A 72,089-nucleotide genomic window follows, 5' to 3' on the forward strand; every position below is an offset into this window, starting at 1 on the left:
CAATCTGACAGTGCCTTCAAAACTTTAGTTTCACTAAGTAATTTAGTTGTAGGAAGCTAGTTCGTGTGTGCTCAGTCCCTCGGTTGTGTCTGACCCTTTGTGACCTCATGGACTGTAGCCTACGAGGCTCATCTGTCCATGGGATTCTCCAGGCAAGAATCTTGGAGTGGGTTGCCACTTCCTCCTCCAGGGGATCTTCCCGGCCCAGGGATCGAACCCCCGTCTCCTGTGTCTCCTGCATTGCAGGCAGATTCTTTTCCAGTAAACCATCAGGGCAGCCTAAAGAACCAAACAATTTGCTTTGAAAAAACATAGGGGACTGGATGGTGCAGTAACCGTCCATCTCCTTTAGCCCTCCCCTGGTGCGTGGTTTCATCCCCTCTCATAGCACTCAGGCCACCCTTGCCCCTTTTGGCCTTGTGACTTGTCACCTGGAACTCCCACCGCTCATCACCTCTATCTTTTGATAACTTACATCTCAGAGAACAAGGGACCCAGCTCAACCACCCCACCAGGCAATGAGCCACAGGTCTCAGCCAGTTGAAGGGTGGACACCTGGGGTCAGGTGCAGCTGGAGAGGAGCGAGAAGGACAAAATATTGGTGTCTGAGCCCCGGGGGGAGTGGGTGGAACAATGTCCCTTAAAGGGGCTGTGGGTGTGAAAGATACTCTCAGGCTCAGTCTGTCAAATGTAATCGTGAACACTTCGTCCTCCAAAAGGCTCAGTGGTAAAGAATCTGCCTGCAATACAGGAGACCAGGTTTGATCCCTGGGTTGGGAAGATCCCCTGGAGAGGAAAATAGCAACCCACTCCAATATTCCTGCTGCTGGTGTGTGACTGTGTGTGTGTGTGTGTGTGAGACAGACATCAAAAGAAAGAGAGAGAGGAAAGAAAACACCAGACTCTGTACTGTTCCTTTCCTCTGGACCAGCTTGGTGGTGGTTTAGTCACTCAGTCCTGTTCGACTTTTGTGACCTCATGGATTGTAGCCCACCAGGCTCCTCTGTCCATGGGATTCTCCAGGCAGAGAAACACTGTTTCTGCCCTGCCACCCAACTCCACAGAGAATGTTCCTGGAGTCCGTTTCTTGCCACTCTGCTGGTTTCGCAAGTCACTCTCACCTGCTTCACAGTTAGCCTTCCGCGGCTGTTAACTGCAAACTCTGATGGTCGAATCCCATCCTTTGCAGGGTCTCTTCCGGCTCAGACAGTAAAGAATCTGCCCGTCATGCAGGAGACGAGAGTTTGATCCCTGGGTTGGGAAGATCCCCTGAAAAAGGAAATGGCTACCCACTCCAGTATCCTCGCCTGGAGAATCCCATGGACAGAGGAACCTGGAGAGTCCATGGGGTCGCAAAGAGACGGACAATGAGTGACTGCCTGACACACACTTCGGGCTCCGAAGTCCGTGGTTCAGTGGTTCAGGACAAATCTGACCGAGGAGGCGCATTCTGGCAAAACTGCCTGCAGGGCCTTCCAAATGGATTTGAAAACGCTTTGAGGCAAAACCGTGTGCCTCGCGCCCTCTTGTGGGCAGATCTGACATCGCACAGCCTCAGCGCCTTGAGGAAATCAACAAAATTTAAAGATGACGGGTAACGCTGACCTGGGAGCTCACTCAGCGAGGGCGCTGATCTGCGCTAACGCCTGTCACCTGCGGTGACCGCACGCCCCCTGCCCGGCGGTGGTGATGTTATTTCCTCTTAGAGCAGAGAAGGAACCCAAGGCTGAAGCCAGCAGTCCAAAGTCACGCAGCGCACAGGTCACAGAGGGACCCAACTCACGGAGAAGGATTCCAAGAGCTGTCCTCACGAGTCAGCGTGAGGCCTCAGAGGCCTCATCAGAGGAAAATTCCTTCACATGTTTTTGAAAATGGAAAACCACGTTGGAGATCGTCTTGTCAGCATTGCCCCCAGTGGCCCATTATCTGGAGGGCATTCTGCATGAGGGTAATAAGGTTGTGGGTATGTGATGGTGGCGGTGGGCAGGCAGACTATCCCGTGATCAAATGAAACACTGGGGTGAAAACAAATTTATGGTGACACTTGGGTCTTCAGGGCTTCCCTGGTGGCTCAGATGGTAAAGAATCTGCTTGCCAATGCAGACTTGGGTGTGATCCCTGGGTCGGGAAGATCCCCTGGAGAAAGAAATGGTCACCCACTCCCCAGTATTCTTGCCTGGAGAATTCAAAGGACGGAGGAGCCTGGCGGGCTATAGTCCATGGGGTCGCAAAAGAGTCGCACATGACTGAACGACTAACACTAACACTTTCTGTCTTCATGGTGCTAATGTGTGTGGATAAAGAAAGTGGTGGGATGTGCTTCATAAATCTCAAACTCATCAGATCGGGGCTTCTCATTATATCTTTGGAGGAGGAAATGGAAACCCACTCTGTGGGGTCAGCACTCGGCGAGGGAGCATGCTCATTATATCCTGGTTCCTCAACCTTATAACACTCTGGGCCAGATAATTCTTTGCTGTGGGGACTGTTCTATGCACTGAGGTATAGTTAGCAGCATTCCTGGCTTCATCCCTGGCTTCCATGCCAGGACAGCCCCCATTCCCAAGTCCTGATAACCAAAATTATCTCCAGGGACTTTCCAAGCAGTCCAGTGGATAGGAAAACATGCTTCCACTGCAAGGGGATCTGGGTTCGATTCCTGTTTGAGGAACAAAGATTTCACATGCCATGTGGTGTGGCCAAAAAATAAAATAAATTAAAATATTTTTAATTTAAAAAAAAAAATTATCTCCAGACATGGCCAGCTGTTTCCAGAGAGACAAGCCTGAAACTACTGCTTTAGACCATAGAACTCTTTTCTTTGTGGGGCAACTCAAAGGACTAATGTTCCAGGGAATTCACTTCTGGAAACACTGACTCAGTTCATTTATGCTCAGTTTATGGGAGAGGAAATGAAGGCCTGGGGAAATGAGGTGACTTGCTCGTGTCCATCATGTAACTTGAGTGATGTGTGTGAAAACTAAGTCTCCAAATAAACCCTGGTTCTTTGGGCTTTAAGACTAGCCTAGCTTCTCAGGTGATGCTGGCAGTACGGGCCGGGGATAGGATCGGGGACAGCCCTAACTCAGCTCTGCGAAGCGCTATCTTTTCACTGGTGCTGCTTCACAGCTACTCAAATACTGGACACATTTTCTCCTCTCTTATTGAGGCAGCTTATGGACCCAGACAGAACATTTGGACACTCACAGCTCATGGACAGACCAGCTCATGGCTGACCCTATGGTCAAAGTCCTACCGTAATGAATTTCTGTTTTTCAAACAAAAGAAGAAGGCTAAGTTCAGAAAGAGTCCCTTGTCCTTACTGAATTCTCCAATAGTCCCCTTTCCTCACGGATTTCATGACAGTCCTAGTGTTGGGGCAAAGTCTGCATGTCACGCTTTCTTTCCCTGCAGAACCTTTGGAATGGGGGCAGATTTCCATTTATTGAGGCTGATTTGAATGTGCAGTTAGGATTGCAGTATAGATGGCAGGGGAGTCAGGGGACGTTGGCAGAGGGGCACCACTGTGCCTTCTGAGACCAGGACTTCACAGGAGCGGGAGGTTGGACCAGGTACCAATTTAGGTTTTACTCTGCCTCTCCACAGGTGGCGCTAGTGGTCAAGTATCCACCTGCTAATGGGGGAGATGGTTTGATCCCTGGGTCGGGAAGATTCTCTGGAGTAGAAGTAGCAGCCCACTCCAGAATTCTTGCCTGAATTCCATGGACAAAGCTCCATGGACAAAATTCCATGGACAGAGGAGCCAGGTGGACTACCATCCATGGGGCCACAAAGAGCTCAGACACAACTGAGCAACTGAGCACTGCCTCACCATGAGTTTAGTGTGTAGTCCATTCTAAAAGCCTCTCCGTCCACTCCAACTTGAGGTTTCTACCACCTAGATTCCACCCTTGGGGGAGAGAAGGTGTTCTGTGGCCAGCCGTCCCTGGCTTGGGCTGATGAGCGTTTGATGCGCTGCAAAGCTGCTCCCACCCCTGAAATGCATACACGTGGTATCAACAACATTCACCGTCACTTGCATCATGCTGTCACCTCCATGTGGCCAGCACTGTTCTACAAGCTTTACACTTGCTGTTGTTCAGCTGCTGAACTGTGTCTGACTCCTTTGTGACCCCATAGACCGTAGCCTGCTAGGCTCCTCTGTCCACGGAATCCTCCAGGCAAGAATACTGGAGTGGGTTGCCATTTCCTTCTCCAGGGGATCTTCCTGGAGCAGGGATTGAACACTGAACCCCACCTTTCCTGCATTGGGAGGCAGATTCTTTACCACCAGCGAAGCCCATATTTCACACTTGCTACTCATTTAATCCTTACAACAACCCCACATGGCAGATGCTGCTATTATGTTCATTTTACAGATGAGGAAACTGAGACATAAGCCTTCCATAACTTGCATAAGGTCGTAGACTAGTAAGAGTCAGTTTTGAAACCCAAGAGGTCTGAGGCTCTGAACCTCTGTGCTGTCTGGCACCCACACCCCCCACCCCAGGTCTAAAAACAGCCCTGGGAGCCCCACCTTTAAAACGATAAAGACAGTGAAGATTTACCAGCAAACACTCCTGTACAGTGTGTTGCTTTGTAATGACTGGAAAAGCAAGAAAACCCAACTCTTCTTTATAAAAAGGTGACAGGTTATCCTTAGTGAAAACGACATGTTTATACTCTGATCGACCACCTTCCTAAAGGGTGATTTTCTAGATAATGATAATTATTGATTAGCTGCTTCTCTTCCCACGGAGACACCAAATCGGGCTTGAAGTACTGTGGATTTTGGTAGCTTTGATATACACATGCATCATTGTTTGAGGCTCAAACTCAAAGCAAGACTGCCACCTGCTGTAGAGATGGGCTGATACTTTTTTCTCTTTCCTAAAACCCTGTTAACTGTCATAAAAACAAAGAAGGGAGAGAGGAGATGATCAATTTCAATCACTCTCCTTAAGTGTTGAGTCGATGCCTAGCTGTGGTCATGGCCAAAGACACAATTGTGTTACTGCATTTCTTCTCCCAATTGAGCATAGGTCTTCATTGAGCATAGGTCTGAAGTCTTAATCACAACACTGATGCCTGGACAACAGAACATCAGCTTCTTTCAACCCCACTGCTTCCACTGCAGGTTTAGCCCTTGCCTGAACCTGGATGGCCTCCAACTGATCACCCAGCCACTGTGTCTTCCCCTGAACACACCCTTCTCCAAGGTGATCACTTTTAAATGTAGACCTGAGCATGCTGAAGCTGAAGTTCCAATATTCTAGCCACCTGATGTGAAGAATCGGCTCATTGGAAAAGACTCTGATGCTGGGAAAGACTGAAGGCAGGAGGAGAAGGGGATGACAGAGGATGAGATGGTTGGAGGGCATCACCGACTCAATGGGTATGAACTTGGGCAAACTCTGGGAGTTGGTGAGGGACAGAGAGGCCTGGTGTGCTGCAGTCCATGGGGTCGCAGAGCGTCAGACGTGAGTTATCAACTAAACAACAAAGAGCATGCTACTCCCCTTCATGTATCCTCCAGTGGGCTCCAGGTTCATACAGATTTAAACCTGGACTTGTTCCCATGGCCTCTGCGGCCTTAGGAGATCTAGCTCCTGACCGCTCTCGAATCACTGCCAGGCTGCCCCAGGCATGATCTGGTCTGGGGACAGAGCAGGCATCTTTGGACCTTGGGCCTTTTGCATTTGCCATTTTTCCTGGCAAGGAAACTTCAGGCCACAGACATTTGCATGCCTGTCTACTCTTTGCTATCTATGGCCCAGAATCAAAGTCATTCCGCCAGAGAGAATTTCTGGCCATTCATTTTAAAACAGAAAATCTCAGTCTCTACTACAATGTGCGCTCAGTTTCTCAGCACGTCTCTTTGCAGCCCCACGGACTGTAGGTCACCAGGCTCCTTCATCCACGGATTCTCCAGGCACGAATACTGGAGTGGGTTGCCATTTCCTGCCAGGATCTTCCAAACCAGGAATCGAACCCATGTCTCCTGTGTCTCCTGCACTGGCAGGTGGATTCTTTCCGCTGAGCCACCTGGGAAGCCTCTACTTCTACCACATAACAGATGCACAATAAGTGTTCCTCTTCGTCCTTTCTCCAGACATCCAAGGCTCTAGTGCTGCTAACACAGACAAAGCCATGGGTAGAAAGAAAGATCATTTGAAGTCCTCACCTGCCCCCAGTTCTGAAGTTGGTACAGAACTGGGAGAACATATTTGCCTGTTAGTGTAAGTTAGTAAAGCTGGGAAGACCAAGGGGATAGCCATAAGTAGGTGAGTTCAGCTTGTGTCCAGCGAGGCTGAGATTCTCAGGACAGGGGAGTCTAGTTGGAATACCGAGAACCTTGTTAAAGGAACTGGACTAAACTCAGGGAAGGCTGGGGGCCACAGCCACCCTTCCCCCACAGTCCCACCTGTTCATCCTTACATCCTTACCCAGCTGCCCACGCCCTGGGTCCCTCACCGCTATCACCAATCCACATGTATAAAAACAAACACTTCAGATCCAGACTAGCTCTTTCCTCTCAGGCTAAAAGTCAGAGAGGGGTCTCAGGGCCCAGAGTAGTGGAAGGAAAGGCAGGATGTTTCAAGGCCAGACCGGAAGTAGTGGGCATCACCTCCCCGTGAATTTCACTGGTCCCTCTTTGGCTACATTGGCTCAACCAGATGCAGGAGGCTAAGACGGTGTACCCAGGAGGAGAAGAGCAGATATTGGCGAACATGCTGCAAGCTATAAACACATCTTTCCTTTTGTGTTTTATAGGCCCATGGTTATAATGGGAGCCATTGTCCATTCCCTTGATATAATGAAGATTGTCCACCAGCTACTAATAAGCCATCTTCTACTGACTTTTGATTGAGAAGCTATCCCCAGGGCCTCCCCCTTTAGGTGGGAAGACAAGGTACTCTCGTTTGATCCTCATGGGGCCCATAGTGAACAGAGTTCAGGGGAAGGAGTTCAGATCCGGGTAACTGGAGTCTGGGGTCCAGCCCTTTCCCCACGTCACCTTTATCTGCCTGGCAACAGTACCCACTCAACAAGTGGCCAATGGAATGGCTGCTTCTTTTTTTTTTTTAATTGGGGTTATTTACTTTACAATGTGGTGTTAGTTTCTGCTGTATAATGAAGTGAATCAGCTGGATGTATACACATATCCCCTCCCTCTGAGAACCCCCTCCCTCCCACGTGCCCCGACTCCTCTAGGTCACCACAGACCACCGAACTGAGCTCCTGGTGCTATTCAGCGGTTCCCTTTAATGTTGAAACTTGTTTAAAGTGAATGGGACCGAAGGCAAGAATGATAGAGTGGGGGAATGGAAGTGGCTCAGCTGGTGAAGAATTCTCCTGCAAGGCAGGAGACCCCAGTTCAATTCCTGGGTCGGGAAGATCCCCTGGAGAAGGGCACCCACTCCGGTATTCTTGGGCTTCCCTGGTGGCTCAGTTGGTAAAGAATTCACCTGCAATGCGGGAGACCTGGGTTCAATCCCTGGGTTGGGAAGATCCAGTGCAGGAGGGAATGGTTACCCACTCCAGTATTCTTGCTGGAGAATCCCATGGACAGAGGAGCCTGGTGGGCTACAGTCCACAGGGTCACAAAGAGTTGGCCCTTTCACGTCACTTCAGGCAGGTGGAGAAGGGGACGCTTCCCAGTGAGCAGTTAGAAGCTTTTCTGTCCCTGCCCGGGTGTGGCAGGAAGCCTTTACAGGCCCAGGACTCTGGACAGTGGGCCGGTGACTTCATGCGTCCCACAGACTCCTTGCAGCCGGCTTCCTCTTCTCACCGAGAGGGACGTTGTGAGCCTGTCAGGGGGGAGTTGGGAACTTCAGTCCCAGTCACCATGGTGCAGTGGGTTTCAGGCCAGCCAGATGCCACATACAGGAAGCCTCCATCACGTGACTTCTCAAGGTCTTCTCCAAAGGGGGATGTGAGGGAGAACTGCAATGCCTCATTGTCAACATCCTTGTGAGATGTTTCCTCAAAACAAACATTTAAGGGCCTCTCTCTTGAAATAATTCCCCAACTGGTTTGGGAAGAAGAAGCAGAGTTCTCTTTTTCACTTCACCAGGAACTCAAACAGTGTGTTCATGAGCGATGCCATGGGAGGCAGAGTGCAAACACAGCTGGAAAACCTCAGCCTCAAACTGAGAAACACACTTCCCCGCTTCCTCACACAGGAAGGGGCAGCTCTCCGGTCCAGAGGGATCCCAGAGATTAACCACAGAGCTGAAGCCAGTCCTGAGCTCTTCTCTACATCATGTTAGGCCTCTGCCAGGCCCTCCAGGGGCCTCGCACCCCAGGTCCACCGCGACCCTCATCCAGCTGGGTTCCTGCCTCCATGCCCCGCCTGGGGTCAGCCAGCCCTCTGCTGGGTGATTTGTTTTCATGTCAGATCCTCATATCAACTACACACTGTTATCATCCCCTTATTTCCAAACAGCTCAGGTCATGGATGTAGTGTGGTCAGAGTCCCTTGGGTAAGAAGCGCAGATGTGGGATTTGGCCCATAGTTTCAGCCAATAATTCTCACCCAAGTCAACACAGCAGAACATCCTTGGGAAGGTTCACCTTCCTCACCCCACGTGCCCTGGTATAACTCCCTAACTGCAGGGCATTGGCCTGTAACGCACATGTTGCTGGGATTGTCCAAGTGAAGAATACAAAGGCAGAAAGTTAATCACTGGGACCCGGGTTCTGCATCTCAGTGCCCCACAGTGCACCATCGTCTGATGAGAAACACCAGGTATTCATCTTCCTCCAGCAATCGAGGAAGAATCACATGGGAAAACCAGGCAGGGAGTAGATCCTACTAGAGGGCAATCTATGTCACAACAAGGGCCTCTCAGGTGGCTCAGTGGTAAAGAATCCACCTGTCAATGCACGAGACCCAAGAGGCTCAGGTTCAATTCCTGGGTTGGAAAGATCCCCTGGAGGAGAAAATGGCAACTGGCTCCAGTATTCTTCCTGGAAAACCTTGTGGACAGAGGAGCCTGGTGGGCTGCAGTCCGTGGGGTTGCAAAAGACAGACACGACTTAGAAACCAAACAACAAAAGTCACAAGAAATTACTTCCCTCCAAGATGCTGCACGTGAGCTCAGGCCACTTCTCTGTTCCAACAGGTACCTTACTGAGATGGAGCCTCTATGACCACGGCTGGGAGGAACCACAGTCCAGTCAGATCTGTAGACTGGCTATTCCAATGGCTACCTTCTCCTCAAAACAAAAATTCACAAGTATCACTTCCTGGGTAGCTCCGGTACACTCTTCCTCAACATTGAAGATGTGTCACACACCCGTGCGCAGGCACAAATACACACTCACACAGACCCACACACTCACCAGTGCCTTACAGACATGGCAGCCTGAACGCAGAGCCCTTCAAGCAATGTGTGAGCCACATCAACTCCCGCAAATAAACAAACACAAGGGAAGGATGGGATTCGGCACAATGCCACCAACTTGGGTGTGACCAGCTCTTACAAGTTAAAGCTGTTTTTGTTGTTATCATCTCCAAAAGAGACCACGGAAGAAGTGGAGGCTGTGACACAGTCTTTGGAAGCAGGCAGAATACACTACCTGTGGGAACCTAAGGAAGTTATTTCTCTTCTCTTAAGTCCCAGGGTGCTCACCTGCAAAGAGGAGATAATGACATGAACCTCGTGGAGCTGTTCTCAGGAATATCAACATGTCCCCTGGCCTCTGAGTTCCTAAGAGGGAATGTAAGTTATGGGCAAGACTAAAACATTATTAGAACTTCCCTGGTGGTCCAGTGGCTAAGACCCCTCACTCCCAATGCAGGTTGCCTGGGTTCCATCCCTGGTCAGGGAACTAGATCCCACATGACACAGTTAGACCCAGCGCAGCCAAATAATAAATAAATAAAATATTTTAAAATAATAAAACACTGTCTTAAATTTCATCTCACTTATCTTATCTTCAGTTCAGTTGCTCAGTCATGTTCAACTCTTTGCAACCCCATGGACTGCAGCACGCCAGGCTTCCCTGTCCATCTATGTGCCTACATTTCTATTTAATCGAGATCCAGCTTAAACAATGAAAAGGGACCCTGCTTTGGCAGAGGTACCTGGGACAAGAAAACATGGATAGAATGAGAGAATACCAGTTTTACAGGAGACACTCATTTCTTGCATGGACTCAATTTCACCCCAGGGCAACCCCGGTGGCTCAGCAGTAAGGAATCCACCTGCCAAAGCAGGAGATGTGGGTTCCACCCCTGGGTCTAGAAGATCTCCTAGAGGAGGAAAGGCAACCCACTCCAGTATTCTTGCCTGGAGAATCCCATGGACAGTGGAGACTGGCGGGCTACAGTCCGTGGGGTCACAAAGAGTCAGACACGACTTAGTGACTAAACAACAACATTAACCCACTGAACGAAACACACACATACACAGGGCTGGGTGGGGCGAGGGAACCACCTGTCCCACTTTACTGCTGGCCAGTGATGTTTGACAAGTTCATCCCGAGCAGGTTTACTTAGGGCATGGGAATATGCCTGGGGATATGACACCACATTCCAGACTAAAGATGTGCGGAGAAGGGACCCAGCCCCAGGGCTCTTTCCCAAGCAGGAGAAAGTATATAGGAGATGGAAGAAAAAATAAGCTCACATGTTTCAAGAAAGCATGCAAATATAAGAAATAATAGGAAAAAGGGGTTCATAAAGGTTTAGTCATTCACCTAAGCTTGTTAATGGAACGTCTGTGATTGTAGTTATTACTAGCATCACATTGTTCATTAACAGCATTTCCCCTGTATTTGAAGACGTAAATAGCTTATTTATGTTTTCAACTACTTTATGTTCAATTTTATATCTACAAGACAAAGTTCTGAAAGGCAGGGATAAAGTTCTAGTCACCCACACATCCCCTGACTATGTGGAATAGAGCTGACAAGAGGTTTGATTTGTGCCCTTTGAAGGGCGCCATCTAGAGGCAAGTAATTCAAATGGCACCTCCATGCACCGCTAAGCAACTCAAAACTCATCCATCCATACACACATGGAACTGCAAAAGTAAGGCATACCCCCGACACAAACCCTGGAAGAAGTAAAGTCTCTATGATACAGTTACAAAATTGAATTTGCGTCAGAAACAAAGCCTGAGAAGACAGATTTTTGCTTGCAGTTTTTGTTCATTGAAAGTACCATTTCTTTCACAAAACAAGCTTTATAGGAATAGGAACTGAGTAATCATCTTGTCAGTTACAATTCATAAAAAATAGGCTCCACCATTAGCTAAATACAACCATTCAAATACAATTTAAGAAGTATCAAAAAACCCTAAAAAAAACACCAGTAGCAGCAAAAACATTGAACATTTGTAAACAAAATCACCAGTAACAGTTCAGTTCAGTTCAGTTGCTCAGTCCTGTCTGACTCTTTGCCACCCCATGGATTGCAGCACGCCAGGCCTCCCTGTCCATCACCAACTCCCGGAGTGCACCCAAACCCATGTCCATTGAGTTGGTGATGCCATCCAACCATTTCATCCTCTGTCATCCCCTTCTCCTCCTGCCTTCAATCTTTCCCAGTATCAGGGTCTTTTCAAATGAGTCAGCTCTTTGCATCATGTGGCCAAAATACTGGAGTTTCAGCTTCAGCATCAGTCCTTCCAATGAATATTCAGGACTGATTTCCTTTAGGATGGACTGGTTGGATCTCCATGCAGTCCAAGGGACTCTCAAGAGTCTTCTCCAACACCACAGTTCAAAAGCATCAATTCTTCGGCACTCAGCCTTCTTTATAGTCCAACTCTCACATCCATACATGACCACTGGAAAAACCATAGCCTTGACTAGACGGACCTTTGTTGGCAAAGTAATGTCTCTGCTTTTCAATATGCTGTCTAGGTTGATCATAACTCTCCTTCCAAGGAGTAAGTGTCTTTTAATTTCATGGCTGCAGTCACCATCTGCAGTGATTTTGGAGCCCAGAAAAATAAAGTCAGCCACTGTTTCCACTGTTTCCCCATCTATTTGCCATGAAGTGATGGGACTGGATGCCATGATCTTAGTTTTCTGAGTGCTGAGCTTTAAGCCAACTTTTTCACTCTGCTCTTTCACTTTCATCAAGAGGCTCTTTAGTTCTTCACTTTCTGCCATAAGGATGGTGTCATCTGCATATCTGAGGTTATTTATATTTCTCCCAGCAATCCTGATTCCAGCTTGCACTTCATCCAATCCAGCGTTTCTCACGATGTACTCTGCATGCAAGTTAAATAAGCAGGGTGACAATATACAGCCTTGATGTACTCCTTTTCCTACTTGGAACCAGTCTGTTGTTCCATGTCCAGTTCTAACTGTTGCTTCCTGACCTGCCATCAGGTTTCTCAAGAGGCAAGTCAGGTGGTCAAGAGTCCCATCTCTTTCAGAATTTTCCACAGTTTATTGTGATCCACACAGTCAAAGGCTTTGGCATAGTCAATAAAGCAGAAACAGATGTTTTTCTGGAACTCTCTTGCTTTTTCAATGATCCAGCGGATATTGGCAATTTGATCTCTGGTTCCTCTGCCTTTTCTAAAACCAGCTTGAACATCTGGAAGTTCATGATTCACATATTGCTGAAGACTGACTTGGAGAATTTTGAGCATTACTTTACTAGTGTGTGAGATGAGTGCAATTGTGCGGTAGTTTGAGCATTCTTTGGCACCAGTAACAACTTTACTCTTAATAACAAAGAATCCACAGTCTCAAAAAATATTAAATATATATAATAAAGAGAATATTGGTCATCTTTTTTCTTAATAGACAATAGTCAAAACAATGTTATCAACAGGAGACACAAGCGATATGATCGTAAGGCATGTTGCACGGTCTTTCTCGCTATAGTCAAGTACATCATGTCGCTGCAGACGGTAGACTTTCCAGAAGTCTTCTCCTCGCTGTGATCCTCGCACACCGGGGGCACTTGGAGGACTGGAAGCACTGCTTGTGAAAGCAAGCTCTGCATGCTGCAAGCAAGAAGGAGAGCCGTCAGCAAGTGGGTAACTGGTTTCTCAAATATGTAACAGACGCTCATCCCCAGCCTGGGGAGAGAGGACCTGAAGACAAGAGGACTTGTCCCCAGTCGGTCATGAGGATGGGCCTCCCTGGTGGGCCAGTGGTAAAGAATCCACTTGCCAATGCAAGAGACACGGGTTCCATCCCTGCATCGGGAAGATACCCTGGAGAAGGAAATGGCAACCTGCTCCATTTTCTTGCCTGAGGAATCCCATATACAGAGAAGCCTGGTAGGTTACAGTTCATGACGTCACAAAGACCCAGACATGACTTAGCAACTAAACAAAAACAACAACAAGGCCATGAGGACCAGTGAAACAGGCCGAGAGAGCTTGGGTAGCAGACTGCAGTGCCTCCCAGATCCGCTCAAACACCACCCATCGTGGGTGCCGGGAGAGCTGGTGGCTGATGGCTCAGGAGGTGACATCCCTTCTCTGGAAATGGCCCCAACCAGAGAGAGCTGCCTCGATCAAGGTTATGCCCCCTTGGTGGTCCCAGGCCACATCCAGTGACTGGTCAATACGAGGTCTAAAGGCCTGGCTGGCTCTCTGTCCCTAATTTGGGAAAATGCTGAAAATCCACCCCAGCTCTAGAGGCCCCTGAGAGATGCACTGAGCCTTCATGGTAACCATACCATCTTCGACTTCTTCCTTGGCCCAGGCTGCTGCCTTCATACCCTCGTGGGTGTGGAGCCTGAGAACAAACCCTAGGGCAATGGTTCACAAACTTTTGGCACCAGGGACCAGTTTCACAGAAGATAATTTTTCCATGGGTCAGGGTCGGGGATGGTTTGGGGATGATTCAAGTGCATTACATTTATTGTGCATTTTATTTCTATTATTATTACATCAGCTCCACCTCAGATCATCAGGCATTAGATCCCAGAGGTTGGGGACCCCTGCAGTGAACTTGGGGTTGACTGTGATTCAATTACAAAACAGGTGCAGCTGTAACTTGCCCTGATGTAGAAGAATTGGCGGATAGGTCAAACAGGGCCACCTCCTATCTCTGAACCCTGTTCCCTGAGCCATCATCCTTTATCCCCGCCCCACTCATACCTCCTCCCCGTGCACCCAAAACTTTACCAGCTCCAATTCAACAGAGAAGCACACACTAGCATCATTATACCTTAAGGAAATAACACTGTGCTTTAGTTGTTAAGCTTAAGTTGATAGCTCAGCTGGTAAAGACTCTGCCTGCAGTTTGGGAGACCTGGGTTGGATCCCTGGGTTGGGAAGATCCCATGGAGAAGGGAAAGGCTGCCCACTCCAGTGTTCAGGCCTAGAGGATTCCATGGGTCCATGGGGTCACAAAGAGTTGGACACGACTGAGTGACTTTCACTTTCAAGCTTAAGTTAATTTTGTGCTTAAGTTAACAAACTTTATGCTTATGCTATTATACTGCTATTAAACTTACAGTATTATGGTATTAAGATACCTGAACATCTTCTACACGTTGCAGTCTGAAATGGGAAAATGACAGCTGCACTCCGGCAAAATTCACAGATGAAGCCTTTTCCTTGACACAGCTGTAAGAACAGGAGCCAAAGTGAGAGTCTTCACGGGTAATGTTTCTCCTGATGGAGAAACGGAGTCCCACTTTCACAGAACTCTAGAAACACCAGATTTTCACACTTCCCCACCCCAGGTACTGAAATTTGTTATTCTAAAATCCCCTAAATTGGCTGTGGAAGTAACAAGTTTCTGCATTTAAAAGGTTTATATAAATCTGTGAATTGCAATTTTCATAGAAGTCAAAATGAAACGTTCGTCACAGGACAAAAGATAGGCCTAGGCAACATTATCATATTTGCAGAAGGCCACTGAATGTCATGGATACAAGTAACAATTAAAAAGTCTTTCTATGTCAGATGAAAGAAAAATTTCAGTTCGGTATTCTATAAGCCAAGATGGTAAACTCCTCTCACTATACAAGAATTCCAATGATACACAGTTTCAAAAACATCATTTTTTAAGTGTCTGTGATTCCAGCCTCTAGGAGGAACAGAATACTATCTCCTGCTACAATGGATGGATCAGAGCAATAAATGTGCGTCCATTTTGTGTGGACAACTGCATCAGGGTAGTTTGAGGCACCAGAGAAAGATTATGATTTTCAACATGTGTTCTTAAATGATCTCATTTTATTTCTGGGAGCTCCCCTGCAATTCATCAGTCCGTGAAGACACAGAGCTCCTGTCCCACTGGATCCTGAGTCTACGCGGCTGCACTTGGCACATCAGAGCAGACGAGAATGGAACGAGGCCACACGCTGGGCTGCGTGCTCAGACTACCAGTCACTTGGCCCAGGCTTGCATTCCAGCAGGACACTCTTGGTCTGGTACCGAACAGCTCTGCACCTCATTTCACTCATCTGTAAATAGTGCAGGGGCTTCCCCAGGGGCTCAGTGGTAAAGAACCCACCTGCTAATGCAGGAGACGTGGGTTCAATCCATGGACTAGGAAGATCCCCTGGAGAAGGAAATGGCAACCCATTCTAGTACTCTTGCCTGGAAAATCTTATGGACAGAGGAGCCTGGTGGGCTACAGTCTATGAGGTTGCAGAGTCGGACATGACTTAGTGACTAAACTACGGCGATAGAAAGTGTTGCCGGCACTTTCCTCAATTTGTGAGGGTAAAGGAGGCAAGTGCAGAACAGCCCACCCAGGATCGGCTGCAGAAAGGACAGCTCAGGGACACACCCGCCGGGGCAAGGAGGTCTCACCTCACAGCTGGCCACGTGCTCGAGGGAAACTTTCAGAATGTCCTTGAGCAAGGGCGCCAGCAGCCCTTTCTTGACCTTGACCATGTCCTCCAGGGAGAACAAGTGGAGTGCCTCCGTCAAGTGTCCCGGCAGCTGCTCAAACTCCTTCAATGTGCTTCCGGAGAGAAAACCAAGAGGAAATCAGAAACTCACCCACACAGGTCGGGGCAGGAACCCGGGACTGGGGAGAAGGGTTTGTTTTTTCCTGGCTCTCAAAACTGAAATTTTTCAACTCAACTTTAAAAAAAAATAGCCCCAGAAACAAGTTAATCTTACTCCCTACTTTACATTTTGCAAGTTTTGCTTGGAAGCCAGGAAGTTAAAATTCCGTAAATAATGATTTCAAAAAGCTGAATGAGAAAAGTGTCTCTGACAGCTGCCCATGTATACTTTGAGTGAAAGAAAACTTAAAATTTGGTTTTTGAGTCCTGACAACATGTACTGAGATAATAATGACCACTTTATTCAACTCCAGCTTAATTTCAAGCCCATCAGTGTGACTGACGGATATCTCAGGAGAGTTATTGATGCTATGACTCCCAAACCTCGGGCCCAGCACTGATATTAAGACACAAGCATCCAACTGATCTCCAGGAAGATCCCCTGGAGAAGGAAATGGCAACCCACTCCAGTATTCCTGCCTGGGAAATCTTAAGGACAGAGGAGCCTGGCGGGCTGCAGTCCCACAAAGAATTGGACATGACTAAGCAACAACCACAATCCAAGTGCCGCTAGTTAAAGGCACTTGTATGTCCCAAGGGCATTCAGAACAGTATGTAATCTTCTCCCAGCCCCCCTGATCTCTTTCTGAACCCCCTATGTCAGTCAGCAGCATCACCATGCACTGCATTCCCAAGCCTACACTGCACCTGATGCTCTAGGGATGCTAAACCCAGTTTAATTCTCTGCCCAGCTATGGGTGGTCCTCGCTCACACTATTTCCTCGGCCAGAGGGTCCCTGAACCCTCGTTTTTGCTCTGACTTGCTCTTCAAGCTCTGGCTTTGTCCTTAGGAAGCCTTGTCTGCCCACCTCCCCACCTTGTCCCTTAAAAACTACGTGCTGCCCCTCCCCCATGCCCTCAGGAGCACGTGCACAGGCACATGCTTTGGCAATGATCTCTCTGTGCTGACTTCCTCCCCAGACTCTCCCTGAACACGTGTCCTATTGCTTTTTCATCTGAGGCACAGAGTGGATATTCAAGACATATTTGCAGATGGTAAGAACTGTGGATATTGTTTCATGTTACAGAGAAAACTGAGGCCCTGAGGAGAAACTATCTTTTCACCCCAAAGCCAGGAGGTATAGCTCAAGGCCAAATGATTATAAAGGACAAGCTCCTCCCCAAAAAATGTAATTCAGAAGTAGTGCATCATTAAATAAAGATCAGAACTAGAAAGCAGCTTTAGAAGAGAACAAAATTTTTTAAAAACCTATAATCCCAACTGGTAGCTCAGATGCTAAAGAATCTACCTGCAATGCAGGAGACCCTGATTCAATCTCAGAGTTGGAAAGATCCCCTGGAGAAGGGAATGGCAACCATTCCAGTATTCTTGCCTGGAGATTCCCATGGACACACCATGGGGACACAAAGAGTTGGACACAACTGAGAGACTAACATTATGATCTCAGCTATTATAACAAATAATCCTAACTCCTTGAGTAACCTACTTTTCCTCCTCTTAAAAATATCTCTGCTAAATGAATTCATGCCTGGGCCTTTATGGCCATGGCCTCTAAAAGATCATCCTCAGGACATACCTATGGATGTGGTCAGAGATTCAGCTGAAGCTTAGTGTTTAGGTGATTTTTTTTTTAATAACAAAAGATATTTAAAATGTATTAGGTGTTCAGTAATAGGACAATACTTAAATGAATACCACATCATAGTACAGAATATTATACAGCCAGTAAAAGTTGGCATGCCTCTTTATCAGAGTGTTTTAAAAGGCACTGGAACACCCATGAACACAGCAGCACTAGTCACAATAACCAAAAGAAAGCAACCCAAGGTGGATGGATCGGTCAACAAAAGATGGAATATAGAGACAATGTATGTATATTCAACATCACTCCGCCTTTCAAAGGAAATACTGACACAGGCCACAGTGTGAGTGAAGCTTGAAGACATGATGCTACATGAAATGCCAGGCACAAAACAATAAACACTGTATGATTCCACTCATATGAGGTACTTAGAATAGTCAAAATCGTAGAGACAGAAAAGAGAATGGTGGTTCCCACAGGCTGGAACAGAGGATGGAGAACTACTGTGGGTAAACAGTTTAAGGTCTACAAAATGAAAAGAGCTCTGTGGATGGATGGTGATGATGGCAGCAACATGAATGTACCTAACCGCTTAACTGTGCACTTAAAAAGGGTTAGAATGGTAACTTTATGTTATGTGTATTTTACCACAACTTAAATACCCTGGAGAAGGGAAAGGCTACCCATGCCAGTATGCTGGCCTGGAGAATTCCATGGACAAAGGAGCCTAGTGGGCTACAGTTCATGGGGTCACAAAAGTTGGACACAACTGAACGACTTTCACTTTCATTTTTTTTTCAAAATAATAAAATTCCACTGCCTAGGGTTGTTTTATACTTATACTGGTCCATTCTTCTTAACATGTTAAATTCCCTGGTAGTGAGTAAGAACGTTTAGCAACATTGAAGAGAGTGTCTATATCCCCAAGGAAAGGCATGAGATGATCGCTGTGCACTGGTGGAGATGGACCACAAAGCACAGAGGACCAGCAAGAGTGTAGAGGTTATCAGACCTCCCAGCCCAGCCCAGCCCAGCCAGCAGTGGTACCTTTCAGCAAACCTGCAGGTCTTCAACAGCTTCTTGATATGAAATAGCTGCTCCTGGATTTCCTAATGTGAGAAACCAAACAGGGGGGAAAAGTGTAATGTGATAAGTAACACTGGAAATGTACAAGTCAAAATTAAATGTTATTTCTAACCTTGAAATGCTACAACTCTAGAAAATAAGCCTTTGAAATGTACAGTCTATAAAGCATATAGACTGTGCATATATATAAAGCATATAATGCACAGTCTATAAAGTGGCCCATGACTGAGTCCAGAGATCTACAGAGGGCCCAGGAAGGACCCAGGTCTTGGGGAGTCTAAAGCTTACACTATGTCCAGGGCCTTCTTTTTTAAAAAACACCAAACTGTGTACAAAAGAAGGAGATTCTGTGATTGGAGACACCATGGATGTACCTGGAGGACATTATGCCAAGTGAGTGAAGTCAGACACAGAAAGACAAAAACTGCCTGATCTCATTTACACAGGGAATCTAAAAAAGTCAAGTACAGAAAAGCACAGACTATAAGGGTGGATCCTGGAGTGAGGAGGTGGGGAAATGGGGAGATAACTGGTCCAGGACACAGAGTTACAGTTACCTAGGATAAGACCATAGCGTTGGGAAGGAGTTGGACACGAGTTAGCAATTAAACAACAAGGATAAGTCTAGAGATCTCATGTACAGCATGATGAGTATCATTCACGAGACTATTAAAAACTGGAAATTTGTTAAGAGAGTAAGTTTCAGGTGTTCTCATCACATACACAGACAGGTAACCCTGTGAGGGGATGGATATGTTAATTAGCTTGACTATCAATCATTTCACTGTGTATATGTACATCAAGTCATCATGTAGCACCCCTTAAACACACACAATTTTTCTTTAAAAGATGGTGGTGGTCGAGTCGCTAAGTTGTGTCCGACTCTTGCATCCCCACGGACTGTAGCCCACTAGGCTCCTCTGTCCCTGGGATTTTCCAGGCAAGAATACTGGAGCGCAGCCCACTAGGCTCCTCTGTCCCTGGGATTTTCCAGGCAAGAATACTGGAGCGGGGTTGCCATTTCCTTCTCCAGGGGATCTTCTCCACCCAGGGATCTAACCTGGTCTCCAGCACTGCAGGCAGATTCATTACTGACTGAGCTAGCAGGGAAGCCCCATTTAAAAGATAATAAAATTCAAAAGCTAGGTACAAACAAAACTAGGCATAAAGGTAAGATCTGGGTACGTGGCTTTGAAAAGAGCCTAAGCAAGAGGTCTCTGAAGCATAAGATCCAGCTGCTGGATAGTAAGTCCACCCCTGAAAAGCTCTCTCTGGACCCCCTGAGCCGAGGGGAGGCGTCCACTTACTGCCGCAGGGCCCTTTCGGCCGCTGGACTCCCTCCCCCAGGAAAGGTGGCTGCTCACCCTCACTCTGTCCAGTTCCTTGGCCTTCGTGTACAGGCCGTGGCTGACGTGCAGCAGGTTGAAGATGGGCTCATGCCATATGTGGTCCAGCAGGCGTTTGGAGAAGTTGCTGACGTAGTACTTCCGGAAGTCCCACATCCTGAGGATCCGGGCGGGAATGCAGGACTCCGAGTATGAGTGGCAGCAGTCGCAGAAGTACTTCCCCAGGTATTCGCAGTACCGGAGCCGCTTCACGAACTCTGCCGGGGTGCACAGGACGATGAGCACCGGCTCACCTGAGGCCGGAAACCCACCCTCGCCCTGCCCTCGCCCTCAATGCCCGCCCAAGGTCGACTCAAGATGGCTGTTCTGATGCTGCTGAAGCCATGCTGGGGAGAACAGCAGACACTGGAGGCCCTGAGTCATGGAGGGTCATGAGCTTCACTTTTGTGGAATGGGTGCTGGAAAACAGAACCCTCCCCCAAACACTCCTGGATTTGGAAGATGGGCCTTTAAGCTGACACGTGGCCAACAGAACATGAGATTCAAGGTCTGGGGATTTGGTGGGAGTTCAGACCCAACCTCCTATTTGGCAGGAAGACTCTGACAAGCCCGAATCTCTCCAGGCTAATTGTCCTGAAGCCACAAAACAGCCCAGAATTGTATTCTGTGATACCACAGGTATGAAAAATGCTTTTTAATGATAACGCACACTCTGTATGCTATCGGAAAGTAGTACCCTAAAAGAGTTCCTGGATAAATCCATGAGGAATAAATAAAACAGAAAAATGCACAAAGGATGGGAATACATGGGAAGAGAAAACATAACCAGTAAAGATCTGAAAAACATATATGGTGACCCCCATCCCCTACACACACACACAGACACAGACACACAGACACACACACACACACACACACACTCTCTCTCTCTCTCTCTCCTTTGGGGACAATCACTTCCTTAGGCAACCTTTCACTTCCAGGCCAATAAGCCTGGATTAAGTTCCCTGGCTATAAAACCCATAGCATTCTTGACTTTCTCTTTCATTGAAAGTATCACCCAGTTATTTACTTGGCTGATGACATCCTGTCAGCAAGCTCCATGAGGGAAGGAGCACATTCCTATCAACGAATCATCTTCACATCTGAACAAACTCTGGGAGGTACTTTAAAAGTTGGTGGAATCATAGTCACACATCTTCACAGTTTCTGACTCATACATTCAATATTTACTGAGGCACCAGGATACAGTGGTTAACCAGAGAGATATGGTCCCCACTAGACTTTAGCTGGGAAGATGAGTCATTGAAAGAAAATCATTTCCAACTGTGATGCATGGCAGGCACTATCATTCTACCATGGCAGGCATGGCAGGAAGTTCAGATGGATTTATGCATTTTGTTTTTATTTCTTGAGGTGGAGATGCTCAAAGTCTTACTCCATCCCAGAACACCTATCAAAGGCCAAGGGAACCCTTTCCAGCAAATCTCCTCTTCCTAGGCTTCCACAGGTCAGACCTGTGGATGCTCTCACAACAAAATAAGTGATTCCCAGTCTCAACTGGGCAACTCGCCTTTCTGATTGGGTGAAACCTGATTTTGTAGGCCCTGAGGCCACTCCCTCAAACTTTCTCAGAGGAGTCTGGTTAGGTCCTAGGTAAGCCATCCAATCATTTAACAAATATCTTTCAAGTCCCAACTGTGTGCGAGGCATACTTGTAGGAGCAGGAGATAAAGCTAGGAGATAAAAGGAGATAAAACACAGACCACATATTGATAATATGTGTATAATAGGTAACTAATGAGAACCTGCTATATAGCCCAGAGAACTCTATTCAGTGGTCTGTGGTGACCTAAATGGGAAGGAAATTCGAAAAAGAGGGGATATATGTAAACATATAACGGATTCACTGTGGTGGACAGCAGAAAGTAACACAAGATTATAAAGCAAGTATACTTGAATAACAGTCAATTAAAAATAAAACAAACCACGTGTCTGTCCTCATGGAACTTAGAATCTAGTGAGAGACAGATAATAATAAGGAAGATCAATAAGATAGAGTATTTTAGGGAGATAAGGACTTGAATAAAAACAAAAAGGAAGGGGATTATCAAGTGTATGTGTGTGTTTGTGGCCAAGAGGGTGATGAGGTGGAGTTTCAATAGGGCAGCCAAGGAAGACGTGAGAGTGCAGATGGGGAGGAAGGAAGGGAACTGGCCCTGGTTGGGGGAGGGCACGCAGCGTGTCCAGGGGAGGGCATTCCAGGGAGAGAAAAGCACAGATGCAGATCCCTGAGTCAGGAGTGAGCCTGTCACCCTCAAGGACCAGCAGGGAGGCCACGTGGCTTGAGCTCAGTGCCTGAGGGGGCAAGAGCTGGGAGATGAGAGTCGGAAAGCAATGGGCAGTCACAGTGCAGGTCACAGTGGCCTCTTCACCAAAGTGAGGGCAGTGTTATGAAGTGACTGTAACAACTTCTCATCGTAGGCACAGAAACAATGCACGTCCCCCGTTTCTGTGCTATACACTAGGTTCTCACTAGTCATGGGCTTCGTTCATAGTTGTAAACATACGTCAATCCCGATCTCCAACCCCCCACAAAAGAAGGTACAGTCTATTTGTAGGACATACATTAAGTTAACCTTAAATATGTATTCCAATATACATTCAGTTCAGTTCAGTTGCTCAGTCATGGCCAACTCTTTGTGACCCCATAGACTGCAGCATGCCAGGTTTCCCTGCTTCACCAACTCCCAACTCCCAGAGCTTGCTCAAACTCATGTCCATTGAGTTGGTGATGCCATCCAACCATCTCCTCCTCTATCGTCCTCTTCTCCTCCTGCCTTCAATCTTTCCCAGCATCGGGGTCTTTTCCAGTGAGTCAGTTCTTTGCATCACGTGGCCACAGTATTGGAGTTTCAGCTTCAGCTTGCAATATACATCAGTTCAGTCGCTCAGTCATGTCCGACTGTTTGTAATCCCGTGAACCAGAGCACACCAGGCCTCCCTGTCCATCACCAACTCCCAGAGTCCACACAAACCCATGTCCATCGAGTTGGTGATGGCATCTAACCATCTCATCCTCTGTCGTCCTCTTCTCCTCCTACCCTCAATCTTTCCCAGCATCAGGATTAGGTGCAGACAAATACTATTTGATTGCACTTATGTGAGGTACCAAGAAGAGTCAAATTCATAGAGTCAGAAAGTACATTGGTAGATGCCAGGGGCTGGGGGATAGGAGGGGGGAAGGGGGAATGGGGACAGTGTGTAATGGGGACAGAGTTTCAGTTTAGGAAGGTGAAAAATTTGGGAGATGAATGATGGTGAGAGTTACACAACAGTGTGAATATACTTAGTGTCACTGAACTGTACAGTTAAATATGGTTAAAATAGTATGTTTTATCCATACATGACTAATGTGGATGGACTAGTGATGTATGGATGTGAGAGTTGGACCATAAAGAAGGCTGAGAGTCGAAGAATTGATGCCTTCGAATTGTGGTATTGTAGAAGACTCTTGAGAGTCCCTTGGACAGCAAGGTGATCCAACCAGTCAATCCTAAAGGAAATCAACCCTGAATATTCATTGGAAGGACTGATGCTAAAGCTCCAATACTTTGGCCACCTGATGTGAAGAACCGACTCATTGGAAAAGACCCTGATACTTGGAAAGATTGAAGGTAAAAGGAGAAGAGGGTGGCAGAGGATGAGATGGTTAGAAAGCATCACCGACTCAATGGACATGAGTCTGAGCAAACTCCGGGAGATAGTGAAGGACAGGGAAGATTGGCATAATGAGGTCCATAGAGTCGCTAAGAGCCGGACAGGACTTAGTGACTAAACAACAACAAGAGTATGTTTTATATTATGTGACTTTCATGACAATTAAAAAACATTAAAAAAATAATGATGCAAACTGCCCAACTTTCTTTGGATGTATAGAGAGATAATTAGGAAACCTAAAATTGGTTATTTGGGGGGGCTTTTTTACTTATGATATTTAAAAATGTAAGAGTATGGGTATGAAATTATGTAAATTTCATTCATATGCTTATTAATCAAATCGCCATTGAAAAAAAGAGTTGTTGCTGTGTATATTGTCTTGCATGCACTTGAGAGAAATGAAAATACCAATATTTATGCTTTAAGGTAAAAATGCCATTGCCTAATAAGTAAGCAACCCAATATCCATACTTACTAGGTTCTATTGGAGTTCCACAGCCAGCACAGAGAAAATTTTGGGCTATTACCACGAGATCCCTCCTGAGGACAGAAAATGGTAAGAGTTATATTTCAGAAAAGGCCAACAGAGCATTTTTCACTGATTGGAAGAGAAATTGACATTGGGATGTTTTTCTTAGTTTGAGGGCTTAATTTATCATTTTTTCATTTGGGAAAGAAATAGAATTTTTCTTTCCCAAGAACAGAGTTTTCTAGTTGAAATCTCTGGGTCTTTTAAAAGCTCTTGCTACCACCAAAGCAGAAGTCAGTATCACAAATAACCATTCCACCAAAGAGTCTTTAGAGACTTCTCATGGGGCATCACAGAGTTCTCTCTCCTGAGAGAACTAGAAGCATATAGTACATGGGAGGAGGTTCAGGGGGACAAGACACCATCCCCAAACTTGCTTGGGAAGTTTACAAATGGATCCAGGGACATTTAGATGAATATGAGGTATTGTAAGACAATGCTGTCAAAGATTTTTGGTGAAAGATAGAATATTGAAGTGTTTGCTATTCAACTGTTAGTGTTGCAATTCCAAAGGGGATTTGGCAATATGGAGAAAGTTGTAACACTTTAATACAGTTTAAGATCAGCAAAAATGGCCAAGGTAAAAATGCATGGTAAAAATATGTGTGCTTTAGAGAGAACCCAGGGAAATCCCAGAGGAAAGACAATCCAGGTCAAGAGAAGTGACTCCACCCAAGGCTTGGAGAGGGAACTCTTCTCGCTAAGCAGCCCCAGAGAACTTCCTCATATTCTCCCAGGAGGAAAAGAAAATAGTCTATAAGGCACCTCTGTGGGGTATATGCGATAACCATCGCCAGACCCTTCATAACTCTGCAGTTTGCACACTGTATTAAATACCAACCAAGAGGAATGAAAAAAAATGCATTTGGTTAAAATATCCTTTTGTCTACAATGTCATATACTCTCAGAATAAATAAATTAAACTACTACTTTAAATTATGGGATTCCAAGGTGACTCAGTGGTAAAGAACCCACCTGCCAACGCAGGACATGCGGGTTCCATCCCTGGGTCAGGAAGATCTCCTGGAGAAGGAAATGGCAACCCACTCCAGTATTCTTGCCTGGAGAATTCCATGGACAGAGGAGCCTGGCGGGCTACAGTCCATGGGGTCACAAAGAGTCAGACATGACTGAGCAACTCAGCACAGCACTACTTTAAATTATTATATATATTTGTATATCCTTTTTGCACCATCTTATTTCTTTGTCTTTTAGAATTTTGTTACTTCTTAGAGAACAGAGGTGTTTTCATTTGCATTCTGTAACATTTTTTGACTATAAGTTAGTTCAGTTTATAAGAGCTCTCCTCAAGATGAAGTTTTCCTTTAAAAAAATGAATTCACTGACTTTTTATTCCACATTGCCCTAGAAAATAGAGTGGTCTAGTCTTAAAATTACTGTATGATATTTTTAAGGTTCACCATTAGCCACTTAATATGAGCCTGTTTACTTCTCAATTGTTATGTAATGTTCATAGTTAAGGAAACATAGTTAAATTCTCAACGTGTCAAAACTTACAGAGACCAAAAGCCCATGGTAAATGGGGAGCCAAGAAAGCTAACTCAGAAAAATGTGCCCAAATTTCTTTTTCCTAAAACAAATTTTCCTTCGTCCCTTGGTGTTTTATTTCTTGCCTTCACCCATCTCCATGAAGAGACAGAAGAAACCCATCACAGCTTGTGTTCTAACTGGATGGGTGGTCCAAGCAGCAATCTAGACTTACTTGAGTGGTGGATGAACATTAAATATGATTTGAAACCTAGGGGGCGCCCAGTCTCCAGTCCCTCTGATCCTCGACTTCAGTTTAATTTCCTGGACAACATCTGTGCTGGATTCAAAGTCTTTCTGGACCCGTTCTTCGTTTACAACCTGCATAAATAACCCAGAAGAGGATTCAGGAGCAACTTAAACAAGCACATTTCAAAAACTGAAATGAAAAGAACGTTCAGATGTGTTCCCAACATTAACCTTTACCTTGAAAAATAAAAACTGCTTTTAAGTGAGTAACAGAAGCTGGCCAGAGCCGTCTCTGTGTCTAAAACCCTCTGCAGGAGAACTGCTTCAGACGCCACCCAGCTGAGATCACTCTGCTTGGAATTTTTAGTTAGTTCTTTTGTTTCCAGACTGCGAATTACTGTAAGTAGGTCAGTGTGAACTGGAATGCCTTCCTGCCTAGCAGAAGCCCAAGCCTCACCCTGCCTCGTCAATGGCTGACAGACGCTGTGGATCTGAATCCCCTTCTCCAGAATTGTTCTCTGCAGACACTGCCCACCTTGTACAGGTGCAGACCCCACCCCCACCCCGACCATGAAACTTTCCTCTTGGCATCTAAACTCCAGACTTCTCCGATTACCATCCACATCCTCCACAGTTTGGCCGCTTTTGAGCCTTATTTCCCAGGAAGATTAAGATGAACCCTCCCCCAAACATACCCCACTACCCACAAATATGTTCTCCAACTACATCAAATGACTCTGCTCAACAGACACACCACGGGGACTTCCCCGGTGGTCCAGTGGTGGTCTCTGTGCTTCTACTGCAGGGGGCACGAGTTCGATCCCTGGTCAGGGAACTAAGATGATGCAGCCAAAAGAACCAAAACCCAGAAGCACCATGCACCTCCCAGTCACTTTTACCCCAGCTGCTCCTTCACCGAGAGTGCCCTACATACACCCCTGTCTGACCTGCTGCCGTTCTGCCTGGCCTGACACTTGGCTCAAGTCCTGAGATCTCCATTCAGCCTTTGCAAGTTCCCCTGATGACATGGAACACCGCCTTCCCTGCACTTCCGGTGTGCTTTCTCTCCTGCCCCAATTACAGCCTCTGCCACCCCATCCTCTACCCGCAGTGAGCTGCCTGCTTGGAGGGCAGTGCGCTCCACAAGGGGACCAGCCTGGACTTTCAAATGAGGCAGCCTGGGGGCTCAACTCCCGCTCTACCACTGACCAGCCCCACTGAGGGTCTGCAGCTAACACCTTAAACTTAAAATAATGCACTTCCATGGTGGTCTAGTGGTTAAGAATCCACCTGCCAATGTATGGCACGTGGGTTTGATCCCTGGTCCGGGATGATTCCACATGCTGCAGGGCAGCTAAGCCTGTGAGCTGTAACTAGTGAGTCCACGCGCTGCAACAAGAGAAGCCACTGCAATGAGAGGCCCTTGCATTAGCCCCAGCTCACCACAACTAGAGAAGAACTTATGCCTAGCAATGAAGACCCAGCACAGCCATAAATAATTGAGTAAATAAATAAAATTGTAAAAAATTAAATTAACAATAGCATCTACCTCACAAGAGATATGTGAGGATTAAGACATGAATTGCTGAGCACAGGCCCTGGTACATTACAAACACCCAATAAACATCAGATTTGTCCTTGCTTTTGAGTCTCCCCTAACGCCCAGCAGCCATACAAGAAAACACAGAAACCTCTGATGTGGAGAGCAGGCAAGATGAGAATTTAAGAACCGAAGATCAAATTCTGTTGAGACTTACTATGGAGCCAGCTTCATCGAGGGAGCCTGCCAGCTGATAATGAACTTCTGCCAGCATCCAGCATTTCTTGAATACGCGGTATAACTCTTTGGCTATCAGCTCAGCAGAATTGAAGTTTGGCTCATGAATGACACTGCAGTGTAAGAGATGCAAACATGGAAAATTATTTTCATAAGAAGTGTGTTAAGGGTCTTTTGCTTTGGGTTTTTAACTATTTCCCTTCCTCACTCAAAAAAGCAGAGGAGGTGACACAGCAGACCATGTGTGCATCAACCACGCATCAACGGTTATCTTACTTAACTCAATCCCTCCATGTTCCACAGAGCAGCTTGTGTTTATTGAGGGTACCAAGGTGGGGAGGGGTGGTGAGAAGAGGACCGGGTTTAAAGTCAGAAGACTGGGTTCAAGCCCTCTCTTTTGTGACCCCATGGACTGCAGCCCAGCAGGCTCCTCAGTCCATGGGATTTCCTAGGCAAGAATACTGGAGTGGGTTGCCATTTCCTTCTCCAGGGGATCTTTCCCACCCAGGGATCGAACCCACATCTCCTGCATTGGCAGGCGGATTCTTCTCCCCTGAGCCAACTGGGAAGCGGGTCCGCATTCTCCCGCTGCTATTTAACAGCATGCTGTCCTGAAGCACATCTCATCTGAACCTCAGTTTCTACACCCATAAAACTGGGTTTAAAAACCCCTGCCCATCCCACCCATGAGGATTGAATGAGAATGTGTACAAAAGTCTTTCAAACACTCTGAAAACACTGGAGGAACTTTCGTGGTGATTGTTTCATTTCTAAACAGTGATCCCTGTTACTAGAACTGGCTGAGTTTGGCCCAAGATGTCAGAGGCCTGATGTCCACAGTGCTTCAGAGGTGATGGCCCAGGGGTCTGTGTGCTGATGAAAGTGGGAGGGAGATACCTCTTAGAGGTGTCGGAGGAACATCCACAGGGCTCTGTGGTATTGCTGAAATCTCCAAGTTCTGTGGGAAAATCAAAGAGAAGGTAATGGAGGGCTTTTAGTCTGTTTCTGTTAATCACAGTCAATTTGATACGAACACAAAACTAGCTGCCTACATCTCAGGACCAATTATTCAAGATCTCCATCCTTCAGGTTCTTTTGCATTTCCGTTATGAGATAACAGCTATTATGAGGCCATAGATGGGATTTTAAAATATGCCCATCTGAAATTTCACCAAAATATAATGGAGGGGGCCAAACAGATATCAGACCCTAATGGTATCTGCTTTTGCATTCAAATCGACACGAGACGAGAGATTAATATCAAGACATCATATTTTTTTTTAGCATCAGGGACACAATCTGATTCGGGGAGGGGTTTCCCTGAATGACAGTGTCTTGTATTGTGTGTGATAAGTGTCATCAGGTGTGTGGGGGAGGGTGCCTCCATCACAGCCCATGAGTTTCCAAATCTCACCTACGATAACAAAGTCATCGAAGTCACATTTGCAGTCCTCTTCCGTCACCTCAGAGAAAGTAGGTGTTTCAACCACTGGGCTCACCTGTAACACAGCACAACCTAGAGGAAGAAAAGAAGAAGAAAAAAAGACTGTCTAACCTGCAACACCCCGCTACACTGAAATGGAGGAATGAAAGGGCTGAGTTGACCTGAAAAGAATTTTAAAATTCAGCTGCAATAATTAGAAAGGTCAGGGGGTAAGGAGGGAGGTGGGAGGGGAGTTCAGGACGGCGGGGACACATGTATACCTATGGCTGATTCATGTTGATGCATGGCAAAAACCATCACAATATTGTAAAGTACTTATCCTCCAGTTAAAATAAAAAGGGCAGGGAGCTATTTTTGTGTTGTTCTTATGTTCACAAGATTAAGTGGAACATACTGATGAGTCTATTGGGGTCCATAGGAGCATTCTACCTACTTCCATGGAAGTTTGATAATTTCCATAATACAAAGTTTAATAAATGGAAGAGATGGGAGAAACAATCTTTTGTTGTTTTTGTTCACAGTAAGGAAAAGAGTGTAGGTGACATGAACATTGTACTGGGTTGAGTGTGTGTGCTCACTCAGTCGTGTTCAGCTCTTTTGACCCCATGGACTGTAGCCCACCGTGGGATTTCCCAGGCAAGAATAACTGGCGTAGGTATCAAACCCATGTCTCCTGTGTCTCCTGCATTGGCAGGCAGATGCTTTACCACTGGGGAATCCACTAGGTTGAATATGTTCCCCTAACTGTCCTCTACCCAGCACCTATGAACGTGACTTCACATGGAAACAGGGTCCTTGTAATCAGGGTAAGCTGCAGTCACACTGGATCAGGGTGAGCCCTAGAGCCCATGTGAGTGTAAAAAGAGGGAAGTTTGCGCACACACACGGATAGTCAGAGACCAAACATCCCGTGAACATGGAGGACTGGAGGGATGCTCTACAAGCCAGGAGCAGCAGCAACTGCCCAGTCTGGAGACAGGCAGGGACCAAATTCTCCCTCAAAGCCTCTAGAAGGAACCAACCTTCCAAACAATTCCATGGCCGACCTGTGACCTCCATGACTGTGAAAGGATCCATTTCTGTTGTCTTACACCACCCAATTTGTAGTATTTTGCTACAGGAGCTCCAAGACACTAATACAAATATGTTCATGCTTTTCTATCCCTAATAGCAGCTTGGAGAATTAGCCTAAGAATGTCTTCACACAGAGAGAAAAAAAAGGGAAAAAGGAAGGCTATGATCACAAAGGAGTTTTTAAATCCATTTAAAGTGCTAAAAAATTGAAAGCTGCCTAAATGCCAAATGACTGGGAAAAGACTTTGCAAATCATGCTCTTCAAGAAACACGCTCACTGAAAATGTGATCACTGGAAAAACATTCTAGCCGGGGGATATCAATTTCTCAGCTTTGGTTTCCTCCTGGGTTAAATGGGGGCAGTTTCACCCACTTCTGTGTTTCTTACACTCTTTTGATCATGATCAGCAGCAACATACAATTTATTTTGCAACCTGCTACAGGCACAAAAATATATATCACTGATACAGCTCCAGGAAGCATCACTCACCCCATGTGAGGTGCGTGCTGATACTGTCCAACTGTTTGTTTGCTTTTTTAATACTGTCTGGATCCATCTGCAATTTGTTGAACTCTGCTCTACCTCATGAAGTAACCTCTATGACCATAAATGTCACAAGGGTGATACTTGATTAAAGATCAGCTTTTTATCTGGGTGGTAGAAATACTTTAAATTTTATTTAATATATTAATATTAAAAAAATTCAGCTAAACATGAGCTTCCAGTCAAACAATTCAACACACACTTATAAAATATTTCGGGCAAAGACCCACCTGTGGATTCCCAACATCTGTGGACACCCAGTGCATCACGGACTCCTTGTTACCAGGATGAATGAAAGAGGACAATGTGGGGAAGGCAGCCAGTGTAAGAAGAGGAATGCTGGGTGACAAGACAGAGGAAGGGGGAAAGCAGGATGGAGCCTAAGGAAAAGCACGTGGATTTCACAACTGAGTGGCACATTCCAATTCCTTTTCCATTCTAATTCCAAGTCAAGTGACAGAAATGGTGGGGATCGTCAGGTTACTCCAGAAGGACAGAGTTTGACAGCTGTGTGCAGAGAATATTGCAGAAAGCTTCCTCATATTTGTCCCCACTCACCTTCATAGCCACTGTCAGACGAAGTGGAAGACCCAGATTCCTGCTTTACATGGGTATAAAAGGTCCCTTCCAAGTCTGACTGATCACTCCCAAGCGGCCTGCCGGCCTCTTCGGTACTCCAGGTTTCTGAGTGCTGCTGACTTAGAATATTACACTTCATTTTCTCCATGATGGATATAATCATATCTGCAACGTAAAAGTGGGCATTTTCCTGCAGAGGCAAAGATGATCAGTTAAAATTCTCACAAGCATAATCAACTTGGTTTCCCCCCCTCCCCCCACTGAGGGTGTATCAGATTGAAAATCAAGAAGTTATATTTAAGTGGAATTAATGCATAGACATATATTTATTTCACTGTGTTATCATAGGTAATTACATCAAGAGTAGCCCATATCTTCCAGAGGTGGAAGATTTAGCCCACTGCAACCAAAAGATGATGCAAGTTGAATTTCCTGTGATATTAAACCCTAGATTGGTGGTGCTGCAATGGGAGACATTACTCATCAATCATGGAAAATTTCCCAGCTGAGGTCAGACCCTACCAGTCAAATGTTGAAATGAAACTTATTTGCCATGCCTCCTCCAGTGAAGTTTACAGACTGAAATCAGAACAGGCATACTTCAAAGTGTTAACCCTCTTGGTGGTTTTAAAAAGAAGAAGGAAGCCATGTTCACCTTTTCTACATCAACAGGGAGAACGAATGCCTCTGGTGAGAAGGAATTTGAGGAAATAGTTCTTCCGCCAACTTGAACAGCATCTGCCAAGACAGCAAGTTATCAACAATGGAGAAAAAGAAATTCAAAGTTTATCTAAGAAAACAATTTTAGGGAGTGACTTTCAAATGTTGTTTAAAATATTGGCACAATTCTAGAATAAAATATGATGACACAAAAGAAAGACTCCTCTGATGGTAGGCCTTGTAGATGGCAGAGGGTCATCATTTCTGCAAGAAGCTACTGAAATAACTTGAGAGGAATCCTTAGAGGAGGCAAGGGAGAACCACGGGAATGGAGGAGAGCAATGAGGAAAGAGGGGAAAGAGAAGAGGACATGTAAACTACCTACAGGAGATGAGAAGGAATAGTCTGGAAGCAGGACCATAAGAATTACGGGATCATTCCTCCAACTCACTGCAAATGACCTAAAACTTCCTGTTTACAGTAATAAAATCTATCTGAAAAAGGTCAGCACCGCTTCTCTAAAATGATCTTCCTCTAGTCAGAAACAAGAAGAAACTGCAGAGGTTATATTCGGCTGACTCATCTATTCTGCATCCTTATTAAGCCACTCCATTACTGGCAATGAACACCACCAAGACAAAAAAAATGTCATGTGATATGATTGCAGCACATACGGCAAAACATTTCTGTGACATCCATAAGCGCTGCTGTCCCGACCTGATGAATCAGAACCAAGTGCTCCAGATGTCTTGATGGTTTTAAAGCTCTTGGGGTGGCAAACAGAGGCAAGCAGGATTCCTCCAACTACTGCAGGGAAGAACTGACTCCATGATGGATCTGTTTCTTTTACTTTAACCTGTGCTTCCCGTTGCTTTGGTTCACTAAAAGGATACTGTCCACACATAATGGCCTGCCTCAGGGAACCCTGCCCCTCTGCCTGAATGTTAAACCAAAATGCCTTTTGTTCAGGACCCTGTCCACCAGTAGATGGCTATAAGAAGGAAAAAATTAACACATTCCTTCTTGGAGGCTGGCCATTCCAGGAGATAGTTGTAAGATTAATGGTCTTTTTTACTTGACATCCTCACTTCCCCCATCTCAGTTCTATAAAAGAACCTGGCATCCAGACCCTGATAAGATGGTTATTTTGAGACATTAGTCTACCATCTTCTGGGTCAGCCGGCTTTCTGAATAAAGTCATATTCCTTGCCTCAACACCTCATCTCTCAGTTAATTGACCTGTCGTGCGATGAGCAGAGTGGGTTTGGACTCAGTAACATAAACCCTTCCTTGCCTCATGTTCAAGAACTCCACTGTTCCATGGAAAACTTTGGACCTCTTAGCTTCAGAAGTCATCTGGGGTGGGCAAACTTTTTCTGAAAAGGACTATAGAGTAAATGTAGGACCTGAAGGCCACACAGCACCTGCTGCAATTATTACTCAGTTCTGCCATTGCCCTGAGAAAGCAGCTATAAGCAAAACAAACACAGCTTTATCTGTAAAATCAGAGGTCTGGTGGCATTGGGTTACAGGTCCTGGTTTGGGGACTCTGAGGATAGAGGGGAAAATGCAGAGAAAAGTCAGGCAGCGCCTTCCAGTTCCAGCTCTCCACACACCAGCTGTGCCTCTGCAGTAAAATTTCCTCATCCTAGGAATTAGGATAATCATTTTATTAGGAAACTAAAGGAGCTGAGGAATGTAGGAGCACTGTAAACGTGGAGATCCTTAGCCAACAAAAGGAACTGTTTCTTACAGCCTCAGGAAATGCAGACAGGTTCAGCTGTGTTTCCCTCCCATATAATCTAAGAAAAGAAATCCCTGCTACTGCCATTTGAGATGCAGCAGATCCAGGAAAATGCCTCATGGCAAATGCCTGCTCTGCCTATTGCTGCCTCCTACACCAAAGAAAGAACCAGATCACTCGGGGCTTCTTTTCCTTAAACCGGGGGAATGAATCCCCTTGGCCAGGTTTAAGACAGATGGTCAAAAAATGGAGTGGTTTTCACTGTTTTTGAACAGAAAGGGCTGGTGTGTTCCTTTTCTTTCTGGGACAAAGGATACTTTTATTTACTTTTCTTTAAAGATATCCTTTGATGTGGACCATTTTTTTAAAGTCGTTATTGAATTTGTTACAATACTGCTTCTGTTTTATGTTTTGGGTTTTTTTTTTAGCTGAGAGGCATGTGGGATCTTAGCTTCCTGAGCAGAGATTTAACCTGCTCCCTCTGTACTGGAAAGCAAAGTTGTAACCACTGAACCACCAGGGAAGTTCCAGAAAGGATAATTTTACATTGCAGAACAACTTCTTGCACAGGAACACAAAAAGTTATTCGGAGCAGGGGTATATTAGGCCCTAAAGATCATCTTCTGTTTATAACTTGTCAGGTGGTGTTCCGTGGGAAAGACTTTCAATTTTCTCTCTTTTCTCCTCACCCTCCCGTGAGACAATCAAGTAGGAGACTAATTTCTCAGTTTTCAACCACTAAATTTGAAAGTCACTTTTTTCCTGAGAACTATCCAGGCAGATGAGCAAAAAGGAAAAAAAAAGGCCTGCAATCAGACTGAGCTACTGAGCATGCATGCCATCAAACTGTGCCATATTGCTCAAACTTGGTTCTTATCTCAAAGTTAACTCATTGAAAAGATTGCCCAGAATCTGCTTACTCTTAAATTGTATGTTAAAGAGTGTCACTATCTCTGAGTTTTCAAAAATTTCAGTAGAACAAATAAACCTCATATCTTAGGAAAGGGAGAGGGCTGGTTTCTGCTAATAAGAAATAAATTTAAAAGGCAGCTTTTAAATTGCTTTGAAATAAAAAACTTCCTTGACTATTTGAACTAGGATTCCAACAAAAATACAAATTAATGCAAAGTGTGAATATAGTATAATTAATATTTAAAATTAACTAAGCATGCCACAAATCATAATAACAAGAAGAGCTTAATTTATTGACTCGAGTGGCATCAGGCATGGATTGCTTGGGTTTCAGAATTTTGGCATTTTAGGAATATGTGTCTGACCTTAGAGCAACGGGAGACCTGGTTTTAATTGGAAAAAAGTTTTGTCCAGTTTGGAGGAACTGTGGTTCCTATTTTTAAACCTTACTATTTTTCTAGTCGCACCCTGTCCAGGTAAATCTAACAGGTGAGGCGTGGTCCTCTCCCACATGAGCACTGGTGTGAACCGGGGCTCGCTCTGTGGGGACCACTTTCCACCATCACGCTGAATGCAAAGCACTTCTGGTGCTCTCCCACTGGGCCCATACCCACGCTCTAAGATGACAGCGGACGCGGATTATTGACTAAGTTCTCTTGCAGTCTCAGGAGAAAGGGAATTCTTGACTCCATCAGTTGTGACCCTCCCAGTGGCTGGGCTAAAGATGATATGAACTGAGCTGGCGCCCTGGCTGGTGAGCATCTTGGAAAACTGGGAGCGTTTTCCTCAACGAGGAATACTCAGCCTCAGCCCCAAGCAAGAGCAGGTGTGAAATCGGACAGGAAGGGTGGAAGTCTAAACTAGAGTTACCTGCATCAGCAGAAGCTGTCAGCTGGGAAGGCTTGAAAAAAGCCCTGCCATCCTCAGGACGCGGGGGACCGGACACAGTCTTGGAGCTCGTGATCAGAGACGTGTGAGGACAGCGTCTTGGGAGCACTGCCTGCTCTTCCTTCGACGTAAGAGAGGAGTCACTGCCGTTGCCAGCAGAGCCCCAGGCAGAGGAGCTGCCCACGGAGTCCGTGGTGCCCTTAGACAGTGATGTCTCCACCACGGAGTCCCCAAGAGACAAGGGTGAAGCGCCCAAGCGAGATCTGGTGTCGGACACAGTGTGGCTCTCTCTGTTCCCCACTGGGAGCCCCTGGGGGAACGAGTCCTGCAGCTCTTGCTGCATACATGGGGGGTTAATCCAGGCAGCTTTGTGCCTTGTGAACCTGATATCTGATGGGCAGGAGGGGTGCTCAGTGTCCAGGAGGCTGGGCAAACCATCAGTGTCGCCTGGGTCATCGCTGACCCCTTCCCAGGGGTCCACAGGTGAGTCCTGCCGGCTCGAAGACTGTGACACCATCTTCAGGGCTCAGGGCTAGTGTGAATTCCCTTGTGCTGTTGGATTGGACCTTGAATTCACCACATGACCAGCTGGAGGGCTGGAGAGCTTATCTGCAATGAGTGAGAATCATTTACCATAAACAAGGGCTCAGTCATATTTTTTAACTCCTCAATCTTATGACGAAGCAAAGAAACTTCATGTTTCAACAGAGTCTGGACTTTGCCCTATACAACACAGTAAACTCCACTTAGATTTAAAAGCAAAATATTAATAAATAAGTAGGCCATAAAACTAGCAGCAAATGTAAGGGATATGACACTGAGATAGGAAAGGGGTTTCAAAGCATAAAAATAATTTTTTTTATGCAAGGATAAAGTCGTATAAGGATACCGCTGATAAAAAACTAAAACAACAGCAAAATGTAAAACATTCCATGCATTATTTAAAAATTAAATGTCAAACCCAAAATGGGAATGCTGCCTAGGAGGAAAGACATGTTTTCATAGTTTTCTAAATTATTATTATTGGGGTATAATTGCTTTACAATGTTGTGTTGGTATCTGCTGCACAAAAGAAGTGAATCAGCTATAACTATACATACATCCCCTCCCTCTTGTCTTCCTCCCAACCCACATCCCACTCTTTTAGGTCATCACAGAGCACTGAGTTGAGCTGCCTGCACTAGCTATCCCACTAGCTATCTATTTTACATATGGAGTATATGTATGTTTCTTCTTTTTATTTACTTTGTGGTCATATTTCAACAAAGTGGACCCATGGCATGTGAAACTGAGAACAACCAACAGCACTAAAAACTTGGTTTTGTGTAACAGTACATGAGCTTATGAAACTTACTTAGATTATAAAAGCAGTAAAAAGTTATGATTTGCTTATAACATCTAAAGAACACACTGTGATCTAGATGCTGTCTTTAAAACGGTCCACTCGCTTTTTAGCTCCATTTTTAGCATTAGTAAATTAGGCAATGATTACAATGTTGAGAGTGACACAGATGAGAAGCACTCTTGTCACTAATTACAGCCCAGCACATGTGTCTTCCTGACACTCTCCTGCTGTCCCTCACATTGTAAAGCTCAGCCTTCAACAGTCACTGCGAGATTGGCAAGGGGAAGGTTTAGCGATGAAAGTGTCTGCTTGGACACTGAGCCTAACAAAGGGCGAAGTCCATGGGTACACTTCAATAAGCTGAGGTTCTGGTCCTCATGAAGTTCCAGGACTTTAAACATCCTCTTTATGTATACAGGTGACTCCCACATGGATCTCTATTCCTGACCTCCCCTGAATGCCAGACTAGTGTATCCTACTGCTTATTTGACATTTGTCTAGGGGCATCACACCTGATATATCCAAAGAAACACTGGCCCCTCCTCCCACCCCCTGGCCAAATCTGCTCCTTCCTGGTTTTCCCCATCTCAGGAAACATACCCCCCAGTTGCTGAAGTCCCAAATCTAGGAGTCATCATGACCCTATCTTCCAGAGCTCTCCATCTTTAACCCACCAGCAAGCTTATTCCTAAACTTCCCCGGTAGCTCAGAGGTAAAGAATCTGCCTGCTGATGCAGGAGACACAGGAGACTCAGATTCGATCTCTGGGTGGGGAAGATCCCTGGAGGAGGAAATGGCAACCCACTCCAGTATTCTTGTCTGGAAATCCCACGGACAGAGGATCCTGGCAGGTTACAGTCCATGGGGGTCACAAAGATCAGATGTGACTGAGGACAACAACAACAAGCTTACATCTATAGCTACCACCTAGTCTAAGTCACCATTTTTCCTACGGTCTCCCTGACTCTTCTCACCCGTTTGTAATCAAGTTATTCAGAGCTATCTTTTATAAATCTAAATCAATCCCCTATCTGACCCTGTCAACTACAAATTGGCACTTGCCATCTACCTCTGCAAGGATTAAACATATGCCGCTAAAGCTACTGAGTTTCAACACCTCCTGAAGGAGTTCAGGGTGGAGAGCAGAAATGAGGCACCCCGTGCTCCGGGGATGAGGCAGGATAGGTCTTCAGATAGTTAAGATATTTTCAGGAGCTGATTTTATGAGCCAATTTGTATATCTCCTCATATCTAGAAAAGCCCTAAAATCTTTCATGGTGATGACTATTCCTCATGACTAGCAGAAAGCGTCACGAGACTAGCAGAAAACTTTTGAAAAAATACGTGCTTGATTGCATATACTCTCCCATCACTAAAATCACGCATATACTGACCTTCCCCCCTGCCTCTTTGGAGCAGTTTCTCAGAGCTTTCTGAGGTGCTGTCTCCCGGGCAAGACCCCTCATTTAAAACTTAACTCAGTAGTAAAGAATCTGCCTGCCAATGCAGAAGACACAAGTTCGATCCCTGGTCTGGGAAGATCCCACCTGCTGTGGAGCAACTAAGCCTGTGCACCACAACCCGTGGGCCGCTGCTCTCCAGTCTAGGAACTCAGCTACTGAGCCCATGTGCCCCAACTAGAGAAAAGCCTGTGCAGCAGCAAAGAGCCACAGCTTAAAATAAACACATAAATAAAATTATATAATTATAAATTATAGTAATAATTATATAATTAACAATATATAATTATAAATTGTATTAATAACTATAAAATTAATATTATATAATTATAAATTATAGTAATATAAATACAAGTAAAATTAAATAAAATAAAACTTAACTCGTAACTCTCACGTTGTGCATTTTTTTTTAAGTTGACAACTCTCACCCCCATCATAGCTTTCCATTAAATCCCGACTAAAATCCAAAATCCTTACCTTGTCCCCCACGCACGACATGACCCTGTCCTGCAGACTCCTCTGGCCTGCCCACCCTCTGTCAGTCCCAGCTACGAAGCAAGCTCTTGACTCCCACAAGCTCTTGATCACCTTCTGTTCTAGTCCCTCTGTTGGGACTGCTCTCCCCCCAAATGACCACACATCTGACACCTTCCCGTCTTATGCACTCCTGGGTTTATGAAGACTTCCTCAAAGAAGTCTTTCCTAACCACCCCTCTTAACACAGTTCCCCGGTTACACCTCATCACACCACTGCTTCATCGTCAGCACCGTAGCTCTCACTTCCTGCTGCTTACTGTCATCCTTGTCCACCTCTCCTCCCCGGACTAGAAGCTCCAGGAGAGCAGGGGCCTTGTCTCAGAGCGGCCTATGGGGGCTCAATAAGAGCTACAGACTGAATGAACAAATCCAGCAAAATGAAAATAGAGTTACAGGCTAGAGAAAAGACTTCTGTGATTGATACAACTGCACTACTATCACGGCAGACCTTCTCATCATAGATGGCAGTGAGTCCCTGTTTCCTAAAGATACGAAATTTTTCTCACCCAATGCTTATAAATAGACCCAAAAAGGCAATGTGAAAATCGTTCTAAAAACCTTTGGGTTTTCTTGATTTGGGGGTCTTCCATTCTAGCTCACAGCTTTTGCAGTGATGCAGGAGACATGTTGTTCAGTCACTCAGTCGTGTCCGACTCTTTGTGACCCCGTGGACTGTAGCCCACCAGGCTCCTCTGTCCATAGGATTTCCCAGGCAAGAATCCTGGAGTGGCTCGCCATTTCCTTCTCCAGGAGATCTCTCCAGAGCAGGAATCAAACCCACATCTCCTGCATTGGTAGACAGATTCTTTACCACTGAGCTACCAAGGAAGACTGACGCAGGAGAAAGACAGACAGACATATACACATATATGCGTGTGTGTGTGTGTGTGTGTGTGTACACCAACTCAATGGGCATGAGTTTGGGTAAGCTCTGGGAGTTGGTGATGGACAGGGAGGCCTGGCGTGCTGCAGTCCATGGAGTCGCAGAGAGTTGGACACAACTGAGTGACTGAACTGAGCTGAATGTGTATATATATGGCATCCTGAGAACACAGCACAAGCTCCAAATCACCAGTCACAAAACATCACAGGATTCGGTGATAAACTGCCAGCTCTCCCTATCTGAAGGGTTTCATCTTCCTTCTCCCGAGCTCAGATCCCACCTGTGCCCCAATTTCTCTGTCACACATCTTTTCCTCTCCAGGAGTTTCAAGTGTTATAATTAAAAAAAAAAAAGAAAAAAAAAAAAGCCCACCCATGGCTATGGTTTTATAAAATGCCCCAAACATAGAAGTCTAGAGTAAAATGTGAGGCCCTCTCATCACACCAAACCCCACCAACCCCAATTCTTTCCCAGAAATAACACTGTCAACCACTTTATTCCTTCCAGATCTTCTATGAATTAACATACATATGTCAGATCAGAAGATATGTCATTTTTTTTTTTTATACACACATACCATCACACCGGACATAGGCTAAATATACTTTCTTTTTCTCTCAATAATATGTCTTGAGGGTACATACTCTTTTTTTTTTTAACTATCTTACCACTTTTAGGGTATAAATGTATCATAATTTCTTGTGTCATATTCCTATTAATGAAAATTTATTTTCAGTTTTTTACTATTATAAAATATACAGAAATGAACATCTTTATTCATATTGCTTTTTGTTGATTTTCTTTTATTATACCTTTTCTTTTACTAGTTCTAATTTTAGTTCTGAGCCCCTGGCCTGTGATAATCTTACTATTTCCAAAAGAATGAAGCTACGTAAGTCACGTTTTATTCTCATATTTCTACACATCATATTTAGTTTTCTGTGTGAGAGACGATTACAACTGAGAAATCATATGGTAAGTAATAGTGTGATCCCTGTGTTTTTATAAACAGATTAAAGTTAATAATTCAAAGAGAATGTTATTATGAGCCTCTCAGATGTGGAAACAACAGGACTGAGCAAAAGCAAGACTTTCTTATAAAAAGTAATTTTCAGAAGCAGGTGCTTGTTCTACTTCCTTCTAGAAAGATGTTCTTGTTTCACACAAAGAGCCCGCAGATCTTGGCTTTGCCAGGTTATAAAATAAGAGCTTTTTAGAGCGGGAACAGAACCAGAGGAATTCAAGCTGTATCTAAGGTCACAGCTGGGCAGTGGCAGAGAAAGGCTGGCAAGCCAGGCTGGACACTCATTAAGCAGCATGAGTCTCCCTGAGAGGTGCACGGACATGGAGGGCAGAGCCGTGATGGGACAAAGCCCAGTTCCTGGTGATAAGATGCCATCTCCATCTCTTGGTCTTTGGGGCAACAGGTAATTCATGAGATATCAAGAAATGGTTGCTGGTTATGTTGTTTATTGCCACACTGCTCACAAATTGTAATTCAACTAAACAGATATTTACTGAGCATATACTACATGACTGGCATTGCTTTTGTTTTGGTAGCATGGGGGTTACAGTGGTGAGTAAGATAAGCTTCCTGACTTCCAGTAGCCTACATTCTGGCAGAGGGGAGACGGGGACGAAACACATACACTGATACCTCTCAGATACTGACTGGCAGTAGATAATATGAACCTAAGGAATGACTGGCATCTTCTCCAAGTCCTCCCCACTGTCATAAATGAGCTCCTTTGGATCAGAGATGCTTATGTGCAAAGATAAAAATCAATCTCAACCACATATTAAAGGGAGAGAAATTTAGCTGCAAAGCTTACTGTCATTTCTACTGGGATTTTCCTTTTGAGAGTAAACACAGGCCAGATTACTAGTTAACACATGGGCAGCAACAAAGGCCCTAGGCAAAGAAGAGACTCGAGGACTTCCCCCACCCCCCCTAAATCATTCTGGAAGGTTCCAGTGCATTGGACTCAGTGTCCCACTGAGAATGACTGCATCACTAGGGCCACCGCTGGGGTACAACATCCACTCCAAAGATGCAACCTTTGCAAGAGGGGAAGATGACTCATTGTGAGTCACCATGACCTCTAGAGTGACCTCACAAAAGCCCAGTAGACTACAGTATTAGTCGCTCAGTTGTGTCCAACTCTCTGCGACCCTATGGACTGCAGCCCACCAGCTTCCTCTGTTCATGGGATTCTCCAGGCAAGGATGTGGAGTGGGTTGCCATTCCCTTCACCAGGGGATCTTCCCAACCTAGGGATCAAACCCAGGTCTTCTGCATTACAAGCAGATTCTTTACCATCTGAGCCACAAGGGAGGCCCAAGCAGCCAGCATTTTGATGGTAGATAAACTACTTTGGCAGCTAATAAAAACCCTTAACAATCTTAAAGATACTCCAAGAATAGGCAAAGTATGTTGGGTTTAGAATTTGGGGTTTTCTCTGCCTTGGCACTAGCTAGTACCTGAATACACAGCTGGGAGCATCCGAGTAAAGGCTCATCTTAAATGTGATCTTCTCAGAGAGGCCTCCCTGGTTACCCTATAAACAATGGCAACTGCCCTCCCTAATAGCTCCTCTTCCCCTCGGCAACTCTAGTTTTTTCTCCTTACTCATCACCACTAATCATCATTTTGTTTAACCTCAATGACTAACACCCACTAGAATGTAAAATCTTTGAGGGCAGTTTTTTTTAATATTTATTTGGCTGCGCCTGGTTTTTGTTGCGGCACACAGGATCTTTGACCTTTGCTGGGGCGTGTACGACCTAGTTCCCTGACCAGGAATTGAATCCGGGGCCCTTGCATTGGGAATGCAGTCTTAGCCCCTAGGGAAGTTCCCAGGTTGTTGGCTTTTTTTTTTAAATTGGAGAATAATTGCTTTACAATGCTGTGTTAGTTTCTGCTGTACAATGAAGTGAATCAGCTATGTAACTTTTATTTTGATCACTGCTCTGCCCCTGGTATCTAGAACGGGGGCACATAATAGGTGCCCAACAAATACATTGAGTGTATGAATAAAAGAATGAACAAACTCGCCAATAGTACCTAGGCATGGTTATATTGGCTATTTCTGTTGCCTAAGAAAGGAATCCAAGAACAGGCATCACCCTGTAGAAGAAACTGGAGATTACAACCTAAAAGAGCTGCCAATAATTTCCTTAGAACAGAGGATGTTAGAGAAGAGAAATCGCAAACAGGAGTTGAGTGTGAAAGGTCGCATTCATTCCTTACAACTTTATGGTGTCTTAGTGAGCATGCCAGTAAGAGACAAAAGCAAAGAGTGAAATGATCTTCAACCAGGCACGTGAGCCCTTCGGTTAAGACAGTTCCCCAGAACCTCTTCCCATCTCTCTCCACTTCCCTTCATGTTTTGACTTTAAACAAAGGCTCATATCCCTCCAGGCATCTGCACACTCCAGTGATCCCAGATCACCCAGAAATCATCAAGATGCCCCATAATGAGACTTCATGGCTCTGTGTCAGGGGCCGGGAATCAGAGTCAACTGCAGTTTTCAGCCAGCTGCACCTCCACTGTGTTCTCAGGAGAACAGGACAGGGAAGAACAGTACCTTACTGCAGTGGGGGCGGGCGGCGTCACCCGACTCCTCTCTGGGCAGCTTAACCTTGGCAGTGACCCTTACTTGTGAAGGTCTGTTGTCAGAAGAACACAGAAGAAGGACAGAAAGCAGGGTGGGGTGGGAAGGGGAAGACCCAGCCAGGGCAGAGGTCAAGGAACCCCACATATTTGCTTAAGAAGACTTCAGGGTTGCCCAAGATGCACAAATGACTGACTTCCCTTGTGGTCACTGCATATGTCACACGTAACACTCTCATTCTGCACAATGAAAATTTATGATATTTCAGGTGTTCTTAAACCAGTCTGGGAACTGAAATGCAGCCCATCAAGGGACTCGCCCAAAATCTATTAGCAATCAGCAGAAGTAGAACAAAAATAAAGGTCCAACACCTGACGCAAAGCTCCTTCCCCTGGTATTTATGTGTTCCGTGTGGGCTGAAATTAGCAGGATATTTTCAGTTTCCTTAGCAAAGTAATCTTAAGGATTTCCCCATCAGGTGCGTCATAAAGCATGGGATTAAGAACCACACAGCTACATATATTTGATCCCATGCCTTTAGAACAGTTGTCCCCAGAACTTTATGATATGACTTCCTATTTGAAAAAAATCTTTGCATTTACATCTCCAATATAAGACTATTTACTTATAAATCTTACATATGCACAGATATTCTAATACACTGTATAACTATAAAGCATTATTGAAACAGATGCAAGAGCAGAGCATTTTGTTCTTGCATTCCAGTGAATCATCTTGTACCCTGCTGCTGCTGCTAAGTCGCTTCAGTCATGTCCGACTCTGTGCGACCCCATAAACGGCAGCCCACCAGGCTGCCCCGTCCCTGGGATTCTCCAGGCAAGAACACTGGAGTGGGTTGCCATTGCCTTCTCCAATGCATGAAAGTGAAAAGGGAAAGTGAAGTCGCTCAGTCGTGTCCGACTCTTCGAGACCCCATGGACTGCAGCCCACCAGGCTCCTCAACCCATGGGATTTTCCAGGCAGGAGTACTAAGGTATATAACTTCCACTTTGGGGACCACTGCTCAAGTAATGCTTTACTCAAAACCTTATATACAAAAATCAATAACAAAAAAGACTTATACATGAATATAATTAGATAACTAAATAAGACTTAAAGATGGCTAGATTCCCATGTTTGGGGAAAATATTGGGTTGGAAAAATCCAGACGAACTTTTGGCCAATTCAATAAAGTGGGGAGCCATATTAGAAAACAGTTTGACAGTTCTTCAAAAGGTTCAATATACAGTTACCATTTGAGCAAGCAATCCCACTCCTGGCTACATATCCAAGAGAAGCAAAAGTATGTGTTAACATAAAAAACTTACATGTAAATATTTTAAAATTGAGATATATTTGAGTTTAACGGGTACAGCATAATGATTTGAGTTACATACATCATGAAGCCATTATCACAGTAAGTTTAGTGAACATCCACCCTCTCATAAAGTCACAAAATTAAAGAAAGAGAAGGAAATATTTTTCCTTGTGATGAGAACTCTCAGGATTTACTCTCTTGACAACATTCACACATAACACACAGCAGTGTTAGTTATATTCATCCTGGTGTACATTACAACTCTAGTACTTATTTATCTTAGGGCTGAAGTCTGTACCTTCGACAGCTTTTATCCAATTGTCCCTCCCCTCCCCCTCCACTTTCATCACTGGCAACCAAATGTCTGACCTCCTCTTTTAAAATCTGCTTTTGGAGTATAGTTGACCTACAGCACTGTGCTAGCTCCTGTTACACAACAGAGTGATTTGTTATTTCTGTACACACATGAGTGTTGGTGGCAGCATGGTTCAGAACAGTTAAAAAGTAGAAACAGCCCAAATGTCCATCAATCAATAAACAAAGGATGCTACTTTGGTCACTGGGTGTGAAGAGCCAATTCATTGGAAAAGACCCCGATGCTGGGAAAGATTGAGGGCAGGAGGAGAAGAGGACGACAGAGGATGAGATGGTTGGATGGCATCACCGACTCAATGGACATCAGTTTGACCAAACTTCGGGAGACGGTGAAGGACAAGGACGCCTGGCATGCTGTAGTCCATGGGGTTGCAAAGAGTTGAACACAGCTGAGCAACTGGACAGACAGACAGCCATACAGTGTAACATCATTCAGCCACAGTAAGAAGGGAAGTACCATAACATGCTACAATATGACTGAGCCCTGAAAACCCTACTAAGTTAAAGAAGTCATTGACAAAAAATATTTCTTATTTCTTTATGAATGAACGAAATTATTCAGAATAGGCAAACCCATACAGACAGAAAGTACATTAGCAGTTCCTTTGGGGGATGGGAAGATAGGGGCGACAGGTAAAAATGTCTTTCTGAGGTTCTAAATGTTTTCAACTCAACTGTGGTGATGCTGGCACATATCTGTGAAGATATGAAAACCACTGGATTGTATACTCACAATGGGTGAATTCATGTTATGTCAATTCTATCTGCATCTTAATAATGCTGTTGAAAAAATGAAATGGGCCAAGGCCATCTCCCTTCCAAAAGGTCTAGAAAGACTAGAGATGCTGTATTTCTGTGGACCACGGGCATCAAAGGAGCATGAGCTGAGAACAATGGAACTGAAAGTTAAAAGGGGAAATAGAGACGAGACAAGGGAGCAGGACTAAATGTGCCTAAAGCAAGCATGGAGAAGGGAGAGAGCAAGAAGTGAGAATGCCATGACTGACCTATGCAGAAGAAACCCCCAAGGGCCGGTAACGGCAACGCCATCGGCGTGATGGCTGGGTACCGGGGCATTGCTTGTCTGCACTGAGGGTTCCAGGCGTTAACCCTTCTCTTTACACCAGCACTGCAGGGGAGGTTCTACTGGTCTCAATTTATAAATGGGACGACAAAGTCAGAGAGGTTAAGTATCATGGTCATGTTCGGTTAAGTGCCTATCTTTCAGAAACATATACAGAAGGATTTAGAACTGATAGAATTTCTGGAATGTGCTTTAAAATAATACAGCGGGAAGGTCCAGGGAGGGATATGGATGAAACACAACGGGCCATGTTGATCACTGTTGAGGATGGGAGGAGGGCACGTGGACTGTTCTCTCTACTTAATGTTTGAAATCTTCCGTAAGACAATTCCCAAGTTAAAAAAAAAAAACACAAAACCTTCATATGCGCCATGTCTTTCTGTGTCCCTAAGTTACCCCTCTGTCCTCCTTACCTATCACCTCTGAAACCCTATGCCTCTATACCCCTCTGCACCCTATACCGCCCCTCCTCCCACCCCATCCCAATCTTATTCTAATTTACCCTTGAATTGAGAAATTCCCCACCACCCTTTTAAAAGCTGCATCCCTACAAGTGTACACTCTCCCCATTTACTGATCTACTGTGTTACATAGCACTTAGCCTCTGATTGCTTACCCATCAGCAGTCATTCATTACTAACTCCTGGATGGCGTTTACTACAGGCCTGACACGGTTCTCAGCTTTCTAAACACATACACCCGATCCTCCTAACAACCTATGAGGTAGATATGACCACACCATCTTTATTTTACAGAAGAAAAACTGAGGCACAGTTAGTCAATGGAGTCAGTTTCCCACCCAGGCTAGTCTTGCTCCAAGTCCACATTCTTACCCACAACTGCACAGGGGTGAAGGGAAGACCATTAAATCTCATGGACCTAACCCTCTCTCCAGAAGATCAGCAGTCACCAAGCATGGAGTAGCTGCTGTGAGTCCGGTAACACCAGGAACACTGACACAGTGACTCCCCCAGCCCAAATCTCCATAGAGACCAGAGTCTAAATTAAGAGTGAGAACCCCAGCCCCAGAAAAGATTTTATATAGGTCATAGACAGTTCAAATGATTTGACAATTGAACCATATTGTTTAAAGTACCCTTGGGACGTCCCTGGTTGCCCAGTGGTTAATACGTCACCTTCCGATGCAGGAGATGTGGGTTCATCCCTGGTTGGGGAGCTAAAATCCCACATGTCTCCAAGCCAAAAAAACAAAACATAAAACAGAAATAATATTGTAACAAATTCAATAAAGATCTTAAAAATGGTCCACATAAAAAAAAAAAGCAAACAAAAAAATGCCCTTAAAAGTAAGTATCTTCAGAAGTTCAAGTTTCCTCACCTACCAGATTTAAAGTGGCTGTCCTCAATTTCCAAACAAAGAGAGAACACAGGAATAACTTACATATATTTTCAGGACTTAGTTGTTCTCTGACCCACTATAGCTTGTTGGAATCGAAGAATGTAGAAGAATGTAAGGATTAAAAAAAACTAAATCCTCCACCCTCCAATTTTCATCACCTGAAATCAACCACAGAAAAGCACGTATTGGCCCTGGGTGCCATTCAATGTTACCTGCCAGAAAACATTTGAGATCTAATTTGCGTTTATCTCTTTGAATGACGGTAATGCTAAGGATCTAAGAAAAGAAACTAAAGACTTTTTTAAAAACAATTTTCAAACATAATTGCTGGGCAAACCACACCATGTGTAGTTTCCTCCAGGTTTTACTTATTTGCCATCTGCCAGTCATTTGTCACAGCTGACAAAAACAGGACTCTGAAACTTCCCGTTACACTCTGAGAAGTCTTTCTTTCCAGCTCACACTCCATGTTCCAGTGAGAAATAAAGCATTCACTCAAAAGAGGATTATTAGCACTGTTTTGTGCATGAGAAAAGTGAGGGTCAGAAAAAGGAAGTAAAGACCACACAGCAGGCGTTCCCTGGTGGCTCAGAGGTGTAGAATCTGCCTGCCAATGCTGCAGACACAGGTTCGACCCTGATCTGGGAAGATGCCACAAGCCCCGAAGCAGCCAGGTAGGCCCATGCGCCACAACTACTGAAGCCCGTTAGCCCCAGAGCCCAGGCAACAAAAGAAGCCACCGAAATGAGAACCTGCGCACCGCATCGAAGAGCAGTCCCTGCTCATCTCAGCTAGAGAAAGCCGGCGAGCAGCAATGAAGACCCAGCACAGCCAAAAATAAAATAAAAAAAAATAAAGACCACACAGCAATTTGGCGACTAGTTCAGAATCCTGGATCCCTGCTCTAAAGCCTTCAGTCTCTCTCACCCTGGCTGGGAGAAAACCCAGTGCAGATGCTAAGGAAAAAAAAAAAGAATACCAATCAAACATAATTGTTATGCCAACAGAAGAGAAATTCCTCACTGCTCACTGTGTGACCTTGGGCAAGGCACTCAACCTATCTGTGCTTCAGTTTCTTTACAGATTGTTGTGAGAACTAAATGGGTTGTAATATGCATATCGGAGTCTGGCACACAACAGTCTAAAAGTTGGCTTTATCATCACCATCAGGGTTATTTTATAAGAATTTACAGTTATGTGTAAGACAGTCTCAATTGTTTTTCCCAAACTCTTAAATGAGTCATCTTTCAACTCCTTTTAGTTAAAATGGAAAAGCCAATCAGAGGTCCTATTTGATCCATAAAAAGATAAAATATGACAGAGGGCTCTAGTATTGCTCACGTTTATAATCTCTGGAAGGCTGGACATGCTTATCTAACAAGGACTGCTTAAATTTTAACAGTAAGGCAACCAACCATGCAAACCTCTCCTTTCAGTATTAGAAATATGAACCTAAAATTATACTAAGAGAAACTATTCAGATTCCTCCCTGCGATTATCCTGTACTGTGTGTGACTGGTGTAGGAAACATTTCCAGAGCTCCTATCTTCCTCTGAAGATGTTCAAATTAAAATGCTTATTCTTGGATGCCTACCCTTGGCTCTGACAGAATTTTCCCCTGTCAGAAAACAAGAACTCCAACTTCAGAAAATGTTTTTGGAGCTAACTGATCTCCCAGAGAATATGCCCAATCAAATCTAACCCCCCAGGGGCTTCTCGGGTGGCTCAGTGGTAAAAAATCTCCCTGCCAATGAGGGAGGCCCGGTTGGATCCCTGATGGGGAAAGATCCCACATGCCACGTGGCAACTAAGTCCAGCGGGCCACAGCTACTGAGTCTGTGCTCCAGAGCCCCGTGCTCTGCAACAAGACAAGTCACTGCAATGAGAAGCCCCCGAACACAGCTAAAATAAGCAAAGAGTAGCCCCGACTGGCTGCAACTAAAGAAAGCTTGCACACAGGAAGACCCCCGCAAAGCTATAAATAAATAAATAAAAATTTAAAAAAATTCTAAGCCCCCCACCCCCAGCCGCCACAACGACTTTCAACTTTCCTCAACTCTCCGAGCACCGCCCCCACTCTCTACACGTCCTAAAGGAGTTGATGAACCAAGCAGAGTTCCCGTGCCCTGATGTCACACACTGTTGGGGAGAGTAACTGGCGCCTGTGCTGTGAAGAGGCATTGCAACAAGAGATTGAGAAATAGACCCATCTCACCGCCGCAGGCAACCAGGAAAACTCCAGCGCCGCGGAGAAGGTCCTGCCGTATCTCCGCTACAAGCAAGGTTCGGTTAGGGGCCAGGAAGGAGGTGTGGTCTGCAATGCTAAATTTGTAGAAACCACCGAAGATGCTTTCAAAACACCTCCCCTCCGTTATCTTCCAAACCACCCAGGGAGGTGGAGCACCTCCGATCCTCCCACGTCTCACGCGAGGAAACTGAAGTTCAGCGAGGTTTCCTGATTTGCCGAGACCTCCCTGCTATTCGACTTCAGGACAGGGTCCAAGACACCCAGGTCGGCCGACCCCCAGTCCTTTGCACTTTTGCATGCAAGCCTATTTAAAGATCCTTTCAAACTGCACTGCAGTAACACAGGGCAGCGCTTGATCATCCCCTTTCCTTTGGGTCTTCATTCCCATTGAGGCTAAATGACCCCTCTTCGGAAGGTTCTCTACATTCTCCAAGCTGACAGCATCAATTCCTCAGGAGATCGGTAGCAAACCTCCCGCGCGGTCACCGGGCAGGCGGGGTGAGGGTGAAACGCAGCCGGCGCGTCCCCGCCGCTATCTCAGCAGGTGGATCCCACAACTAGCGCTCGGCCAAGCCCCGTGCGCCGCTTTCCGGCTCTCGCCTACTTCGGTTAAGCCGCAGAAAGTGGCTATGCCACTACTTTGTTGGGGCGTCTTGGGGAGGTGGTCCTCTGGGGTGCCCTCGCTATCTGGGTACGCGCTTCTGTGGAACCGAGAAAAGTCACCCGGCGTCCGGGACCGCTTCAGGCTCTGCGCTCACGGAAGCGTCTCTCTGCGCCCTCCGGCTCCTCCGCCCCTCCGGACCCAAGCCGAGCACAGGGTCACCCACCACCCCGCACCCCATCCCTTTGCAAGTCAACTCTGCAAAGATCTCCGGGGGTGGGGGGACTCAGCACTGCCCTGACCTACCTTGGGGTTCCCCCCGCACTCCCCGGACGCCTCTCTGGCATCCCTCCCACCATCCTCCTCGCCCTCCCCCGCCTCCCGCGGTCCTCGCATCCCCGGCCGGGTTCCGCTCACCCCAGCGGCTGCAAAGCCAGCTGGGCGCCGCGCGTCGGCTCCTCTGCGGGCCCGGCTCCGAGCGGCGTCGCGAGGTCACTGCGCCCCCCAGCGACCGAGAGAGGGGGCGTCGAAGGGGAAGCGGCGCCCTGACACCGCCCCCCGCCCCCATCTACCCGCGCCAGCCAAAAATATCCCGGGCTCCGGCAGCAAATCCGAGAAACGCCCCCAGCGGAGCGAACCGCCACTTCCCCGCCTGCTGCTCGCTGGAAGGAACGCGGCCCCCTGCCCTCCTCCCGGCCCCGAACCCTGGGTGGCGCGGGCTGGGGTCCGCCGGAGCAGCTGTGCACCGCCCCCCCTTTCCCCCCCGGTTGCCTCCGGAAACCCCGCCCTACCCCTCGCTGGGGACTCGGATGGAACAGCGCTTTCCGGGGTCGAAACGAGACCATCACAGACCTGAATGACGTCCACGCCAACCCCAGAGTCCCAAACGGGTGGTCTCTAGCACCAGTGCAATTGCCTGAAATGGTGATCTTAGCAATTTGGATTCAAGTCTGCGCTGCAAGCTGTGGGCCTGGCGGGGACCTGCAACTTACCCGGAGCGCGAGCCACGTCTCTCTGACCTCAGCGGGCTGCACCCCGCGGAACCCCACCCGGAGGACGCCACAGTCAGCATCCGTCCAACCTAATCGTCCTTGTCCGCTGGCAGCCAGGGTTTAGAAATCCCATCACAGCTGTGCCGCGGAGAGCACGCGCATCGCGGGGGAGGCTGGGGAGAAGCAACCAACCAATACAGAAAGTTTTCACAAATAGAAACCCAAGCCCTGACTGTTCCTACGGCCGAATGCATCACGTCCCACGCCACCCCCAGGGAGCTTCTGCGCCCTCCAGCAGCGCCCCCAGCGTTTCTTGGGGATAGAATCTCCCAGTTACCTGCCGGGTAACAACACACAGGTGAGCCAGTCCTGGCTTGCTTAGAAGAGGCCCTTCAGCTCCGTAAAAGCAAACCCGCATCGCACTCCTTTTAGGTTCCTTGGTTTTGCCCTTTGTCAGTTCCAGGTTGTGAAACCACGTCGCAGGTGTTTTGGGCTTTATTTGCTGGGTGTCTCTTCGGAACACGCCCCTTCCTAGGTGCAGCCTGGCATGGAGTTGTTAAGGGGCAGCGCCGCTTAGACGTGACTTCTTGGATGAAGCCCTAAGTGAGAATCAGGATCCCGAGCCAAATGAGTGCGTGCTATCAATTACCCGCTTTCTTTGAGGAGGTGGCCTGAATGGTAGAGAAACCGCCTGCCACTGTAGGAGACATAAGAGACCCGGTTGGATCCCTGGGTTGGGAAGATCCCCTGGAGGAGGCGTTGCCAACCCACTCCAGGATTCCTGCCTGGCGAATCCCATGGACAGAGGAGGCAGGCGGGCTACAGTTCATAGGGTTAGGAAGACTCCTACACGACTGAAGCGTCTTAGCACGCACTGCAGTCTTGCCCAGCCTAGACTGGCATGACCTGAAAAAACTTGGGACACTTGGCGTTCAGTCCCAGGAACTCAAGTCCACTGAATGCCAGCTGGGAACAGTTTGCTTTAAATTAAATCAAGAAGGAAAAGGGTATGGGGTGCTACTGACATCTGAGTCTCTGCTATGTGGCAGGCACTTTTCCTAATTATTTTCAGCAATCCTAGCAACATCCCTGAGAATAACACATCATTTGTTCCCTTTTCACAGAGGAGGGATCTGTGGCTAAGCTAGGTTAAGTTACTTGCCCAAGGTCACACAGCTAGGAAGTAGCAGAGTCAGGCTTTGAAGGCAGGTATCTAACATGAAACTGTGTATCCAGTTGCCACCAGTCACTAGCAAGACACAGAAGAATGAAATGAAGGGGGCCAGTGTCATGCAAAGTAAATCAGAGGGTCTACTAGTCAAAAAAACAAAGCAAAAAACAAATAAACAAACTGAGTCAGTGGTAGACTGCACAGTCTTAGATAAGAACAGCCTTCTTGTAGGGAGACAAGATTTTAGACCAGGATGGTATGGTTTGGTCAGTTCCCTCTGAAGCTACTTTGAAATCATCTTTACTAATAGGTGGAGAGGTATATGGCAGCCCACTCCAGTACTCTTGCCTGGAAAACCCCATTGGTGGAGGAGCCTGGTAGGCTGCAGTCCATGGGGTTGTGAAGAATCGGATACAACCGAGCCACTTCACTTTCACTTTTCACTTTCATGCATTGGAGAAGGAAATGGCAACCCACTCCAGTGTTCTTGCCTGGAGAATCCCAGGGACGGGGGAGCCTGGTGGGCTGCCGTCTATGGGGTCGCACAGAGTTGGACACGACTGAAGCGACTTAGCAGCAGCAGAGAGGTATATGGGCCTCCCTGGCGACTCAGATGGTAAAGAATCTGGCTGCAATGAAGGAGACCTAGGTTCAGTCCCTGGGTTGGGAAGATCCCCTGGAAAAGGGAATGGCAACCCACTCCAGGATTCTTGCCTGGAGAATTCCATGGACAGAGGAGCCTGGTGGGCTACGGTTGGGGTTGAAAAGAGTCGGACACAGCTGAGCAACTAACACTTTCACAGAGAGGTAAATAGACTGGCCTGTGCTGTGAGGGGCATCCTATAAATTGAATATCCACATTCCATGTCTAGTCACTGACAGAGGAGGCCCACATTCTAGAAGAGTATCTCTAGAACCAAGAAAGTTAGAGGACAGATTTTCTTTTTCTTTCTTTCTTTTTTTTTGGCTGTGCTGGGTCTTTGTTGTAGCATGCTTTGGGCTTAGTTGCCTGGCACAGCACATGGGATCTTAGATCCCGGACCAGGGATCGAACCTGAATCCCCTGCACTGGAAGGCAGATTCTTAACCACTGGACCTCCAGGGAAGTTCCCAGATTTTCCAAATTAGGAATACTCATGGAAATCTGCTCTATTCACCCTTCCCCTCGCCCCACCCCCCCCCCAGCCCCCAGGAATTTGGACGTAGAATTTCCCAGGCACTAAATGCTGAGGAATAGCCTTTCCAAGACTGCCTCATCGACCGGTCAGTCCTTTGAAAGTCACAGGTAATTACAAACCAAGAGCCACGCAGGAGAAGCAGAGGCAGATTTTATTTTTCCTGGAGAAGGTCGTCTTCCGGGTCGCAGTGCCCCCCGGGTCTCAAGGGCAGTGAGAGCGAGTACCAGGAACGACTCACCGCTTCAGCCAGCCGGGCTCCAGCCAGCGCCCGCTGGTCACACACACAAAGTTCCTTTGTGGCCAGGGCGCCCTCGGAGGAGACTAGAAGCCTGGCAGCCGCCCGCCCCAGCCCAGCCAGGCTGCACAAGAAGGGATTTGAGCCAGCAGGAGAGAGGCGACCCTGCTTTTGAGCTCAGCTGACAGAGCCGGCCAAGGGGAAATCAGCCTCTTGCAGAACAGGAAGGAAGCGAAAGGAGCTGAGATGAACAGCAGAAGGGGCTGCAAGAAGGAGCCTCATGGGCACTGTGCCCCGCGGACGTGCAGGGAAGGAGGGACGCTCGCCAGGGAGTGAAAGAGCCAAGGAAAGCGGCATTTGGCTGGTCTCCCTTTCTTTTCCTCCCGTCTGTCTGCCTGAAAGATACCCACTTTTTTTTTTAAATCCACAAAACCCCAAATTTGTATGATTTCATTTACATGCGGAAGCTAGAATAGGCAAATTCATGGAGACAGAAAGTAGAAGAGAGGGAACCAGGTCCTGGGGGAGGGGGAGAGGGGAGTTGTTTCCTGTGTACAAAGCATCTGTTTAGGATGCTGAGAAAGTTCTGGAAATGGATGGTGCTGATAAGCGGTTGCACATTATTACAAGTGTACTAAATGCCACTGAATTATAGTCTTAAAAAATGGTTAACAAAGATTGTCCAACTTGCCATCTTCTTTGATTTATACTTCACGCCAAGTGACTCGGTGAGACTAGACTCCAAGATTTTTGAATATTCAGTCAAAATGGACTGAAAAGGGGAAAATAGTTTCAATAGTAAAGGTTGTTTTAGCTTCCTAGGTGGCACGGTGGTAAAGAATTCACCTGCCAGTGCAGGAGACATGGGTTCGATCCCTGGGTCAGGAAGATCCCCTGGAGGAGGGAATGGCCCCCCACTCCAGTCTTCTTGCCTGGAGAATTCCATGGACAGAGGAGCCTGGCGGGCTACTGTCCACGTGGTCACAAAGAGTCGGACGTGACTGAGCACTCACAAATTCATATCATAATAAAATATTTTAATATTTTATTGCATTTTATAATTATCTTATTGTATTTTATAATAAATACATACATGTGTATTGAAAATCTACTATTACAAGGCTTTCCTGATTAAGGAAAATGGTTAAGTTCATGGTTAAGACTCTGCATTTCCAATGCAGGGGATACGAGTTCAATCCCTGGTTGTGGAACTAAGATCCCACACGCCTAGTGGCTCAGCCAAAAAATAAATACAATATTTTAAAAAGAAAAAAGAAAATCTACTATCATAATGTGATACTTCTCTGGAGTGAAAAACCAGGTAAGACTAATACACTAAGAGAGGGGCTCTGACCCCTGGGTATTAGTTTCTTAAATTTTAATAAATCTTGCTCTCTTTTGCTTTCATTGAGAGGTGCCACTGCCCAGCTTTTGGTTGTTTGTGGCACGGCCCCCATTCAGAAGGAAGAAGAGGCCTGCCATGTTCAAATCAGAGCTTTGTGAGGCTCACAGAGATGCCACACCCCATAAGAGCCTCTTTACCTTTAAGGGACTGAAGCAGTTAAGACTAAAGATAGGGACTCTGCAGTCCCACAGCTTCAGGCAAACCCTGATCCGCAGGGGCAGCGTGTTCTATTGAGATGTTGGGATGAGGGACCGTGCCCTTGTCTGACAGATAATGAGAAATTCTTGTCCCTGAGTCCTCCTCCTCCTCTGTCTTCATTACAAAGTTCCTGCTTTTGCTCTTTGAAGATGCCCTTAGCTGGACGAGTAGAACCGGAAACTCCCCCCTGTTCTGTGGTCTATTTTTATGACGAAAAATGTGGTATACATAAAAATCTGATGTCTCGCATGAGTGCAGTGGTGAACAGTTATTTGCATTAGGGCTAAAAATATTAAGTTGTTTATATTCTGTTTTGCCCACTAGATTGTGGCTCCAGGGGACCTTATACATTTCTGAATTCCTTCCCTCATGATGCTTCCTCCCCAGGACCTAGTCCTGTGCTTCATATGTTTTAGGTGCTTCATAAAAATTATAACTATTCATGTGGCTTGTGGGGTGTGGCTTAAATGCCATCCTACAAAAGAGGAAGACATTTAGCTAAGATGAGTCCATGTTCGGGCAGTTAGTATATCCAAAGTTCAGTGTCTTAGTCAACATTGAAAGTGTTCTTCACTGTGATCTCAACCCAATTTTCAGTCTCTTCTTCTACTCTTGCCTTAGGCCTTCCCTGGTGGCTCAGACGGTAAAGAATCTGCCTGCAATGCAGGAGACCCTGGTTTGATGCCTGAATCGGGAAGATCCCCTGGAGAAGGGAATGCTAACCCACTTCAGTATTCTTGCCTGGGAAATCTATGGACAGAGGAGCCTGGCGGGCTATAGCCCACAGGGTCGCAAAGAGTCAAACAAGAATGAGCGATTAACATTTTCACTTCATTTTCACCCCTGCTTCAGTTACCCTAAGATCCACAAAGGCTCACCAACTGCTCTGGGAGAATTCTTCATATTTTCTTACCTTTGTATCTCAAGCCATTAGCCACGTCTTATACTTTGCACACCTCCTTCCCAGAGCTGACCCTTCAGTGTTTCATGCCTGACACTGCATTAGTTTCTGCGGGACCCTCCTAGCCCAGGGTACACAATACCTCAAGTCATTTCCCCATGGACTATTTGATTGAAAAAAAAAAAGGCTAAAACACCTAGAAAAAAAATCCTGTATGACTTGTATTGAATTTTCTCCATAATTCTATTACCATAACAAAGTTACCTTATTTTTCTAAATTTTTCTCTACAGTACATTAAGTTGGACTTGGTATTCCCACTGGAATAAGTGGGAAGAAAAATCTGTCATGTGGTGGAGAGACTTGTTCCCTCCCTAGAGTTTCTCAAGAGCCCAGATGCTTATGTAACATCCGAGGGAAGATTTCTGGTCTTTGTTCCATCATGGTCATTGCATGTTTGCTTGTTTTTCCTTTAACTGTTGGTGGCACTGGGCCTTTGTTGCTTTGCGAGGGCTTTCTCTAGTTGCTGAGAGCAGGAGTTGCAGTGCACGGGCTTCTCACTGCAGTGGCTTCTCTTGCTGAAGACCACGGACGCTAGGTGCAAGGGCTTCAGTATTTGCAGCACTTGGGCCCAGCAGCCGTGGTACAAGGGCTTAGTTGTTCCAAGGCATGTGGGATCTTCCCAGACCAGGGATTGAACTTGTGCCCCTGCATTGGCAGGCAGATTCCTAACTGCTAGACCACCAGGGAAGTCCTCTCATTGCATGTTCTGAAGTCTATTAATTTGGAAATTTCCATCACTCCCTGCCAAACATGGGCGCAAGGCTCCTTCACCAAACTCTTTGGGATGCATTTACTTAGCAACTAGATGCCCCTTCAGAGAATCTGCCTCTCTCTCACAGGCTCTCTATGTCTTTTCCCATTCAAAAAAAGAAAACAAACCAAAAACTCTCCTCCTTAGCTCCTTCTTGAGGAAGCTCCTTCCCACTCAGGCGACTCTTGCCTTTCTGCTTATCATATGACAAAACCACAATTACACGGAATGCAAAAACCTCTTAATTCTGCCCTGGCGGACTCAAAGCCCTTCCTGTCCTTTTCAAGGAGGGAAGAAAAAAGTGATCTCATTCATTCAAGTTTTTATGCAAAGCAGTAAGAACATAACAACTGAATTTCTCAATATTTTGCCACACGAAATTTAAAAATTAAAACACATGCATTGTAACAGTACAATGAATACCAATGGATGAATGGAAGTTATATCTCTATAACATAGATGGATTCAACCAACATGTTCTCTCTCATCAATTCATTTCAATAGCCTTTAAAATCATTCAACTTGATTTGATGTTCTGATTTCATGTTCCTCAAGCTATCTTTATTTAAAAATTGATTCTCTGTGTCAATTTGTCTACAGGGAAAGGATATGCTGATCAGCCAACATGGGCATTCCTACCTACTCCACTCCCCCAAAGTTATATGTGTCACAGTAAATAGTAATAAATTATCATTCTTGCTTATACATGAATCTCCAGGAAATTTCTTCAGATTAAATCAGATCCTCTGATAGGAAGAATGAAAAGTGAAAGTGAAAGTCACTCAGTTGTGTCCAACTCTTGGTCCATTGAATTCTCCAGGCCAGAATATTGGAGTGGGTAGCTTTTCCCTTTTCCAGGGGATCTTCCCAACCCAGGTGATCGAACCCAGGTCTCCTACACTGCAGGTGGATTCTTTACCAACTGAGCTATCAGGGAAGTCCCAGAAGAATGATGGTCCCCCAAAGATGTCCACATCCTAGTCCCCAGGTTAGGGATTAGGGTGTAGTTATGTTGCACAACAAGGGGGAGTTGAGGTTGCAGAAAGAGTGGGTTGGACTCATCCAATGAGAGGACTTCCCTAGTGGTCTAGTGGTTAAGAATCCACCTGCCAATATAGGCCGCACAGGTTCGATCCCTGATCCGGGAAGATCCCTCATGCCTTGGAGCAGCTAAGCCTGAGCACCGCAGCTCCTGAGCCTGAGTGCTGCAGCGTGGTCCAGCTGTCATCTTGGTTTTGGCTCCATGAGACTCATTTTAGACTTCTGACCTGCAGAACTGTGCAACAGCAAATTTGTATCATTTTAAATTCTTTTTCTCCCCCTGACATTTATTCATTTACTTGTTTATTTTGGCTGCATCAGGTCTTAGTGGTGGTATGTGGGATCTTCAGTATTTGTTGCAGTGTGCAGTATCATATACCCAACCAGGGATCGAACCTGGACCCCTGCATCAGGAGTGCTGAATCTTACCCAGTGGACCACCAGGGAAGCCCTCAAGACACTAAACTCTTAATGGCGTGAATCAGCAATAGGAGACTGCTGCAGCTGTGTGATAGGGAGCTATTACTATTACACTGAGCAGGCGGAAACTAGTACAGACCCCAAGGGACTGAGCGATTTTGCTCACACTGAGGAATGCTCTTCCTGGAGGTACAGTACGGTATCCTTGCCAAATTGGTTCCTGGACTCCCCTGAAGAGAGCTCAATGTTTTCCCCCCTTCTCTGATCATCAAAGTCCTCTGAACGTAATACAGGCCCTCAAAAATATGTGGTGAATCAATGAGTTTTGGGCAAAATATAGAGACTGTGAGCCATAACTGGTGTATTTTTGATAGTCTAAAAAATGTAAGGCGTAACCCTCTTTCTCTCCAGTTGTGTATGAATGCCTCCTCTATCAAAAGATTTGTAGTTAAATTGTATGGAATTGAAGTAACAGAGAGTTTGTGATGAGAATGACTGGCTCTCTCTTCCAGTTACAGGGGAAATGTGGATTCAGTTTAAAAAATCAACACCTAGTCTTCGTCTCCAGTAGTAATTTCGCTTCTGCAAGAGGAAGCTTCATTTCTATTCTGAGGCGTGTGGAAGCTCTTCAGGCTGGCTGGTGGAAGAGCTTGTGGCATTCTTGTCAACACAGCTGACACCCATATCATATCCAACACTAAACACTAGGCCTTTTTTAAGGAGGAAAGGCAAGTAGAGCATATCAATGAAGCATGACAACATTGGTCAGCTAAGAAGGGCTCCCAAGAGTCCTGTAGTCATTCTCTAGAGCTGAAGCTGCTGTCAGAGAGTCAAACCAAGTGTAAATAGAAAAGTGAAAGTTGCTCAGTCGTGTCCGACTCTTGGTAACCCCAGAGAGTAGACAGTCCATGGAATTCTCCAGGCCAGAATACTGGAGTGGGTAGCCTTTCTCTTTACCAGGGGATTTTCCCAACCCAGGGATCAAACCCAGGTCTCCTGCATTGCAGGCAGATTCTTTACACCTGAGTCACAAGGGAAGTCCATAAATAAAAAGGTTCCATGGAAAATGCCATCAGTTGCAAGTTGCTGACTCAAGAGCCCTCCGAGAAGAGATGTGCTTCTCAAATTAAGCTGTGTGCGGATCTAATGCCCTGAACCTGACCACATTCACACTTACCAGGCTCCTATGAGCTAGGAAACCTCTTTTGTAAATTCATCATTCCTAACTGGTACTTTGCTGACAAAAAGTCCATATAGTCAAAGCTATGGTTTTTCTAGTAGTCATGTACAGATGTGAGAATGGGACCATAAAGATGTCTGAGTGCTAAAGAATTGACACTTTCGAACTGCGGTGTTGGAGAAGACTCTTGAGAGTCTCTTAGGCAGCAAGGAGATCAACCAGTCAATCCTAAAGAAAACCAGACCTGAATATTCATTGGAAGGACTGATGCTGAAGCCGAAGCTCCCATTCTTTGACCACCTGATGTGAAGAGCCGAGTCATTGGAAAAGACCCTGATGCTGGAAAAGATTGAGGGCAGGAGGAGATGGGGGTGACAGAGGAAGAGACAGTTGGATGACATCATCGACTCAATGGACAAGTTTGAGCAAACTCTGGGAGTAGCGAAGGATAGGGAGATAGCAAAGGACAGGGAAGCCTGGAGTGCTGCAGTTCGTGGGGTTGCAAAGAGTCGGACATGACTGAGCAACTGAACAACAATTTTCATGTGTAGGAATTACCTTAAATACAGATTCCAATCCAGTAGTTCTCAGGTGGGGCCCCAGAGGTACAACAAGTTCCTGGGTGAAGCCAGGGCTGCTGAGCCGTGGACCATGCTTTTAGTAGCAAAGGCTGGAACAGAATCGTTTGTCTGCATGCATCATGGATTTTTTTTTCAGAGCCTACCAGAAGGCAAGGGAGCAGCTGGAGGGCACACACAAAGCTCCTTTCCATCCTCAAAAATAGCTGTGTGTTTTCCTGGGATGATCTAATAGCCTGAGCAGAGAACATTGTGGCAATGTCCTTAGTCATTCATTCTGAGCGCTTCATTTGTTCTGGACAATTACTCGGACTCTCTGCACTTTGAGCTCAGAACTCTCTGTCTAGTCTTGCTCTCGGTATACTTAGTAACCAAATAGGCACTGAAATTCTTTTTTCCTGCTGTCTTGAGCAGGATAGATTTCTTCAGAACTCTTGAGGATGACACCAAACCAACAACTTCACATTCTTCAAAAATGATCACTGTGTTGTGGTTTGGTTAATTTAGGGATGTGAAAGAAGACTGCAAATAAATAAACATGTTCCTTTAAATTGACACTGCAGAGACAAACACAGGACTCTTCTAGCCTTTGTTTTGTCAATATAGCACATATGTACACCGTTGTATAGTATAAATGAAATGATAGATGTAAAGTATTTAGCACAGTGTCTACCTAGCACACAGGAAGCATCTGATATACAGCAGCTATTATTATCAAAATATATACTTTTCAAGCTGTGAGAGTGAAGTGACATGTGAAAAGCACTTAGAATAGCACATGGCAGATGCCAATCACACTACAGCAATCGTGAATACGCAAGTTCGTGTGCCCCTGTGCTCAGTGAGAGCAGACAAACTGAAACGTCAGAATCCGGAGCAGAGAAAGCTTTATTGTGAGGTCACACAAGGAGACGAGGTGGCTCGTGCCCTGAAAAGCCCCGAGCTCCCTGAAGGGTTTTGGCAGAGCACTTTTAAAGGGCAGGTGAGGAAGAGGTCGCAAGGTAGTGATCAGTTTGTGCACGGTTCTCTGATTGGCTGATGGTGAGACAGTCAGGTGGTATCACAGGGGTTAATGTTATCAGGCATTGGGCTCCAGGAGGCCTGAGGCTGTATGCTCATGGTCAGCAAGTACTTCCTCCATTTGAGGAGACAGGTGGTTCCCACCTGCTAAACAACTCAGGAAACGTGCATCAGATACTGTTATCTATGTACTCTAGAGAGGAGCTAAAGCAGAGGGTATTGCAGTGGGCAGTGGGCAGCGGGTGGCAGCAGGGTGGGGTCTGTCCTGGGAAGGCCCCATAGGGTCCTTCTTGTTGTTCAGTCGCTAAGCCCTGTCCAACTCTTTGCGACCCCACAAACTGCAGCAGGCCAGGCTTCCCTGTCCTTCACTACCTACCGGAGTGTTTGTTCAGATTTATGTCCATTGAGTCGGTGATGCCATCCAACCACAGGGTCCTGCTTGGTTATAATCATGTGATGATGATAATGAGGAAGAGGGTATAACAATGATGAGCTTCCATTCCCTTTTCTCTCAAGACAATCATCTTCCTATGATGAGACTTCAGGAGCATTAAGGAGGTGATCTGCCTGCAATGCAGGACACCTGGGTTTCATCTGTGGGTTGGGAAGATCCCCTGGAGAAGGGAATGGCCACCCACTCCAGTATTCTTGCCCGGAGAATTCCATGGACGGAGGAGCCTGGCCAGACTACAGTCCATGGGTTCGCAAAAAGTCAGACACCACTGAGCAACTAATGCTTGTACTTAAGGAGGTAAGGTAACATGCTTAAGCTCATTTTGACAACCAACAGTTACAATGCAAGTCAAACCCTTTTTTGGCATTTTTTGAGTGTGGTCAAAGCTGATCCCTCTCATAACTCTCTACCCTACCCCCACTTCATTGAATTCCTTTCCCCGTCCCCTCCAACTCATTTACACCCAGAATCTACATCTAAGCGTCCCCCCTCCAAATACCACTTTTTACCACCACTTCGAGTTACTCAACTGACCGTGGCTTTCACAGTATTTGACAGAGAGCCTACCGCACAGTGAGGGCTCAGCCAACACTTGTGGAACTGAATGTAGTTTTATCAGAATACAGCATTCTTACTCCAAGAGTCCTAGAGTAAATGGCTAGATCTTTAAAATAAAGTGAAGGGAGTGAAAGTCGCTCAGTCGTGTCCCACTCTTTGTGACCCCATGGACTATATGGTCCATGAAATTCTCCAGGCCAGAATACTGGAGTGGGTAGCCTCTCCCTTCTCCAGGGGATCTTCCCAACCCAGCGATTGAACCCGGGTCTCCTGCATTGCAGGCGGATTTTTTACCAGCTGAGTCACAAGTCTTTAAAATAAAAATTATTTATCTCACTGTGCTGTGTCTTAGTTGAGGCATGTGGGATCTAGTTCTCTGACCAGGGATCAAACCTGTTCCCCCTGCACTGGGAACTCAGAGTCTTAGCCACTGGATCACCAGGCAAGTCTCTAAATGGCTAATTCTTATCAAAAAATAAAAATAAAACTTTCAACCTCAGTCACCTCTCAAGCACCCAAGACAGAAATGAGCACTAGGAACAGGCTGTGGGCATCTCCTTGACATAATGACACATCAGTCCTTCCCCAGCCTACTAGGTTAATTCAATAGGATGGTGATCAGGGAGTGACCTAAGTTCAAAGTCAGGGTGCTGGGTGCTTCTCTCCAGCTCTAGAATGCTCTTAACTCCTTAGGATGTAAGGAGATGCTCTCTAACAGTGCACAGCCTACTTTTTCAGGGTATCCAGGTTACCACAATTATTCTTTTAACTCACTAACAAGGGGAATTGAATCCCATTGTGCAAATTAATCTCTACTCGTCACCTCTATCAACCCAGATACACATGTGAATCCACTCTCACTATTCTGAGTGAACGCTCGTCATGGATCCCTCGAATCACATCACAGCAGCAGAACCCTCAGAGGCAGCTGGCCCTAATGCAATTATAATAGGCTATTAGATAACACTTCTGGGGAAAAAAGAAGGAAAAAAGCATAGTCTGGAGTTCAACAGAAGTTTGCAATCCCTTTAAATATGGTATTAAGAGACTGTCTGATAAATGACTTTTTCTGATTTGTAATCATAGAATTTATAAAGTTATAAAAACTATGCTGAACTTATTTAAACATTTACTAATTTGCTTTCATTGGAAAGAGAACAATAGAAGTTAATCACACTTACCTGGAAAATCCATGAAAGAAGGCTACCTTGCCCATATGGGTTTGGTTCAAGTGCCAGTGGGCCTAATTCTAAAAGCAGTTCAAATTCTCCACATCAGCTTATATGCTTGGGATTCTGTTTTTTCTTTCTTCTCAAATTTAAATGACTACAGATTTACTTCAACACATGTTAAGCCTTCTTCTTTTTTCTGTTTCCTATCTAAAGTAGTGATTGAAGGGCTCAAATACGATGCTGCAGCAGCTCAATCCTATCTGCATGCCTGTGTGCTTAGCCGCTCAGTCGTGTCCGACTCTTTCGACCCCATGGACTGTAGCCCACCAGGCTCCTCTGTCCACGGGATTATCCAGGCAAGAATACTGGAGTGGGTTGCCACTGCCTACTCCCTGGGATCTTCCCGACCCAGGCATCAAATCTGCCTCTCTGGTGTCGGCTGCATTGGTAGGTGCATTCTTTACCACTAAGCCACATGGGAAGCCCTCTCACGTGAAAGAATAAATACCTTCGTGATTCTAAAGTGAACAAAGATGAGCTAAACAGGGCACAAGAAGCACTCATCATAAAAGATATGATGGTATTTGAAATAATATATTCAATAATACCTACAATTTAGCTGTCTTTTGTATCAACTGTGGTTTTCATTTATTAGAGATTCACAAGGTATTGTGAATGACTACTCAGATGGATCCAGATGTTCACGCGAGCGCTCTCTCTCTTTCTCACACACACACACACACAGACACACAGGCACACACACACACAAAGCCTTATATTTCATGTTGACTTCATGGCTGCATGACAATTGCAAAATGCCAGACCTTTCTCAACTCATGATTTATGAGAGAGAGAACAAAAAAGAGGAATCAGTTGTGCTCTTAGAATCCCCCTAAAAAGACCACAGGATGGAAAGAAAACCGCCTCTCAGTGCACAGAGCTCTTGATGGGGGTGCCAGCATGACCTGAGTCACGGGACCCTCCCAGCTGCTGGAGTGATGATCTAGTTTCGTTCAAACTTTTTTCAGCAGGTGATTCACCATCAGGCCTAAGGATGAACTTACTAATGTTAAAAGGTGGGTAGTTCTGGGGAAGTCTTTAAATAAAATGCAAGACCATGATTTGTGCAATGGTACATTGGATTTCTCTATCAGAAAAATAGGACAATAAAGTAGATAATTTCTGGAAGCCCTGTAACTTAGATAAGCCCTGTAACAAGCCCTGTAAAGTAGATAATTTCTGAAAGATAATTTCAAGAAAACATCATGATTCTTTATTACTTTTTTTTTTTTTTGGCTGCACCATGTAACATGCAGAACTTCCCCCACCAGGGATTGAACCAGTCCCCCTTGTAGTGGAAGCACAGAGTCTTAATTAGGAAAGTCTGATCCCTTATCACTTTAACTGCTTTTTTCCAAGCTAAAATTTACGTCACACATTTGATTCACTGACTTCATATACCACTTATTCATTTTCGTTTCTTCCATAAATCCTTGTCTTCCCCTTATGGTTTTTGGTTCCCTCCTTAAATTCTTTCAAAGTTAACAATAAGAACAAGCTGAAACAGGATCGGTATCTAAGCCCAGTCTCTCTTCCTCAGCCAGCAGTCTTCCCGTTTGTTTTGGGAAATGCTGAGCTGGGTATTTAGCGCTGGGGCTCAGAGACAAACATCTGTAGGTTCCCATCCTCTTTGTCACTTATCAGCTATGTGCCTTGAGCAAAATACTTCTCTCTGAGCCTTACTTCCCTTATTTGCAAAATGGGCCTAATACTAAAACCATTTAGCACATAACATTGGACGTCTGGATCTTAGCACAAGGCCTGGAGTGGGGGAGTTAACTACTCATGGGATGATCAGATCTCTTTGGTGCTCCAGAGTTGCATGCTGTTTTCACCCTACTCTCATGCTCCGAAAGATTCAACCCCCAAAGGTTTCCTGTTCAGTCAGACTTTCCTTAACTCCTAGAATCTGAGCTTCTCGATGTCCCAACCACTAGTGTACATCACATTATTGTGGAAACTACAGAAAAATGGACACCTTTAAGAGACTGAGATATGCCAGTTTGAGGATATGAGATCCTCCTTATCCCAGCCATTCACTGATGGTCACCAATGGAAAAGTAACTTGCCCAAATTTGTCTATTGGTTTTGGAAAGTCTTTCACAGAGATAGGCCAAGGACTAAAGGGGACTAATTTTTTTTTTTAATCAAGGATGCAGAGCAATAAATAGTATATATTACACTATCAACTCAATGGACACGAGGTTGAGCAGACTCCGGGAGATGGTGAAGGACAGAGAGGCCTGGAGTGCTGAAGTTCATAGGGTCGCAGAGTCAGACACAACTGAGCAACTGAACAACACTAAATTATACTTGATTCAGCTGTGAAGTTGAATTCACAGCCTTCCGCTTTTGAAATTTTAATGAATTGCAGTTATGAACATAAAGTGCAAATAAAATGATAAAATCTTTATAATTGTGAGATATAATTATGAGATTTTATAAGATAAAAAACCTTATAATTGTGCTTGGGAATAGTTCAGTTTGTGGGAAGAATCTTAAAGTTCCTATTATTAATTGGATTAAAAAAATAGTATAAATGATGTATATTTGACATTAGACCTGACATTTAAGGTCTCTAAGCTTCCATTTGCTTATTCATAAAGTGTGCTCAGTTAGAAGAGTATCTAACTCAAAACAGTGATTATGAAGATTAGAATACATATATGAATATTTAGTACAGTCTCTTGTATAGTAGACACTCAAAACATTGTTGATTCTTAATGCTGATGATTTCATTATGACTTAATTTCTCCATCTGTAAAAGAGGATAAAATACCTGCTGTAAAAAAAAAAAATACCTGCTGTATAGGTCTTTATGAATATTAGATGGGATAATGTTTTAAGATATGTGTGGTACTGTTTCTGATCACTGTAAGAAATTAATAAATGCTGGCTTTTTAAAACAAACTTTTGTTAGCTGTGTACTTCACTAGCCATGTAGACACACACACACACGCACACACCTGTATGCACATTTTCCCTGGTCACCATTGATACTGCTGAAAAAGGATAAAAATGAGTATCCATTTTAATGTATTCTTTTCCCTGAATAAAACTATACTTGGTGGTTTTATAAAAACCTAAAAGGGAAAATAATCTGAAAAAGAATAGATTATATTATATATAATTGAATCACTTTGCTGTGTACCTAAAACTAACACAACATTGTTAACCAACTATACTTAGTAAAAATAAATAAAATAAAATTCCTGGAAGCATCAAAAAGATTATACTTGGAGGGATAAAAGGGCCGTTTCTATTTATCCTGTATCCATTGATTTCCGTCCCCCCAGTCCAAATGGAAATCAGAAACCACATAATCTGTTTGAAACACAGATTTCCCTGTGGGCTTGTTCTTTCTCCCCAAGTCATTGTCATAAAAAGCCAGTCACTTCCCATCTAACAGCTCATAAAGCCCAACCGGCGTGGTCTTTATCCGTCAGACCTCAAGACCATTTCGCTCTCAGTGAATCCACATCATCTTTTTTCACAGACTTTCATGTTGCGATTTATGAGTAACTTGGTAATGTGGTAATGGGTCCCAATAAATGTCTTTTTTTTTTTTTTTAACAAAGGAGCATTTGTTTAAGCAGCTAAATATACTAATTACTCACTACATTTTTTCCTCCTCCACATACTTTTAGGAAAGGAACTGTGTTCTGTTGTTCTGTGTCAGTGACACAAAGCAATTGAGGATAAACTTTTGTGAAAAGCAGAGACATTACTTTGCCGACAAAGGTCCGTCTAGTCAAAGCTACAGTTTTTCCAGTGGCCATGTATGGATGTGAGAGCTGGACCATAAAGAAAACTGAGCACTGAAGAATTGATGTTTTTAAACTGTGGTGTTGGAGAAGACTCTTGAGAGTTCCTTGAGTTTCATAGAACCTCAACGGTTCTATGAAGACCTAGAAGACCTAGAATTAACACCCAAAAAAGCTGTCTTTTTCATTATAGGGGACTGGAATGCAAAAGTAGGAAGTCGAGAATCACCTGGAGTAACAGGCAAATTTGGCCTTGGAGTACAGAATGAAGCAGGGCAAAGGCTAATAGAGTTCTGCCAAGAGAACGCACTGGTCATAGCAAACACCCTTTTCCAACAACACAAGAGAAGACTCTACACGTGGACATCACCAGATGGTCAAAATCAGATTGATTTTACACTGAAATCAGACTGATTATATTCTTTGCAGCCAAAAATGGAGAAGCTCTATACAGTCAGCAAAAACAAGACCAGGAGCTGACTGTGGCTCAGATCATGAAATCCTTATTGCCAAATTCAGACTGAAATTGAAGAAAGTAGGGAAAACCACTAGACCATTCAGGTATGATCTAAATCAAATTCCTAACAATTATATAGTGGAAGTGAGAAATAGATTTAAGGGACTAGATCTGATAGACAGAGTGACTGATGAACTATGGACAGAGGTTTGTGACACTGTACAGGAGACAGCAAGACCATTCCCAAGAAAAAGAAATGCAAAAAAGGAAAATGGTTGTCTGAGGAGGCCTTACAAATAGCTGTGAAATGAAGAGAAGTGAAAAGCAAAGGAGAAAAGGAAAGATATACCCATTTGAAGGCAGAGTTCCAAAGAATAGCAAGGAGAGATAAGAAAGCCTTCCTCAGTGATTGGTGCAAAGAAATAGAGGAAAACAACAGAATGGGAAAGACTAGAGATCACTTCAAGAAAATTAGAGACACCAAGGGAACATTTCATGCAAAGATGGGCTCAATAAAGGACAGAAATGGTATGGACCTAACAGAAGCAGAAGATATTAGGAAGAGGTGGCAAGAATACACAGAAGAACTGTACAAAAAAGATCTTCACAACCCAGATAATCACAATGGTGTGATCACTCACACAGGGCCAGACATCCTGGAATATGAAGTGGACCTTAGGAAGCATCACTACGAACAAAGCTAGTGGAGGTGATGGAATTCCAGTTGAGCTATTTCAAAGCCTAAAACATGATGCTGTGAAAGTGCTGTACTCAATATGCCAGCAAATTTGGAAAACGCAGCAGTGGCCACAGGACTGGAAAAGGTCAGTTTTCATTCCAATCCCAAAGAAAGGCAATACCAAAGAATGCTCAAACTACCACACAATTGCACTCATCTCACACGCTAGCAAAGTAATGCTCAAAATTCTCTAAGCCAGGCTTCAACATCACATGAACTGTGAACTTCCAGATGTTCAAGCTGGTTTTAGAAAAGACAGAGGAATCAGAAAGCAAATTGCCAACATCTGCTGAATCATCGAAAAAGCAAGAGAGTTCCAGGACAACATCTGTTTCTGCTTTATTTACTATGCCAAAGCCTTTGACTGTGTGGATCACAATAAACTGTGGAAAATTCTGAAGAGATGGGAATACCAGACCACCTGACCTGCCTCTTGAGAAATCTGTATGCAGATCAGGAAGCAATAGTTAGAACTGGACATGGAACAACGGACTGGTTCCAAATAGGAAAAGGACAATGTCAAGGCTATATATTGTCACCCTGCTTATTTAACTTATATACAGAGTACATCATGTGAAATGCCAGGCTGGATGACACACAAGCTGGGATCAATATTTTCGGGAGGAATATCAATAACCTCAGATATGCAGATGACACCACCCTTATGGAAGAAAGTGAAGAAGAATCAAAAAGCCTCTTGATGAAAGTGAAAGAGGAAAGTGAAAAAGTTGGCTTGAAGCTCAACATTCAGAAAACAAAGGTCATGGCATCTAGTCCCATCACTTCATGGCAAATAGATGGAGAAACAGTGGAAACAGTGGCAGACTTTATTTTGGGGGGCTCCAAAATCACTGCAGATGGTGACTGCAGCCATGAAATAAAAAGATGATTATTCCTTGGAAGAAAAGTTATGACCAACCTAGATAGCATATTAAAAAGCAGAGACATTACCTGGCCAAGAAAGATCCATGTAGTCAAGGCTATGGTTTTTCCAGTAGTCATGTATGGATGTGAGAGTTGGACTGTGAAGAAAGCTGAGTGCAGAAGAATTGATGCTTTTGAACTGTGGTGTTGGAGAAGACTCTTGAGAGTCCCTTGGACTTCAAGGAGATCCAGCCAGTCCATCCTAAAGGAGATCAGTCCTGGGTGTTCATTGGAGGGACTGATGCTGAAGCTGAAACCCCAATACTTTGGCCATCTGGTGCGAAGAGTTGACACATTTGAAAAGACCCTGATGCTGGGAAAAATTGAGGGCAGGAGGAGAAGGGGACAACAGAGGATGACATGGTTAGATGGCATCACCAACTTGATGGACATTAGTTTGAGTAAACTCCGGGAGTTGGTGATGGACAGGGAGGCCTGGCATGCTGCAGTCCATGGGGTCACAGAGAGTCAGACACAACAAAGTGACTGAACGGATAAATGATGTGGGTTCTTTTTTTTTATCTTGGACAGGATGGTTAATTTCTCTAAGTCTTGGTTTAAAAGTGAAAATTTGATTGTATGAATATTTAGCACAGTCCTATCCTTATTTTAGACAACTAATTATCTGTTAGAGGCATCTAACTCATAGGAAAGAAAGTTTTCCTGTTTCCCATAGAGTCACTGCACATTTATCCACGTGGTCACCATTTCCAGTGTCCTCCAGTCCTCTGTGTGGATCCACGAAGAGCTGAAGTAGAGTGCAGGGCCACCAGGTTCCTGCAGTTCCTGTCTGAGCCTACACTGTGAGTGCAAGTCCAAACCAATCTCTAGGTTGCCTGGGAGGAATCCCTTCAACGTCAGAACATGCCTGTTCACCACTTATGCAGGGTGTTCCATGGAGTTGTAAGCAAGTGAACACCTTCAGATTATTCTTGGGCATCACTTATCTCCTGGCAATGATCATGCCATTGACCCTCTAAAGGAAAAGAACTTTGAACTGCTTCTTCAGCAGTTTTCAGTGGCTTTTCTTTTACAGACAACTCTGTAGCATGTGGCCCAGAAACCAAAGTGAACAGTTCTCAAGACAATGAAATTTATCTTCTTGGCCTTAATGACATCTACTTTAATCACCTTTGCTAGTGGTTCCAGAAAATATATTATTTAATCTGGGAGTTAAAATTCTTTAAAATATTCAAAATGTGGATTTTCCCCCCCTGATTGTAAATAAAATGAATCCATTATAGGATAGTCGGAATGGAAAATATCCTAAATTTCTAAACCATATATAATCTTACAACTTACAAACCACCATGCTTAATATTTTGTTATATTACTTTTATCTTTTTTGCATATATATGTACATATGTTTATGTATATGTATACACACATATTATAAATAGGAAATATACATACAGTATTATTCATTTAAAAAATACTATAGCATACACATTTCTGTGATTCATGAAATATCTTTGAAAAAGACCTGATTTTGAGTGATTGTAGCAGTCCCTCACACGACTGATACACAGCTTATTTAACCAACACTCACTTCTTCAGATGATAAAATTATCATTCCACCACAGGGAATCTTGTATTAACAGAAAGAAAGAAGTGCATCTCAGGTATTGTCTAATATATATTCTCTTTCTGGGGACACAATTTGGTCTTTTAATGCAAAGGGTGGGTCAAACTCTATTTCTGTAGTTAAAGACCAAAGGCTACCATAATAGTTTAAATACCCTGAAGTGGAAGATGTGACAAGAAATGACAGCAAAGAAGTACTTTGACTGGATCTCCGTTTTTCACAATCCCTAAACTTTGCCTTGAAGGGGGTCACACAATGACCCCGTTTACCTGTGGAGATAGACACTTCGTAAGTTTTTACCTTGATTCTCATATTTAGTTTTTCGCTCACTAAATAGAGGATCCTAAATAATAAAGCCCCATTTTTCAATTAATTATTAGTTCACTTGATAAACTAACTGCTACCATTTGTTGCTATTCATCTTGCCTGTGTTGAGTTGTAAATGAATGAATTCTAATGTAAGAGGAGATTGGTATTTATGGTTGAATGAAAAGGAATATTCAAACTAAGTTAAATGTACATTTTAAATTCTGCTTGTAAGTGATATCATTCAGTATTTGTCTTTCTCTGTCTGATTTATTTCACTTAGCATAATTCCCTCCAAATTCATCCATGGTGCTTCAAATAGCAAAATTTCATTCTTTTATATGACTGACTAGTATTCCATTGTGTATGTAGACCACATCTTCTTTAATGGTTACCAACGGGAAAGTGGGGAGGGGCAATTCAGGGGTTATAATGGGAGTGGGAGGTACAAACTACTGGGTGTAAGAGAGGCTCAATGATAGATTATATAACATGTGGGAATATAGCCAATATTTTGGAA

General features: G+C 45.0%; 1 protein-coding gene across 4 annotated transcripts; it reads right to left on the reverse strand.

Annotated features, from left to right (window-relative positions):
* Positions 1–11,158: 11,158 nt before the first annotated feature.
* RUBCNL (rubicon like autophagy enhancer) lies at positions 11,159–52,957 on the reverse strand. 4 transcript variants are annotated; one of them, XM_065901835.1, is made up of 14 exons: positions 51,412–52,957; positions 35,576–36,202; positions 32,045–32,127; positions 31,369–31,579; positions 29,163–29,264; positions 28,646–28,706; positions 27,729–27,861; positions 25,958–26,103; positions 24,181–24,245; positions 20,007–20,245; positions 18,604–18,665; positions 15,753–15,906; positions 14,465–14,555; positions 11,159–12,977 (listed from the first exon to the last, which is right to left on the reverse strand). In XM_065901835.1, the coding sequence occupies exons 2-14, from the start codon at positions 36,108–36,110 to the stop codon at positions 12,865–12,867; spliced, it is 1,995 nt and encodes a 664-aa protein (XP_065757907.1). In that variant the 5' UTR covers positions 36,111–36,202; positions 51,412–52,957; the 3' UTR covers positions 11,159–12,864. The 4 variants fall into 4 exon arrangements, with proteins under 4 accessions (XP_065757907.1, XP_065757908.1, XP_065757909.1 ...); XM_065901836.1 differs by lacking the exon at positions 51,412–52,957 and adding an exon at positions 49,786–50,398; XM_065901837.1 differs by lacking the exon at positions 51,412–52,957 and adding an exon at positions 38,876–38,945.
* Between the last annotated feature and the right edge of the window lie 19,132 nt (positions 52,958–72,089).

Source organism: Muntiacus reevesi, chromosome 11, assembly GCF_963930625.1.
Source record: "Muntiacus reevesi chromosome 11, mMunRee1.1, whole genome shotgun sequence".
NCBI lineage: Eukaryota > Metazoa > Chordata > Mammalia > Artiodactyla > Cervidae > Muntiacus > Muntiacus reevesi.

Bases quoted from the DNA above. Each gene is read 5' to 3' on its own strand.
- RUBCNL (XM_065901835.1), bottom strand. From the start codon at position 36,110: ATGGTGTCACAGTCTTCGAGCCGGCAGGACTCACCTGTGGACCCCTGG. The intron at 28,707-29,162 runs GTGAGATTTGGA...ATTTTCCCACAG, and splicing joins CGATGACTTTGTTATCGTAG to AACTTGGAGATTTCAGCAAT. The intron at 26,104-27,728 runs GTAAGTCTCAAC...TTATTTATGCAG, and splicing joins TCGATGAAGCTGGCTCCATA to GTTGTAAACGAAGAACGGGT.